General features: G+C 46.2%; 1 protein-coding gene, 3 non-coding genes and 1 pseudogene across 4 annotated transcripts; 1 reads left to right on the forward strand and 4 right to left on the reverse strand.

The window, feature by feature from the left end:
- Positions 1–28,703: 28,703 nt before the first annotated feature.
- Positions 28,704–28,873, forward strand: LOC121292062. The gene has a single exon (XR_005946182.1). It is a non-coding gene; the product is annotated as a U1 spliceosomal RNA (small nuclear RNA).
- Positions 28,874–30,058: 1,185 nt separating this feature from the next.
- LOC121292067 lies at positions 30,059–30,219 on the reverse strand. Its single transcript, XR_005946185.1, has one exon. It is a non-coding gene; the product is annotated as a U1 spliceosomal RNA (small nuclear RNA).
- Positions 30,220–41,894: 11,675 nt separating this feature from the next.
- LOC121292072 lies at positions 41,895–42,037 on the reverse strand (annotated as a pseudogene).
- Positions 42,038–45,073: 3,036 nt separating this feature from the next.
- Positions 45,074–55,306, reverse strand: LOC121291725 (zinc-binding protein A33-like). Its single transcript, XM_041213229.1, has 6 exons — positions 54,736–55,306; positions 54,550–54,645; positions 53,515–53,748; positions 49,739–49,761; positions 49,526–49,641; positions 45,074–47,099 (listed from the first exon to the last, which is right to left on the reverse strand). Exons 1-6 carry the CDS (start codon positions 55,144–55,146, stop codon positions 46,549–46,551), a joined length of 1,431 nt encoding a protein of 476 aa, XP_041069163.1. The 5' UTR covers positions 55,147–55,306; the 3' UTR covers positions 45,074–46,548.
- Positions 55,307–59,867: 4,561 nt separating this feature from the next.
- LOC121292069 lies at positions 59,868–60,027 on the reverse strand. The gene has a single exon (XR_005946187.1). It is a non-coding gene; the product is annotated as a U1 spliceosomal RNA (small nuclear RNA).
- Positions 60,028–72,089: the final 12,062 nt, after the last annotated feature.

The following is a 72,089-nucleotide window of genomic DNA, read 5'->3' on the forward strand; positions in this document are numbered from 1 at the left end:
CTCCAGGAGTGCTTTTAATGCTACGTATAACCAATGAACAATTAGTTTCTTTTGAACTGTTTATGACAGAAATGCAACATTACAGAGAAAATTCACTCTGAAATTATTGGGTTTAAAGCAGAGGAAGTTTTTTTGCCTTTATGCTCATCTCTTCAGAATGCTACTGGGCTTAAAAGGGTTAAACTACAAGGACAGATTTCATAGATCGGCTGAAACTCCTTTGAATATAAAAGATTAAGGTCTTGCAATTGCAAAGGTGTTTTGGCATAATGGTAATGTCACTGGGCTAGTGATCCAGGGCCCAGGCTAATGCTTAGAGTGTATGGGTTTAAATCCCACCACAGCAACTGGTGGCAAAAACCCCCTCTGGTTTTGGAAAGGAATCTGCCTTCCTTACATGTGACTCCAAGCCCACAGTAATGTGGCTGACTGAGCTGCTGAGGAAGCCACTCAGTTCTTTGGGGATGGGCAATATAATGCCAGCCTAGCCAGTGGTGCCCACACCCCTTGAAAGAACAAATAAAACCTATTTATGTACAGACTTTAGTGCAATGAAACTTGGTCAAAGAGGTTTTAAGAAGTATCTTAAGGGAGGGCAGAGAGGTGGAGGGAAGGTATTGCAGAGTTCGGGGCCCAAGCACGACCATCAATGGCGGAGTGATTCTAATTGGGAACGCACAGCAGGCCGGAATTAGAGGAGTGCAGACATCTCGGACAGATGTGGGGCCAGAGGAGATTACAGAGATAGGCAAGGGGTAGGCCACGGAAGGATTTGAATGCCAGGATGAGAATTTTAAAGTCAAGAAGTTGCTTGACCAAGAGCCAATGAAGGTCAGCAAGCACAGGCGTGATAAGGGAATGGGACTTGCTGTGATTTAAGACGCGGTCAGCAGCTTTTTGGATGGCCTCAAGTTTAGGAAGGGTGGAAAGGGGGAGGCCAGCCAGGACTGCGCTGGATTGGCCAAGTCTAGAGGTGGTGAAGGCATGCATGATGGTTCCAGCAGCAGAAGAGCTGAGACAGAGGCAAAGTTGGGTGATGTTATGGAGGTGGTCCTAAAGATGGCATGAATATAAAGTCGGAGGCTCACCTCAAGATCAAAGGTGGCACCAAAGTTGTGGACAGACTGGCCTAATTTCGGACAGTTGCCAGGAGGAGGGATGGAGTCAGCAGTTAGGGAACGAAATTAAAAACGGAAAATGCTGGAAAACCTCAGCAGGTCTGGCAGCATCTGTGGAAACAGAAACAGAGTTAACGTTTCGAGGCCATACGCCTCTTCTTCAGAGCTCTGTTGGGGAATGGAGTTTGGAGCGTGAACCATAAACGATGGCTTCATTCTTCCCCATGTGTAATGAAAGGAGTTGATAGAGTCAGTAGAGGGAATCGATTTCCTCTGGTAGGGTGTGGTGTGGGTTTGGGGAGGGAGGTGGGGTGTCTTTGGGGGTTGGATGTCCAAAACAAGGGGGCATGACCTTTAAAATTGTAGCTAGACCATTCAGGGGTGATGTGAGGAAGCACTTCTTCACATAAAGGGTAGAAATCTTGAATTCTCTCTCTCTCCCCTGAGAAAAACTGTTGAGGCCAGAGAGTCGGGTATGGGGCGGGGGCGGGGCAGGGTTGGGGTTGGGGGTCAGTTGAAATTTCTAAATTGTGAGAAAGTTTGTCTGTCAGACAAGAGACTCGTAGACGGCAGGAAGTGGGTCTTGCAAACACTAATCAGCATTCAATAATTTAAAAGTTGAATTCATTCATCATTCTAAAAATTACCTCCATGCCATTGATATTACGTTTCCCCGCCGGTGGATTTGTAGGTGAGGGGTGACCATCGAATTTTTCGGATGACCTTCCCACTGGGCTCCTGCCCTCTTGCCCGCCGGCCCGCCTTGATCTCTCCGGAGTTTTCCATTTAAATGGGCACGGCCTAGGCTGGGCCGCCCACCCTGGCCTCAATCGAGGTCCTTAAGTGGCTGATTATTGACCACTTGAGGGCCGTTTCCCACAGGAGTTCAGGAGCAGGGGGTTAACCCTGTTCAGGCCTTGGGTGGGTGGGGTGTGGGGGATGGGGGGGTGGGGGTGTGTGGGGTGTGGGGGGTGGGGGATGGGGGGGGGGTGGGGGTGGGGGATGGGGGGTGGGGGTGTATGGGGTATTGGGGGTGTGGGGATGGGGGTTGGGGGGGGTGGATGGGGTGTGGGAGATGTGTAGGGTGTGGGGAATGGGTGGGGTGTGGGTGATGGGTGGGGTGTGGGTGATGGGGGGTGTGGGGGGTGGGGGTGTAGGGCGGCTGGGGGGACGTGGGGGATGGGGGGATGTGGGGGATGGGGGGTGGGGGTGGTGTGTGGGGGATGGGGGGTATGGGGGATGGGGGGTGGGGGGGGTGGATGGGGTGTGGGAGATGTGTAGAGTGTGGGGAATGGGTGGGGTGTGGGGAACGGCTGGGGTGTGGGGGATGGGGGTGTGTGGGGGATGGGGGAATGTGGGGGATGGTGGGGGGGATGGGGGGATGGGGGGTGGGGGTGGGGTGTGGGGGATGGGGGGTGTGGGGGGTGTGTGGGGGTGTGTGGGGGGGTGGAGGGGGTGTGTGGGGGTGCATCCATCAGCAACCTCTTTTTAACATCAGGCGACTCACCCCCCCCCCAAAAGCCTACAGCCCTGCAGGGGCTCCCTCCCCCATTTACCCCCTGGCCTCTCCACCAACAGCCCAATCCCCCTTTGTCCACCCCTACAGGCCTCACCTAACCTCCCACACCCTGAGACCCCCAAAACTTACCTGGTCCTGGAATCCCAGGACTTTGGTCCACTGCAGCTTCTAGCGCAATCGGATTGGCTGGCCAGCTCTCTGAGGAGGGGCGGAAATCCCGTCTCCAGCCAATCAGCGCTCAGTGGAGCGTGAAATGGCTCCAGGGCAGGGGGTACAGGTGAGGATGTGTTTGCTGCCGACTCCTTGGATGGCAGAACGAGAAACTCCGCCATCCGAAAAATACCCTGGCCCACCAAGAAAAACCCCTCACAATTATCTTTATTTGTGAAGATCTGAGCTGAAGCTTCAGGAAGTTTGATTGTTCAGATTCTCTCACCTGCTTCTGCTCGATGTAGCCTTGTCGCTGTCAAGGAAAGCACATTGAAGCATTGAGTCATCATGACACGGAAGGAGGCCCATTCGGCCCAACGAGTCCATGCCGGCCTCTCTGTAGAGCAATCCAGTCAGCCCTACTTCCCCCACCCCTGCTCTATCCTCGTAGCCCTGCAAGTTTACTTCCCTCAAGTGCCCAACTAATTTCCTTTAAAAATCAGTGATCATCCCCTCCACCCTCGCGGGCAGCAAATTCCAGTTCATCACCACTCGCTGGGTAAAAGTGTTCTTCCTCGCAGCCCCCACATCCCTTACCCAAAATCATAAATCTGTGTCCCCCTCGTCTTTGTACCATCAGCTAATGGGAAACAGCTTTTATTTGAGCACTTTATCAGAACCTGTCAGGAGTTTGTACGCTCTCCTCCTTCTCCAGTGCTCAAAGGGGAATAACCCCCAGTTTTTCCAACCTAACTTTGTAGCTGAAATTCCTCATCCCTGGAATCATTCTAGCAACTCTCTTCTGCACCTCCCCTCCCTCAAGAATCCTCCCATCCTTCCTAAAGTGTGGTGACTGGAATACTCCAGCTGTGGCCGAACCAGGGCTTTAGAAAGGCTCAGCATAACTTGCCTGCTTTTGTACTCAATACCTCTAAGGCAAGACAATATGTTCTCTGAATGGCTATGTGCATATGCCTATATAAACTTCTTTTTATTTCAATATAATTGGAATTTTGGGCGAGAAGTGTGCCTCGGGGGAAGCTGTGGGATAGAAATTCCCCTTGAAGAGGTGGCATCTCAAGGACTTATATTGTACTGGATCTGTATATCAGGCCATGATTATAACAGGCGGCCCATGCAATCCTGCCCATTCCACGCTACTGCCAAGGTGCATCTCCACCTAGCTGTTTCCCAGCTGCGTGGAGGAGATGTGTTTATGTCCATACATGATAGATGTGGCACAGAACGTTGGGGTGTGTCAATGACATGATGTGTACTTACAGAGAGGATGGGTGGTGATTTATACCGCTCCCGAAGGAGCTCCCTAACTAGAATGAGTTAAATGCTGTGTAGCTTTTTACCGAGGTCTAGGCTGTTCCATTTCTGGTCTGTAAGACAAAAAAAAGTCAATAACTGAGACGCTGAATGCGGTACTCACCTGTTCACTTGCAGCCCCTTCTCCTCCCTAGTAATTTGGAATTACTCATAAATGGCATGTCACAGAAGGAAAGAATTTCCAAACATTGTTTTAGAATTGTTGAACTGCTGCATTTGTATGTGTATACCATGCGTGTGTACAGGGTCAGCCTTGGCTCAGTGTGTAAAACTCACACCTCTGAGTCAGAAAGTCAAAGGTTCAAGTCAGTACTGAGGGACAGCTGCACTGTTAGAGGGGCAGTACTGAGGGATAGCTGCACTGTCGGACAGGCAGTACTGCAGGAGTGCTGCGCTGTCAAAGGGTTGGTACTTAGGGTGTGCTGCACTTTCAGAGAGTCAGTACGAAGGCAGAGCTGCACTGTCAGAGGGTCAGTACTAAGGGAGTGCTGCACTGTCAGAGGGACGGTACTGAGGGAGTGCTGCACTGTCGGAGGGACAGTACTGAAGGAGTGCTGCACTGTCGGAGGGGCAGTACTAAGGGAGTGCTGCATTGTCGGAGGGGCAGTAGTGAGGGAGTGCTGCACTGTCGGAGGGGCAGTACTAAGGGAGTGCTGCACTGTCAGAGGGGCAGTACTGAGGGAGAGCTGCACTGTCAGAGGGACAGTACTGAGGAAGTGCTGCACTGTCGGAGGGTCAGTAGTGAGGGAGTGCTGCACTGTTGGAGGGGCAGTACTGAGGGAGTGCTGCACTGTCGGAGGGTCAGTAGTGAGGGAGTGCTGCACTGTTGGAGGGGCAGTACTGAGGGAGTGCTGCACTGTCGGAGGGTCAGTAGTGAGGGAGTACGGCATGGAGTCACCATCTTTCCAGTGAGGTTCAGTCTGCTGTCTCCTATCCTCTCTATCTAGGGCTCTGGTAATTTTATAGACCTCAGTTAAATCTACCCCCAACCTCTTCAGTTCCAAAGAAAACAAGGCCAGCCTATGCAATTTTTCCTTAAAGCTTATTGCCCGAAGTTAGGAAGCATCCCAATGGAACGTGTTAAGTATTGCTGCACTGATTTTCCAAGAGGCTAAATTCAGGCGATTGAGTAAATTGCCCCATTGCTATTTATTCAAAATCTATCAATCATCCATTTCTACTGAAATCCTTAGAGTTTAGACTCAAGGAGACAAGTTGAAAAACTACCTCACTGAATCTAAAATGAAAGGAACAAAGTAATTTAAGTTTGAAATCACTGTGAAACTCTGCCTTTTTCCAGTGGCAGCGGAGTGTATCACATACAAGACGCACTGCAGCAATTAACCAAGGCTTCTTCCACAGCACCTTCCAAACCCGCAGCCTCTATCACCTAGAAGGACAAGAGCAGCAGACGCATTGGAACACCAACACCAGCAAGTTCCCCTCCAAGTTACACATCATCCTGACTTGGAAATATACCTCCGTTCCTTCACTGTCACTGGGTCAAAACTAGAACTCCCTAACAGCACTGTGGGTGTACCTACGCCACGTGGACTGCAGTGGTTCAAGAAGGCAGATCACCACCACCTTCTCAAGGGCAATTAGAGGTGGGCAATAAATGCTGGCCTAGCCAGCGACGCCCACATCTCGCAAAAGAATAATTTAAAAAAACCTGAGTGTTAAGCTGCTTATTATCAGCCTGAATCTTTATTTTGTTGATGAATAATTCTTGGAATGTGGACATTGCTGCTAAGACCATGTGTATTGACCATTCCCAGTTGGCCTAACAAGGCAGGAAGGGACCTTCTTCTTAAACCGCCATGGTCCTTGTGGGGAAGGGGCTCCCAAAAGAGATATTCCAGGATATGGCATTCCTCTGCTAACGTCACATTAATATGCCCTCCAAGGTGAACAAGATGGATAAAGTGCCCATTGACATCACTGTGTCAGTGAGTGAGTTGGAGATAGAATAGTCTATTTAACAGCAAAGTGTATTTACTGAGCAGAGTCGATTAAAACACTGCATTGGGGCCAGCAGATCCTATTTCAAAAGACTCTCCAGCAACTACAGCAAACTGAACTTAGCACAGAAACAGGCCATTCGGCCCAACAGTCCTGTGCTGGTGTTTATGCTCTGCACAAGCCTCCTCCCACCCGACCTCATCTCACCCTATCAGGATATCCTTCTAACCCTTTCTCCCTCACGTACTTATCCAGCTTCCCCCTTAAATGTATCCGTATGATTCGCCTCAATTACTCCCTGTGGCAGCAAGTTTCACAGTCGAGAAACCCTGCTTGGATTCCTGATTGGAGTTATTGATGACCATCTTGTATTTGAGGCCCCTAGTTTGGGACTGTTGCCATAAGCATTTTCTCTATGCCTACCCCATCGAACGCTTTCCAAATTATTTTCACCGCAGCATCCATTCGTAGACCTGGCTCAGCTTGGATACCCACCTCCTTTTGACAACAAGTCTTGGAGCTCTGAAAAAGCAAAGTGAAACTTTCAATTGGCTCTTGCATTGAGTTGAGTGGATAAAACCCATCAGAGGCACAATGCAGACTGGAAGAGATGTCTAACCTGTGCTGTGTTGGTCAAACTGTGCCAACGTGAGTCGTTGGTACTCCGTGATTACTTGGGAGCTGGAACATTACAACACCGGGACAAGAAGAGAGAAGGCCAGTGCAGAGTCCATTCTCAGACAGATGTATCCATTGGCTCTGTAATCATGTGGATGGAGCAAGCCTGGGCCCAACATCCAGTGACAGTATCCTCCTGGGTGAATAAGATGGATAGAGTGCCCATTGACACCATTGTGTCAGTGAGTGAGCTGGAGACAGGTGGGACGGTTGGCCTTGCATAGTCTATTTAACAGCAAAATGTATTTACTGAGCAAAGTCAATTAAAACACCGCACTGGGGCCAGCAGATCCTATTTCAAAAGACTCTCCAGCAAATACAGCAAACCGAACTCAAACTGAAACTACAGCAACATCTCCTAGTTAAAGGTAGGGTGGTTTCTCCATCAGAATGCAGTGAGCAGATGATAATTACATGTAAATAATGTGCGTAGAAATATAGAAAATAGGAGCAGGAGCAGGTCATTCGGCCCTTTGAGCCTGCTGCGCCATTCATTATGATCATGGCTGATCTTCTATCTTGATGGCACACTCCCGCGCTCTCCCCATACCCTTTGATGTGGAGACTCAATCACCAGGTATCTCCATTCTACCCAGGAACAGTGGTGTCACCTGTATGCAGCTGTATACATAGGCCACACAATAATGGGACTCATGTGCATGTTGAATGGTACCAGATGGCCTGAAGTTGCTACAGTTCGGCTGCCTCATGGTGCTCAGAAATTGCTAGGGAGGAAATTGGGAATTAGAGAAACCATCTACCTTTGTCTTGAAGTCCTGGTTTTCCTGTTGTTGAAAAACAATTAAGCAAGTATTACATTCAGCACCTGCACAGTGCATCTTAAAGCAATGACTTCCATTTGCTAATCAATTGTAAACTCAGGAAGACACTGTTTCTTTTGCATATTAAGGATTTCATTTCTGTTATTCTTTCATGGGATGTGGACATCACTGGCAAGGCCAGCATTTGTTGCCCATCCCTAATTGCACCTTGAACTGAGTGGCTTGCTCAGCTATTTCAGAGGGCAGTTAAGAGTCAACCACATTACTGCAGAGTCTGGCTTCACATGTAGGCCAGACCAGGAAAGGACAGCTGATTTACTTCCCTAGGCAGGGCATTAATGAACCAGTTGGGTTTTTATGACAACTGATGATAGTTTCATGGTCACTATTAGTCAGACAAGCTTCCAATTCCAGATTTTTATTAATTGAATTTAAATTTCACCTAACTGTTGTGGTAGGATTTGAACCCATGTTGCTACAGTTACTAGTCCTGTGACATTACCACTATGGCACCATCGCCCCAGATGGTTGTCAGTGACTCAAGCACCTTAATTCTGTCATAAACTATGGAACATTGAAAATTGTGAGGGGAAAATTTTCACTGGTTGCTACTTGGAATGAATGTTTAACATGAGATGCCACACCGAGGCCTGTCTACCCTCTCAAGTGATCCTGTGGCATTATTTTTAAGAAGATCAGGGGGAGTTATCTCCGATGTCCTGCCCAACATTTTCCCCTGAACCAGGATCACTGTTGGACGGTCTGGTCATTACCACGTTATTATTAGTGAGACTTTGTTGGCCGCAGGGTTCAGAACATTGCAATGATGGTCTTCAGAGGGGACGTCAATGGTCGTAAAATGCTTTGGGGGTATCCTGAGGTCGTGAGAAGTGCTCTAGCAATGCAAGTTCTTTCTTTCCGTTAAAGGTGATCTTTTTTCAATGCGCTGGGTACCTCGCTACAAACAGACAGGAAAGGATATTTTCCCCACCCTTGACAATTTTAACAAACTATTTCCGTGTTATGTTTTATATCCTCTATCTCAATGCCGTACTCCTGCACTCTGCCTATACCCCTTGATACCTTTAGAGTCCAGAAGCCTATTTCCTTCTTAAATATATTCAGTGACATGTCCTCCACAGCTTTCTGTGGTAGAGAATTCCACAGGTTCACCACCCTCTGAGTAAAGAAGCTTCTGCTCATCTCAGCCCTAAATGGTCTACCCCGCATCCTGAGACTGTGACCCCTTGTTTTAGACCCTCCAGCCAAAGGAAACATCATCCCTGCATCCAGTCTGTCCATCACAGTCAGAATTTTATATGTTTCAATGAGATGCCCTCTTATTCTTCTAAACTCCAGTGAATACAGGCCTAGTCGGCCCAATCTCTCCTCATACAACAATCCTGCCATCCCAGGAATCAGTGTGGTGAACTTTTGCTGCACTCTCTCTATGGCAAGTGTATCCTTTCTTAGGTAAGAAGACCAAAACTGCACACAGTACTCCAGCTGTGGTCTCACCAAGGCCCTATACAGCTGCAGTAAGACATCCTTGCTCCTGTACTTAAATCCTCTAGCAATGAAGGCCGACATACCATTTTTCCTTCTTAACTGCTTGCTGCATCTGCATGCTTTCTTTCATTGATTGGTGTACAAGGACACCCAGATCCATTTGTACATCAACATTTCCCAATCTATCACCATTTAAATAATATTCTGCCATTTTGTTTTTCCTTCACACTTCGCACTTATCCATGTTATACTGCATCTGACATGTATTTGGTCACTCACTCAACCTGTCTAAGTTGTCTTGAAGCCTCTTAACACCTTCCTCACTACTCACATTCCCATCAAGTTTTTTGTCATCAGCAAACTTGGAAAATTACATTTGGTTCCCTCATAGCTGGTGTCCAAGCATTGATCCCTGCGATACCCCATTAGTCACTGCCTGCCATTCTGAAAAAGACCCATTTATTCCTACTCTCTGTTTCCTGTCTGCTAACCAATTCTCAATCCATGCCAATGTATTACCCCCAATCCTATGTGCTATAATTTTACACACTAGCCTCTTATGTGTGACTTTATCAAAAGCTTTCTGAAAATCCAAATACACCACATCCACTGGTTCTTCCTTATCTATTCTGCTAGGTAAGTCCTCAAAAAGCTCCAGTAGGTTTGTCAAACATGATTTCCCTTCCATAAATCCACATTGACTTTGTCAAATCCCGTTGATATTTTCTAAGTGTCCTGTTATCACATCCTTTACAATAGACTCTAGCATTTTCCGTACTTCTGATGTTAAGCTAACCAGTCTGTAATTTGCTGTTTTCTCCCTCCCTCCTTTTTTAAATAGTGGGGTTACATTTGCCACCATCTAATCTGCTGGTACTGTTCCAGAATCTACAGAATTTTGGAAGATGACAACCAACGCATCCACTATTTCCATGGCCACCTCCTTTAGTACCCTGGGATATGGATTTTCAGGCCCTGAGGATTTGTCCCATTAGTTTCTCCAGCACCATTGTTTTAGTGATATTAATTTCTTTCAATTCTTCCTCCTCACTAGACCCTTGGTTCCCCGGTATATCTGGGAATTTATTTGTGTCTTCCTCCATGAAGACAGAACTAAAGTAGTTGTTTAATTGCTCTGTCATCCCCTTGTTCTCTATTATAAATTCTCCCATTTCGGACTGTAAGGGACCTACATTTGTCTTCACTAATCTTTTTTTTACATACTTACAGAAGCTTTTACAGTCCGGTTTTATGTTCCTTGCAAGTTTACTCTCATACTCTATTTTCACCCTCTTCATCAATCTCTTGGTCCTCCTTTGCTGAATTCTAAATTGTTCCCAATCCTCAGGCTTACTACTTTTTCTAGCAACTTTATATGACTCGTCTTTGGATCTAACACATTACTTAATTACTTTTATTAACCATGGATGAGCTGCTTTTCCTGTTGTGTTTTTGGGCCAGAAAGAAAGGTATAACTATTGCAACATATACATTCATTCCTTAAATATTAGCCATTGCCTATCCACCATCATGCCTTTTAATGAAGTTCCCCAATCTATCTGAGCCAACTCATGGCCTCATATCTTTGTAGTTTCCTTTATTTAGATTTAGGACCCTAGTTCCAGATCGGGCTACTTCACTTTCCATCCAAATGAAGAATTCTAACGTGTTATGCTCACTGTTCCCTAAAGGACCCAACACAACAAGATTATTAATTAACCCCTTCTCATTGCACAATACCAAATCTAGGATAGCCTGTTCCCTAGTCAGTTCCTCGATGTACTGGTCTAAACATCCATTCCATACACACTCCAGGAATTCACCTGCCACAGTATCATTGCTAATTTGGTTTGCCCAGTCTATATGTAGAGTAAAGTCACCCATGATTACTGTAGCACCCTTGTTACATGCATCTCTAATTTCCTGTTTAATGTCATCCCCTACATTGTCACTACTGTTTGGAGGCCAATAGACAACTTCCACTAATGTTTTCTGCCCCTTGTTGCCTCTGTGGGTCAGTATTTCATGAAGAAACTGCAAAGCTACTTCCAATCTGGTTGTGCATGGCTCTTCACTCTAATGGGCCCTGATTACATACATCAAGTCCCCCATCAAGTTTAAGGGTATTGCACCTGGATCAGGATCAGGCTGTATGGATTCTGCAAGGCAAGAAGGAAATAAAAGTTCAATTGTCATGAGAACATCGGTATTTAAGATAAAATCCGTGCTGTCGTTAAATGGCAGGTACACATTTGAAATGGTCATGGGGAAATTTTAACCCCTCTCCTTTTAGAGGAAGATCCAGAACTGAGATGGAGCCAAAAATCCTCTTAGCATCCCTGGGTAGAGAGAAAATGACATAATCCAAAGTCCTGCACTGATTGCTACTTTTGCAATTCATGCTGAACATGTGCTCATGTAGAACTTGCAGCTCAAGGCAGAACAATGTTAGGGCAGGCCACAGGAGTCTGGGAGGAAAAGGAAGCAAGGAGCCGAACGCCAACTCAGAAGAAATCAAACGAAAAGTTCAGTGAGGTAGGTTTTGCCTTTGTCAATATTGTAAAGTTTTTTTTTGAAAAGATATGCTTTATTCATAAAATATCTGAAAGAACAATACAAAACATTTCAAAATGGTCATCACAAAAAGTGCAATCAGATTCAAGTTTTCCACATAGATTATGTCTCACCCTGAAGTGCTTCAATACAATCAATGAACATTACAGACATTTGATAATAGTTATTACAGACAGTCAGACAGTGCAATGGTATTTAAGTTGGCCACATGGATCATGTTGCACTCTGAGATGCTTCAATACAATTGTAACACATGTAATATTCACTGCATACATTCAATGAGAGTCATACAGCCCGAGGGGTCTATACAATTCTCAGCCCCTCGGTGCCCTATGGCAGAAAGGTCTTAGACAGTGACCTTTCCCCATTGCGCCTTTGAGGCGGCTGCCCCAAGCTTTGGTGCGTCCCTCAGCACGTAGTCCTGGACCTTGGAATGTGCCGGTCTGCAACACTCGGTCGGGGACAACTCTTTGCACTGGAAAACCAAAAAGTTTCAGGCAGACCAAAAAGCGTCTTTTACCGAGTTGATGATCCTCCAGCTGCAGTTGATGTTTGTCTTGGTGTGTGTCCCTGGGAACAGCCCGTAGAGCACAGAGTCCTGTGTCACAGAACTGCTCGGGATGAACCTCGACGGAAACCACTGCATCTCTCTCCAGACCTTCTTTGCAAAGGCACAGTCCACAAGGAGGTGAACAATGGTCTCGTCCCCACCACAGCCCCCTCGAGGGCAATGTGCAGAGGGGGTGAGACTCCTGGTGTGTTGGAAGGATCTGATGGGGAGGGTCTTTCTCACCACCAGCCAAGCTACATCTTGGTGCTTGTTGGAAAGTTCTGGCGATGAGGCATTCTGCCAAATGACTTTGACAGTCTGCTCGGGGAACCATCCCACAGGATCCACCCTCTCCTTTTCCTTCAGGGCCTCTAAGATGTTACGTGCCGACCACTGTCTGATGGACTTGTGGTCAAAGGTGTTTCTCTGCATAAATTTTTCCACCAGGGACAGGTGGTACGGCACAGTCCAACTACTTGGAGCGTTCCGCGGCAGCGTGGCCAGACCCATCCTTCGCAACACCGGGGACAGGTAGAACCTCAGCACCATAGTCATTTGCTCCTTTCCATTTCTAACGCGTGCCCTGGTCCCTCCGAACCATATCCCCAGCACCTTCAGGCCGTCAGCCCTGACGGTGAAGGGGACAAAGGATCGGTCAGCCCAGTTCCCGAAGAACATGGCCTCGCTCTTCCCACGATTTACCTTGGCTCCTGAGGCCAGTTTGAACTGGTCGCAGATGTGGATCAGTCTGTGCACCGACAGCGGATCCGAGCAGAAGACGGCGACATCGTCCATGTACAGGGAGGCTTTGACCTGAGTGCCTCCATGGCCTGGGATTGTCACTCCTCTTATGCCCGGATCCTTCCTGATGGACTCAGCAAAGGGTTCTATGCAACACACAAACAGGACAGGGGAGAGAGGGCAGCCCTGCCTGACTCCAGATTTAATAGGAAAGCTATCAGATTCCCACCCATTGATTGAGACTGCACTACTGATGTTAGTGTAGAGCAGTTGGATCCAGTTGCAGATGCCCTCCCCAAACCCCATTTTGGAGAGCACATCCACCATGTAGGTGTGCGATATTCTGTCAAAGGCCTTCTCCTGATCCAGGCTGATGAGGCAGGTATCCACACCCCTGTCCTGCACATAGGCAATCGTATCCCTGAGCAGCACGAGGCTGTCAGAGATCTTCCTGCCCGGCACAGTGCAGGTCTGGTCAGGGTGGATCACCAATTCCAGAGCGGATTTTACCCGATTGGCGATGACCTTGGACAGAACCTTATAGTCCCATTCAATAGTGAAATGGGTCATCAATTTCTAATTTCCTCCCTTTCCCCCTTGTGCTTGTAGATGAGGGTGATGATGCCTTTCCTCATGGATTCTGACATGCTGCCGGCCAGAAGCATACTCTCGTACACTTCTAGCAGGTCTGGGCTGATCCAGTCCTGCAGAGCCGAATACAACTCAGCCGGCAAGCCGTCGCTTCCGGGAGTTTTACTCTTCTTGAAGGACTTTAGTCAGTGGCCAACATAGTGGCCTGACATTCAATTATATCATGGTTGATCTGTATCTTAACTCTAGATGTCTGCCTTGATTCTGTCACCTCTAATGCCATTGCCCAGACAAGAATCTATCAATCTTCAGCAAGGAAATTTTCAATTGACTCTGAGCCACAGAAGCTTCTTCGGGGGAAAAGAGTTCCAGGCTTGCACTACCTTATGTGTGAAGAATTAAGTACTTCCTGACATCACCCCTGAGTGGCCTGGTTCTAATTTTAAGGCTATTTGACCTTGGACTCCCTTGACCAGCAAATATTTTCACTCTATCTACCCTGTTAGAGTACTAACCATTCCTTGTTGACCATTTTCCCATCAGAACCTACCTGTCCTTTTGTCCTGCTGGCTCTTAACATAGCAGTTAAACATTTGTGCTTTATGGACAACAGAACACTGTTCAGAGGCAAGGTCAGTATGCAGCATTGGGTATTGAGCTTCAGGTCTTATTGGCTGCAGACATTGGTTCTTAGAATACAGGTACGGACCCTGTATCCAGGAAGCTTGGGATCGGACGTGTGCCGGATTTGGGGATTTTTAGGGATTTTGGGTCCTAGGCCTAGATAAAATGAACAATGGAAAATGAAGAATAAAAGGGTTTTATTCAAACTGCCACCCAGGGTGTCAGCTTCGAATGTAGCCAGTTTTTGGGTCCTTCCTGATTTTGGAGATGCCAGATAAGGGGTACCTGTACCTGGGATAGTTGGATTCCCATAGTTCAACGGTGGACAGATTCAGCAGTGAAGAGCTGAGGCTAAGAACACAACTTGCTCATAATGCGATATTATAACGCGATATGGTGTCAAAAATATTAAAGTTTTTCATTGAAGAAATTACTGGTGCTCGATTAATATGGAAGTTATTTTTGCAGGATTGACAACTCCTTGTAACAATAAACAGTAAAAGGTTGAACAGGCTTGTGTTTGGAGTTTAGAAGAATGAGAGGCGATCTTATTGAAACATGTAATATCCTGAGGGGACTTGACAGGGTGGATGCTGAGAGGATGTTCCTCGTTGAGGCGGAGTATAAAACGAAGGGATACAGTTTAAAAATATGGGGTCTCCTATTTAAGATGGAGATGAGGAGAAATGTATTCCCTCAGAGGGTCATGTGCCTGTGGAACTCTCATCCCCAGAGAGAGGTGGAGGCAGTGTCAATGAATATTTTTAAAGCAGAGATAGATAGATTCTTGCCTAACGAGGGAGCCAAAGGTTATAGGGGGTAGGTGGGAATGCAGAGTTAAGGCCACAATCAGAACAGCCATGATCTTATTGAATGGCAGAGCAGGCTCGAGGCCTACTCCTGCTCCTAATTTGCATGTTTGTATGTAAACATGGAACAAATCTGCTAAGGCATTCTATCAACTTATTTTAAACACCTCAATTAGTTCAACACTCAATCTGCTGTATTGAAGGTAATGCAAACCTAGTCAACACAGCTTCTCCCCATAATTTAACCCCTTCAGCTCTGGAATCGTTCTTGAGAGCGAAACTTGATTCTAGAAGAATGTTCTTCAATTCTGCAGAAGCTCTGTACGAGAGAGTTCCACCTCTCCGTCAGCCATACAACTGTTTAGGATTATATACACAGCAAATGATCGGCTGGCCATGTTAGGTCACTTCCCTGTACTCTATGGCATTTTAGTAAATGAATTGTTTTGTTATTACAGTCCAGCGGCTTTTGGTCATGTTTTAACCTGGTGCTGGCTCATCATTAACCAGATTACTTGAATGAAATTTCATTGCTTGCCATGTCACATGTTGGGTACAAATAGCGCTTGAGCACTGCCCCACGGGTCTGCAGCCATGGTCATTTATAAAGAGACAGGTATGATTGATTAATTCTCCACATTTACTTTTCTGGGAACATCAGCAAAGTAGACCTTAAATGTGCCTTTTTGCGTTAATATTCATTTTCCCTATTTGTTTTGTTGCTCCTTTCCCTATCTTTTCTGAGTTAGAAGGTCCCACTCCAGGGAAACTTCAGCAGAAAATCCAGCCCGATACTGCATTGCAGATGCTGGGGGAGGGCCCACACCGGTGGAAGTGGCATTTTGTTTTTTGGGTGAATGTTTTATGGATCCAGGCATGTAACTGGTGGCAATTCTGCTGGTTTTGCATCCCTGCCTGGGCCCATTTTCACCCACTCTTTATTTGGTCACTTAGCTTCTCATTGTTTGTGAGACATTGCTGTGTGTAAAATGGTTGCCATGTTGGCCTATAACATTAAGGAGGGTCTTATTGGCTTTGGAGCGTTTTGGGGCAGACTAAGGACCCGGTGGGCAATTTAAGTGCCAGGTCATTCTTTCTTATCCATTTTTGAAGAAAGTTACATTATTTTGGTCACCCTGTCCCTGGGGTTATCAACTGATCAATGGACTCGCGAAGTCACAAACATATGAACACACGAATTAGGAGTGTGATTAGGCCACTCGGCCCCTCAAGCCTGTTCCACCATTCAATGAGATCATGGCTGATCTGATTGTGGCCTCAGCTCCACATTCTGCCTACCCCTGCTAACCTTTGACTCCCTTGTTAGTCAAGAACCTATCGACCTCTGCCTCAGAAACATTCAATGACCCTGCCCCCATCCCTCTCCAGGGAAGAGAGTTCAAAAGACCCATGATCCTCTGAGAGAAAGAATTTCTCCTCATCTCCATCTTAAATGGGAGACCCCTTATCTCTGAACTGTGTCCCCTAGTTCTAGTCTCTCCCGCAAGGGGAAACATCCTTTCAGCATCCACCCTGTCAAGTCCCCTTGGGATCTTATATGTTTCAATGAGACCAGTTCTCAATCTTCTAAACTTCAATGGATACAGTTCCAGCCTGTCTAACCTGTCTCTAAAGATAATCACCCCCGCCTCCCCACCCCACTCCCCCCGTCCCAGGTTTCAATTGAGTGATCATTCTCTGAACTGCTTCTATATCCCTTTCTTCACACTTCACACAATACTCTAGATGTGGTCTCACCAATGGCCTCACAACATTCAGCAGGTCGATAAGCTTTGAAATCCAATATCTCTAGTGGCCAGAACTTACCAAATATATCACTGAGTGTTTTCAAATCTAAAATAAATTAGAAAGAGTAAGAACGATACATTAACATCAATCACACGTGGACTTCTGCAGCTTTCTGAGAGTGACAGCCCATTTAGTGCTGGTCAATACATTGAAGTTAATGTTGCATAAATTGACAATTTTTCTATGAACACAAATTTGCAACTTGAGGGCCATAACTAGACAGAGTAATAGAGTAATACACTTTATTTGAGCATCGCCTAATGATGATTATATCTTTCCTCCGACTGCAAAACCTTTGCGAAGTTCCATTTAAATAATTGTAAATCCAAACAAGCTGGGAACAATACGTTAACATAAGCTTGGAGTATCTTTGGAGTCCCCTGAAATATTATTCTTTTCTGACGTGTGTTGCTCTCCTCAATTCTGAAAGGGATGTAAATGCATTGAAAGTACATTCCTGCAGCGATAAGATAAACTGATCACCTTTTCAGGTTAAGTACCAGCTGGGATTGATTATTGAACCTAGGAGTGCAAGAGAGCAGCATCCTTAATCATGAAGCACAGAAGAAGGCCATTGAGCCCACATTGCGCCTGTGCTGTCTTTGTGAAAGAGCTATCCAAATAGTCCTGCTTGGATTTATTAGTGACTCTTTTCCTTTATGGAATGCGTGCATCATTGTTGCCCATCCCTAATTACCCTTGACTGAGTGGCTCGATAAGAGTCAACCACCTTGTTGTGGGTCTGGAGACAGGGTAAGGACAGCAGATTTCCTTCCCTAAAGGAGGTTAGTGAACCAGATGGGCTTTACGAAAATTGACGATAGCTTCACGGTCCTCGTCCATTAGACTTGCTTTCAATTCTGGATTTATTAATTGAATTTAAATTCCACCAGCTGTCACAGTGGGATTTGAACCTATGTTCCTAGGCCATTATGCTGGGCCTCTGGATTCCAAGTCCAGTGACATTCCCGCCACACCACCATCTTCCCCTATCTTATAGTTTTCGGAATTGATATGGTGCAGAAGGAGGCCATTTGGCCCATCGTGTCTGCACCGGCTCTCTGAATGGGGAACTCAGCTAGTGCCATTCGCCTTCCTTCTCCCCTTAACCCTGTATATTCTTCCTTTTCAAATAAAAGTCTAGCTCCCTTTTGAATGCTTTTGAATCTGCTTCCACCACTCTCAGGCAGTGCATTCCAAACCCTAACCACTCGCTGTGTCAAAAAGTTTCTCCTCATATCGCTTTGCTTCTTTTACAAAGTACTTTAAATCTGTGCCCCTTCGTTCTCGATCCATTCACGAGTGGAAACACTTTCTCCCTATTACTCTGTCCAGTTATGGCCCTCATTCTAATCTCACCTGCAAATGTAAGCATCTTCTCCCTGACAACTTTGCTAAACCCTTTCATAACTTTTAAGGTCACCTATCAGGCCACCCCACAGCCCTCTCTTTTCTACATATCGATGCATAACTCACGCATATCATGGAGAGACTTTGGCTCTGAATCAGGGAGAGAAAAGAAGAGATGAGCACAATTGTGAACATTGTCATAGATACTTAGAATATGCGGAGACATACTTTCAAATGGCGTGATTTTCCCAACACACCCTCCAACCTGTACCCTTCCCTCCTGTCCTGCAGTGAGAGCCTAATCAGAAATTTGGAGGTGTCTTGACATTTTTCGGCAGACATTGAGCAGCGCACCCACAAATTTTGACGCCAGGGCCCGTCCAAGAAGAATGGGGTTGAGGAAGCTTGAGGGAGATGGAAGTTGAAAGTGGCCAAATCCTTGCCGGCAACTTTCCAAGTTCAGTGAATAAGGGTTAATCCTAAGGATTGGAAATTGGCTACTTTAACTGCCTTATTTAACAGGGAGTGGCACCTCAAGTTTAAAACTGTGCAACTCTAACCGATCGGTGGGGGGGTGGGTGGGGGGAAGGGCAATTGTGAGTTCACTGCAGGACCAATTTTAGCCCAACAGAACTGGCAACAAACTGATGGGATTGGATGGCACGTCAATCTGGCAGAGGGTCAGGGTAAAACCACAGTTTGGGACCCAATCTGTCCGCATTGCCTCACTCAGGTGGGTTAGGTTAAAATTGCCCCCTACGGGTGAACACCTAAGGGGAAAAATAAAAGCCCAAGGTCCCTCCAGCTGGATACAGGTGAGGAAATCACAACTAATCTGGATTTATTTTTCTTTGTGAGGTAATTGCTGACACAGCAGTTTGAGAGAACGAAGCTGACATATGCTCAGAGTTTCAGGCATTGAGCTTTGCAACAACTCTTGGTTTTGCACCATGTGCTTCAAGGCCAATTTCTACCCCTTGGAATCCAGCATGTCTGGAGGGGGCCATTCATCCAGTCGCAGAAGCCCCTTGCCATTCCTCCATAGCCCAGCAAATTGTCGATTGAGGCTTACACAGGATGCAGAAATGAAACACAAATAGCAGCCAAATGTTCTCCAATACATCTTCTTTTTCATATGATTGGGATTGTATTTATTACCTTTCGAATGATCAAGCAGCGTGCCGAGCTTGTTAAGGTCCACTAAAGGCCCTGGGTGAATAAGGACAAGAAAAAGGTCAATCCTGCCGCATTGTGACTACCAGAATCCTCAGACATTACCACGTTGGCTCGGGCAGCTAGAATAAATAAAGGCACTCCTTCAGGCCCTTGGGCCTGTTCGGCCATTCAATTCAATCAAGGATGACCCGCATCTCAAATCCATCGCTGCTTCAATCAAATAGAGTTAAGCAGGTGAAATTACTTTTACCCAGAGAGTGGTGAGAATGTAGAACTTGTTATCACATGGAGTAGGCTGAGGAGAACAGCACAGATGAATTTAATTGCCTTAGTTTCTATGTACAACAACAACAACCTATAGTCAAATAGCGCCATCAATGCAATAAAACATCGCTTCACAAGAGCATCATGAAGTGAAATATGACACCGAGCGACCTAGGGAGAGATGAGGTCAGACGACCAAAAATGTGGTCAAAGATGTTGGTTTAATGGAGTATCTTAAGGAGAAGAGAGAGAGGTAGAGAGATGGAGAGGTGTAGGGAGGGAAATTCCTGGGGCTTGGGTCCTAGGCAGTTGAAGATTACATTATAACCTTAACAACCCAAACTTCTCCAAAGCATTCTCTCTTTCATATAAACTGAGTTAGAATCTATTACCTTTCAAATGTTCCAAAGGAGAACTGCTGGTCTTACCTTTCAACAAAGGGCCTGAGGTAGTGAGGGTGGAAAAGCCTTGTGCATCTTGACTGTCAGCCTTCCCAGACATTACCATGTCAACAAGGACAACTGAAATAAAAAGGAAATAACTCGTTGCTTTTCTTTTAGTCTCAACAGAAGAGAAAGAAAATGTCCATTTCCACGTTGTTACATGGAAAGAGAATGTTGCTCTTGTAATCGCCACAATGTGAATTTAACAGGAATGTTCCCTCTGACACTCATTTTAATGGTGCTCTGAACATCTCATTAAACGTAGCCAACACAGTAAGCCTTCCAGCGAAAGTAATGAGGTGCCTGTCACATATAATAATCATCAGAAAAATGATAATGAGTGCAAAATAATTTTCCACAGCTGAGCATTATTTCAGTTCCCTAATACATGTTTGCATGGAGCTAGATGCTGAATTTCTTTATTTGGGTGTGGGTATCACTGGTAAGTCCAGCATTTGTTGTCCATCCCTAATTGCCCTTGAACTGAGTGGCTTACGAGATCATTTCAGAGGGCAGTTAAGAGTAAACCACATTGCTGTAGATGTGGAGTCCATAAGTAGGACTGACCAGGTAGGGATGACAGATCCCCTTCCCTGAAGGATATTAATGATAACACCCCCATCATTAAAACTGATCCCAGATCTGATTCCTGCCAGCAGGGATCTCCCGCAACCTCACCCCAACCTCCCTACCCCTCCCAACTCTGAGAGACCTGCAAATTTCGCCCAATATTATCCACCCAATCTGTGCTTGCAAAAACTGGGGCAATTTTAACATGACCTGCAGGTGGAGGAACTGAAGGGATTGCTTGCAATTGTGGCTTTACATCCTCGCCTCTGTCTTACTCTCCATGTGGTCAATATTGGGCAGGTCTAATCTCACCAGGTAGAAATCCCACGGGATTAGGCAGAGCGCCAGACATACAACCCAGACAATGTTACCCTCTGTCCAATTTGATGACTGAGCGTGATGGAGATGGTTTGGGGTGGTGCACAGTGGTGAGGTTTTTTTAAATTCATTCTTTCCTTGGATGTGGGCTTCGCTGGCAAGGCCAGCATTTGTTGCCCATTCCTAGTTGCCCTTGAACTGAGTGACTTTCTGAGCCATTTTAGAGGGCAGTTAAGAGTTAACCACATCGCTGTGGGTCTGGAGTCACATATAGGCCAGACCAGGTAAGAATGGCTGGTTTGCTTCCTTAAAGTGGCATTCATGAACCGGATGGGTTTTTAACAACGCTTAATGCTAATCGTATAGTCACTATTAATGAAACTAGCTTTTCAATTGTAGATTAATTAACTAATTGAATTTAAATTCCATAGGTGTGGTGCTGGATTTGAGTGTGTATCACCAGAGCATTAGCCTGGGCATCTGGATGTCTAGTCCAGTGACATCACTACTATGCCATCATCTCCGCCTTAAGCCAACATTGTGCCCAATCCCGTCAGGCTCCCAGTAGGTTAAAATTGAGCCCCATTATGACCCATTTGATCCAGCCGCACTACCAAGATCCACCCATTGAAGTCAATGCAAAGTGAAATCAGATGAGGTGTACAATGTGCAGCTGATCTGCTATCTCCTGGTTCACACTGTTGCCCCCATGTTAAAATGACGTCCAATAAGCTTAACAATCGGCTTTGCAACAAGTGTGTGACCCAAGGTTAAGCCACAAATGATCTAATTCCATTGGAATGTGTTATCAGGATGTTTTGCGAAGCCACCTGCCAACCTTGACAGAAAGCACTCTTGGTTCCTTCCCGTACTCGGTGGTAGATGGTTATGTTTGAGGTCAGTTAAACGGTGTTACAGCTGAGACCAGCACAACTCTCTGAACACGCAAAACTGGGTCGGAAACAATCCGATCTTCAATGCGCTTTCTCAACAGATTGTTTCAATCACTTTGACATTTTGATCTCAAAGTTTCTGTTTTCCTTTTAGTTGTTGCTTCGACCCTAAAGTTCTCCCTCCCTACGCTTCTCCGACTTTCTAATTCTCTTTCCTCCTTTAAGAAGCTCCTTAAAATCTACCTCTTTCACTGAGGTTTTCATCATCTGCCCTCATCTCTCTTTACGTGGCCCGGTGTCAAGTCTAGTTGACAAATCTCTTGCAAATTCCCTAGTGAGGTTTTACTTCGTTGAACCGTGATAAAAAGGCAAGTTGCGCTGCTGACAATTTAAAAAATCTATTCGTTCATGGGATGTGGGCATCGCTGGCTGTGCCAGCATTTGCTGCACATCCCTAATTGCCCTTGAGAAGCTGGTGGTGAGCTGTCTTCTTGAACTGCTGCAGTCCCTGTGGTGTAGGTACACCCACTGTGCTGTTAGGGAGGGAGTTCCAGAATTTTGCCCCAGCGACAGTGAAGGAATATATTTCCAAGTCAGGATGGTGAGTGGTTTGGAGAGGAACATGCAGGTGGTGGTGTTCCCATGTGTTTGCTGCCCTTGTCCCTCTAGATGGTAGAGGAAGTGGGTTTAGAATATGTTGTTAAAGGAGCCTTTGTGAGTTGCTGCAGTGCATCTTGTAAATGGTACACACTGCTACCACTGTGCATTGGTGGTGGAGGGAGTGAATGTTGAAGGTGGTGGATGGGGTGCCGATCAAGCAGACTGCTTTGTCATGGATGGTGTTGAGCTTCTTGAGTGTTGCTGGAGCTCAAGACAAGTGGAGAGTATTCCCTCACAGTCCTGATTTTGGCCTTGTAGATGGTGGACAGTGTTGGGAAGTCAGGAGGTGAGGTACTGACTGAAGATTTCCCAACCTCTGACCTGCTCTTGTAGCCACAGTGTTTATATGGTTGACCCAGTGCACTAATAGAGCATTGAGAATCCCCAGGACCTTAGCAGAGCATGTGTTTCAGTGAGATCCATCCTGCCATCAGGGGAGCCCATTTTTTGGACATCTGCTCATTCTTATGGCCATCTTGTTTTCCACTGGAACTGGTGGTCGATCCATCTGACACCTACGAACAGTCATGTGGCATCATGGCTTCCTGATGTTGTGGAAGACGGTGTAGAAATTCAAGTTGTTTCCTTTCTGGATTTTTTTTTTTAACATCTAACTCGACCGTGAGCAACGGAGAGGAAGTCGCGCAACCAGAGCCACTCGGAACATGTGCCAAAAAGGAACTTCACAGCAGATGCAGCACCTTCGCTGTTCTGCTGCTGGGAGGTGCCACAAGTGGTAAAGCGACTGAGAAAAGGGGATGCAGAGTTGCAGGGGTGCACTGACCTTGGAGGGTGATAGGACTGGAGGAGGTGACATTGACATAGTGGTAATGTCACTGGACTAGTAATCCAGAGGCCCAGGCTAATGCTCTGGGGACACAGGTTCAAATCCCACCACGGCAGCTGGTGGAATTTAAATTCAATTAATAAATCTGGAATATAAAACTAGTTTCAGTAATGGTGACCATGAAACTATCACCGATTGTGGTAGAAAATCCATCTGGTTCACTAATACCCCTTAAGGAAGGAAATCTGCCATTGTTGCCTGGCCAACATATGACTCCAGACCCACAGCCATGTGGTGGACTCTGAACTGCCACCTGAAAAGGGCCACAAGGGCAATTAGGGATGGGCAGCAAATGCTGGCTCTGCCAGCAATGCCCACATCCCATGAAATAATACATTTGAAAAAAAAAGAAATATGGGGGAGGGGTGGAGGTGAGGCCATGGTGGGATTTGAAACCAAGGATGAGATGAATGCATAAAGATTATGAGCAGAATTTCCCCACACTTGCACTAAGTGTGGTGGTGGGTGGGTAAAATGATGGTGGGTTTTCATGCTATATTGTCCCAAACCCGCACATCCCTGGGAAACACACCATTTCCATGGCAGGCAGACCTTCATCTACCATCACCCTGCATCACGCCAGCCGCCAGCACAGCGCTCATCACTACCAGCTCACCACCACTGCCCGGGAGACATAGCCAGCAAAGGGAAAAAGACCACAGTCCCCACCTGGTTTATTGAGAGGGGGCGCGGGGGCAGAGTGTGTGAGGGCAGGAGAGACAGATGGAGAAGGGAAGTGAGAGAGACATAGGGAGAGACTCAGCTCTGCTCCCTGAGGGAATCTCTCACCATGTTTGAAAAGGAAGTGGAGATGAGGTTCTTCAGCAGGAAAGCGCTGAAGGTCTCAGGAGACCAGGAGTCACTTTAGAAGTCGGGGGTTGGGGGGGTGGGGGGTTGGGGGGGTGGGGTGGGGTCGGTGGGGTGTCAAGCCTTGAGGCGACCCTGGGGCCCATTATGGGCAAGTACTGAGACACACACGCACGGAGACAGACACAAACACACACACACACACACACACACACACACCTCTGTACAGTCAGGATATACGTGGCCACAATATTAGTTACAATCCCCAGTGACATCAATAAAAATGCACAAACATTTACAATGGAAGTGGAACTGAGATTGTGTTTAGATCTAATTCTTGAAATGTCTTTAAAAGTGCCAGGAAAACCGTAAGACACTTTAGAAGAGGGTGGGGGTGGGTGAGGAGGTGGTGGGAGGGAGGCTGTGAGGGGACATTTGCTTTACTTTATAGCACCAGTGACACTGAGACAGACACGTGCAGATTATACAATCCACACTGACATCACTAAAAATCACAGGCAGAATCTCAGTAACAATCCACATGCTTTGACCATTCCTATGTTGGGGGTTTAGAGTTGAATATTTCAGACTGCACTGACATTCCAGACAAGATAAGAGTTAGGGTTTAAAGTTATCCGAAAAATGGCTGAAAACATTGTTGTCCTGGGATGAACACATTAAAGGACAGAAAGAATCAGAAAGGTGTCCTGTCCTGGGATTAACATATCAAAGGACAGGCCTCCTGGGGAGCAGATTGAGAGACATCCCAACATGTCAGGGATGGAGTCTGCAAACTGCTCATTCGGGATATACCTGGCTAGGATCCCAATCCTAAAACCGCCTCCAGAGAGCGGAGCTAGTCCCCACTCGGGCTCAATGTGTGTGTAACAAAAACAAAAATAGCTGAAAAACTCAGCAGGTCTGACAGCATCTGCGGAGAGGAACACAGTTGACGTTTCGAGTCCGTATGACTCTCAATGTGTGTGTGTTCCCTCTGTCTTAATCTGCTTTATAACTCTGACTTGTTTGTATTTGGATGTTGCTGAGCTGTAACTGAGAGTGAATCATTGGCTCTTGTGCTATTTTGTTTGAAAATGTTTTTGCTTTCTGTTTTAATGAAATTAATTTTCTCCCCCACCCGATGAGGAATTTTTATTTTGAAATCTGCAATGTGAAGATCCAGACAGGGAAAAGGACTCTTCCTCTTCAGGAGCTTCCTCCAGAGAGGACGGACTGAGACCTTCTCCAAGGCTGCGCCCCATGGGCCCACATGAGTTTGTGTCTGTTTCTTACCCCGAGATTTACTTGCCTGTCCGGGACCCTGGTTTTCGGTGGCTCCGGTTAACCAGTTTCTGTTGGACTGCGGGCCTGGAGTTTCAAAAAGATAATCCTGGGGTTAAAGAAGCCGGGCCTTGCAATCTAAAACATACATGTTAGCCTCCCGTGTGTGAGGAACGGGAGTATCCCGCATTTGGGGACATCGCAGGTGTCAGCACACCCAAAGTGTAATGGGCTAGCCCTGTCCTGGGAGAACCTTTTTTTTTTAAAAATATGCTTTATTCATAAAATATCTGGAAGAACATTCCAAAACATTTCATTATCACCATCACGTAAGTACAATCAGATTCAACTTTTACACATGTATCACAAGGTGCTTCAGTACAATCAATGAATATTACAATTATTTCAATGTGGTCAATGCAGACAATCAGACAGTGGTATTGGAGTTATCAACATACATCATGTTGCACTCTGAGGTGCTTCAATACATTTATAACACACATAGTATTCACTGTATTCATTCATTTTGAGCTGTACAGCCCGAGGGGCTCTCAACAGTTCCCAGCCCCTCGGTGCACTGTGGCAGAAAGGTCTTAGACAGCGACCTTTCCCCATTGCGCCTTTGCAGCGGCTGCCCCAAGCTTTAGTGCACCCCTCAGCACGTAGTCCTGGGCTTTGGAATGTGCCAGTCTGCAACACTTGGTTGAGGACAACTCTTTGCGCTGGAAGACCAACAAGTTTCGGGCAGACCAAAGAGCGTCTTTCACTGAGTTGATGATCCTCCAACTGCAGTTGATGTTTGTCTCGGTGTGTGTCCCTGGGAACAGCCCGTAGAGCACAGAGTCCTGTGTCACAGAACTGCTCGGGATGAACCTTGACAGAAACCACTGCATCTCTCTCCAGACCTTCTTTGCGAAGGCACAATCCACAAGGAGGTGAACAATGGTCTCGTCCCCATCACAGCCACCTCGAGGGCAACTTGCAGAGGGGGTGAGACTCCTGGCATGTAGGAAGGATCTGACGGGGAGGGCCTTTCTCACCACCAGCCAAGCTACATCTTGGTGCTTGTTGGAAAGCTCTGGCAATGAGGCATTCTGCCAAATGACTTTGACAGTCTGCTCGGGGAACCATCCCACAGGATCCACCCTCTCCTTTTCCCGCAGGGCCTCTAAGACGTTATGTGCTGACCACTGCCTGATGGACTTGTGGTCAAAGATGTTTCTCTGCATAAATTTTCCCACGAGTGACAGGTGGTACAGCATGGTCCGACTACTTGGAGCGTTCCGCGACAGCGTGGCCAGACCCATCCTTCGCAACAGCGGGGACAGGTAGAACCTCAGCACGTAGTGACACTTCGTGTTTGCATACCGAGGGTCTACGCACCACTTGATGCAGCCATACACAAAGGTGGCCATCAGGATGAGGGCGAAAACAAAAACAGAATTACCTGGAAAAACTCAGCAGGTCTGGCAGCATCGGCGGAGAAGAAAAGAGTTGACGTTTCGAGTCCTCATGACCCTTCGACAGAACTAGGTAAGTCCCAGGAAGGGGTGAAATATAAGCTGGTTTAAGGTGGTGGGGGGGTGGGGTTGGGTGAGGGGAGAGAAGTGGAGGGGGGTGGTGTGGTTGTAGGCAAAAGCAGTGATAGAAGCAGATCATCAAAAGATGTCACAGACAGCAGAACAAAAGAACACAGAGGTGTCGAAGTTGGTGATATTATCTAAACGAATGTACTAATTAAGAATGGATGGTAGGGCACTCAAGGTATAGCTCCAGTGGGGGTGGGGGGAGCATAAAAGATTTAAAAATATTTAAAAATAATGGAAATAGGTGGGAAAAAGAAAAATCTATATAATTTATTGGAAAAAAAAAGGAAAGGGGAAGAAACAGAAAGGGGGTGGGGATGGAGGAGGGAGGTCAAGACCTAAAGTTGTTGAATTCAGTATTCAGTCCGGAAGGCTGTAAAGTGCCTAGTCGGAAGATGAGGTGCTATTCCTCCAGTTTGCGTTGGGCTTCACTGGAACAATGCAGCAAGCCAAGGACAGACATGTGGGCAAGAGAGCAGGGTGGAGTGTTGAAATGGCAAGCGACAGGGAGGTTTGGGTCATTCTTGCGGACAGACCGCAGGTGTTCTGCAAAGCAGTCGCCCAGTTTACATTTGGTCTCTCCAATGTAGAAGAGACCGCATTGGGAGCAATGAATACAGTAGACTAAGTTGGGGGAAATGCAAGTGAAATGTTGCTTCACTTGAAAGGAGTGTTTGGGCCCTTGGACGATGGCACTTTTTTCCCCCTTTATCTAGAGGCTTGTACATCGCGTCCCTGCGGACACGATCCATTTTCGACCTCCAGATAAAGCAAAAGATGGCTCGGGTGATCGCCATCGCACAGGAGTCTGGAATGGGCCAGATGTGCAACAGCAACAGCGAGAGTGCCTCACACCTGATGACCAGGTTCTTACCCGCAATGGAGAGGGAGCGTCACTCCCACATGCCCAGTTTCCTTTTCACCATAGACACTCGCTCCTTCCAGTTTCTAACACATGCCCTGGTCCCTCCGAACCATATCCCCAGCACATTCAGGCCGTCAGCCCTGATGGTGAAGGGGACAAAGGATCGGTCAGCCCAGTTCCCAAAGAACATGGCCTCGCTCTTCCCACGATTTACCTTGGCTCCTGAGACCAGTTCGAACTGGTCGCAGATTTGGATCAGTCTGTGCACCGACAGCGAATCCGAGCAGAAGACGGCGACATCATCCAAGTACAGGGAGGCTTTGACCTGAGTGCCTCCATGGCCTGGGATCGTCACTCCTCTTATGCCTGGATCCTTCCTGATGGACTCAGCAAAGGGTTCAATGCAACACACGAAAAGGGCAGGCGAGAGAGGGCAGCCCTGCCTGACTCCAGATTTAATAGGAAAGCTATCTGATTCCCACCCATTGATTGAGACTGCACTACTGATGTTGGTGTAGATCAGTTGGATCCAATTGCGAATTCCCTCCCCAAACCCCATTTTGGAGAGCACATCCACCATGTAGGTGTGCGATATTCTGTCAAAGGCCTTCTCCTGATCCAGGCTGATGAGAGCCCCTCGGGCTGTAAAGCTCAAAATGAATGTATGCAGTGAATACTAATTGTATTATAATTGTACTGAAGCACCTCAGACTGCAACATGATGTATGTTGACAACTCCAATACCATTGTCTGTAATGACCAGACTGAAATGATTGTAATATTCATTGATCGTATTGATGCACCTTGTGATACATGTTGTAAAAGTTGAATCTGAAAAGGACAGGGGAGAGGGGGCAGCCCTGCCTGACTCCAGATTTAATATGTGATGGTGATTTTGAAATGGTTTGGAATGTTCTTCCAGATATTTCAAGAAAAAGGTTCTCCCAGGACGAGGCTAGCCCATTGCACTTCGGGTGTGCTGACGCCTGCGATGTCCCCAAATGCGGGATACTCGACTGCAAAATTTGTGGTAGTGGGGGACTGCGTTCGCGCTCTCCCCTGATTTACAAATCTAAAAATAGCAATAATAATTCAAGGCGCTCGAATCCATTGAGAGAGATTTTGAAATCTTAGCTGTATTCTTCTCATTTTCATCGCTGCAAATCCATTACCCATTCTTTTCCTCCTTGCAATTATCACCAGTTAACCATTCCTTTGCTGCATCGTTTATCAGCACTCTGTAATTGCTTCCACCCCTCCACTGTTTGTGGTAGTGGGGGACTGCGTTTGTGCTCTCCCGGCGTTTCCAAATCCAAAAACATCTTTTGCTGCTTCTTTAATGTTTTCCGATAGAGGGAGCATTTTGTACCATTTCTAATCCAACCTACACTTCAAACATCGATGGTGCCTTTCATTTATTTCCACCCCACAAATATTCAGCCACCATTATTTTCATCCCTGAAATTATCACCGGCCAATTATTCCTTCTCCACATAATTTTCTCCCTGCAATTTATTTCGTGGCCGGCAAATTCCACGCGCCATTTTTAACCCCGCATTTGCCCACTCCAATGTTCTCTCTCAGGCCCCCATGTAATACCCAATTCACCACGAGAACAGTCCCTGGACTGGTTCCATCAACACCCTCCACCTCCCACCCCACCCCGCATCTCTCCGGACTTCTTTACAAATCCAAATTAACCGTCAGAATGATCGCACAGCCCAAAACACGCATCATCCCTGAATTATAACAAGACTTTAAACAGCTTCACATTAGGACTTTTCATTGTCTCTTGTGGGGCTCCTGTTCCTCACACACCGGAGGCTAACATGTAAGTTTTTGATTGTAAGGCCTGGCTAATAGTTGATATTTAACAAGGGGACAGGCTGCTCCTACATGCTTCAAAAGATGAAAGTAAATGAGACAGGTAATGTCAGTTTGGATTACTACAGAAGTTGAGAGATAGGGTGGTTTGGGGGCTGGAATTAGTTCAGGGAGTGTTGACACATTGGGTGAAATGTTAGATGGCGGCTTTGAAAGAATGCTTGACTGGGTGAATTGCAGGTGCAAAAATGTAACTTGGCAGGCAGGAAATAAATTGCAAGGCAAAAAAGTTGCCTGGGGTGAAAGTGAAACTTTCTGGGGGATGACCAGAACAATTCCAAATGGAAAAAGGTAACTAAAGAAAAGGCGGTGAGAATTTAGACCAGTGAAGAAAATTCAGATTCTGCTTTTTGATTAGTAATTCAGGGGAGAGCGCGAATGCAGTCCCCCACTACCACAAATTTTGCAGTCGAGTATACCGCATTTGGGGACATCGCAGGCGTCAGAACACCCGAAGTGCAATGGGCTAGTCTCGTCCTGGGAAATCCTTTTTTTTTGAAAAATATACTTTATTCATAAAATATGTAGAAGAACCATTTCAAAATCACCATTACATAAGTACCATCAGATTCGTTGGCTTTGTCTGCCTGTGCATAAGTGAGGCAGTGTTTGGGGCAGTTCCTGTAGAGGTGACCTGCCTCGTCACACAGGTTGCAGCACTTGGTCTGTTTGCAGTCCTTTGTCTGGTGCCCTTCCTGTTTGCAGTTCTTGCAGAGGACGGCTCTGCAGTTGGCTTCCACATGACCAGATTTGCCGCATGAGCGACAAAGTTTAGGCTGCCCAACGAAGACAAGGTAGCCACGGCTTCCCCCGATAGCGAATCTGGAAGGAGGGTGAAAGATGGCTCCCTTACCATCGGTCTTGAGCGTGACCTTAAATACACATTGACGGCGGATACCTTGAGTATCTGCCGTCAATGTGTATCCCTCAATCAACATCATATAAACAAGCAATCCACCCAGTCATCTGGCTGATTATGGGAGTTTCCTGTGCACAATTTGGCTCCTGTGTTTCCAACCTTACAGAGGTGACTATGCTTCAAAATTATTTTGGATGTATTGAGGATGTCCTGTGGTCCTGTGACAGTCCTTTAGAGAAATGCTAATCATTCTTTTCTAATGGGGTTAGGCAAACCTGGACACAGGACCAGGGGTGAAGTGAGGAAGTTAATAATTATCCAGCCAAGTAAGAAACTAGAAACTGGGCTCGTCAATGGACTCACTGGAAAAAGGCTAACTGAGAATAATGGAAGCAACTCTATAACGTTAAAGAAACCTGGAGAGTTTGCCTCAGACGAAGGCATTTTAGTTCAACACGTCTTCCATCATGGATGATGCTTCCAATGAGGATGTCTCATGTTGTGTTTGAGTCACGTCTTAAATCAAAATTATGTCTCTTGTGACAGGAAAGTTCTCCTAGGAACCGTGGCATTTACCTTTGTGAACAACAGCATGGTCTCCAATAAATATAGAAGTAAGAGAGTGGGGGCTACTGCTCCGAACCTCAGGTGCCCATGTTCACCCATCACCCCCGCGCTCACTGACCTGCTTGGTTCCCGGCTTGGGCAGCACCATGATTTTAACATGCCCATCCTTGTGTTTGAATTCCTCTAAGGTGTCACTCCTCTCTACCTCTGTAACCACCATCATCTCACTCCCCACCGAGGTTACAGTGATCCTGCAGTTCTGGCCTTTTGAGCATTGCTATTTAAAAAGTCTTTGTCTTTTATACATTATTCGAGCAGATCTAGATGGGTATCTGTATGTCCTTTCTGAAGTGTGGTGCCCATAATTGAACATAACCCTCCAGGTGGGATCTAACCAGTGAATCTTTAGCATAGTCGCCTTGCTTTTGAACTATTCCTTTATTAACAAAAAAGTTCAGCATCTCAGATGCTTTAAGCCACCCCGCTTAACGTTGTGTTGTTTTAAAGTGGTTTATTCTTTAGGGGCCTGTTTCTTCAATTAACCTCCAAATTTCTGTTTTTCCATTGTCACTTTGTGCACCAGCTCGTCGTTTAAAGTTGGTCTGATGTCTCATGTCGGGTCCCATGGCCCGATCGGCGACATAGTGAAGAAAGTGAGGTGCTTGCCTGCAATCGAGGGAAATTCGGCTATTTAAAAAAATACTTTGTTGCAATGTCCTGAAGAAAGAATGTCCAGACTAAGAGGTTTCTTTATTTTGCAAGAAAAGTGTTGAGCCCTGGGCAGCTCATTCATGTGAAAAATGGCCCATTTTGTGACTTCTGCAAGCTAATTTCAATTTTGGAGCCTCAGGATTGCCTGAGGCACAGAAACCACCTTGAAGTCTGTGAGAGAGAGAGGGAGGGAGAGAGGGAGGGAAAGAGAGAGAGAGAGAGAGAGAGAGATGTTTGCCATTGTACACAGGCAAAATTGCTTCCCTTGTCTCAGGGCTTGTTTTGGTGATAAATACAGGTTGCAGTACTTGCCCTTCAGGAGGCTAACTCTGCAATCGTCTGAGTAATTTTGGAGACTCCCAAGCCTGGCCCTTGTTCAAGGCTGTGAGAGGCAAGAGCCATTTTAAAATCAGTGAGAGCCATTTGCGACAGGCTAGGCAGGGGAGCCATTTTAAAGCCCCTTGGGTCGGGCTTGTGATTTAGTGCTGTGATCACTCGGAATCACTCGTAAACCTGAGTCAGGAATGACCAACAACTGGAATCTGCTGTTGCAAAGGAAGCAAGTAAAAGTATCAGCCTGGCAGTGAAATTGGATGCGCAAAGTGTCACACCTTAAAGTGCTGGCAGGGTGAGTCAGACTAGAAGCAGCATAATGGAGAACATGGAAAAGCTATTGGCAGTCTGAATCAAAGTCCAAAAGCAACCCAGGCACCTCTTAGTTTGATGTTTGTCCAAGCAATAGCCAAAAGCTTGTATGAAGATTTACAGAATGAGCAGGGTGAGAGTTCTCAGTCAGAAAGTTTCAATGCTAGTCGTGAATGGTCCAATGTTTCATGAGGCGTTCCTATCTGTACGACATTAAAATGTCTGCGAAACAACTAGTGATGATAGAGAAGCTTCTGATAAATAACCTGCCTGTTTGAAGGCAGACATTGAAGAAGGCTACTTACCGGAAGAAGTTTTTAATGTTGATGAGACAGGGGTTTATTGGGAAGCGTGTGCTACAGGAAATGTACATTTTCAAAGAGAAGAAGATGGCACCAGAATTTAAAGCTGCCAAAGATCATCAGATGGTTCTGGTTGATGGAAAAGCTGCAGGAGATTTTAAGTTTAAGCCCTTAGTGATGTATCGGTCTGAGACAGCACGGGCACTAAGGGGCTATTCCAAGGAACATCAGCGCATTACCTGGCATTTAAATAAGAAAGCCTGGATGATGATGGGTGGGGGGGGGGGGGAATTTGTCAAGAGTGGTTCTCTCCGTAAGCCATCTCTGTCTGGAGGATGTATTGCACCAGAGAAAATCTCACCTTAAAGACATTGCTCCTCTTGGATAATTGTCCAGGTCATCCTGACAGTCTTGATGGATTATTTGAATACGTGAAGGTGATTTTCCTGACACCCAACACAACACACCTTCATTGCTATCCTTCCTGCATCCTTCCTGCAAGTCCATTTTTGAACCTGTCCAATCAGGATTCCGACTCTGCCCCAGCACTGAAACAGCTTCTAGCCAAGTTGCAATGACATCCTCTGTGACTGTGACCAAGGTGCATATCTGACCTTCATCTTCCTGCAGCTTTTGACGTGGCCCCAGCAATACATCCTTTCTCTAATTCACTTTCACTGCCGTCCAGCTCAGTGAGATTTCCCCCACTTGGTCCCAGTTTTACCTATTTGACCAGAGCCAGAACCTCTCCAACAATAATTTCCCTTCCCACCCCTGTACTTGCAGTTTCTCTTCCCCCCTGTACATGCGGTTTCTCTTCCCCCTGTACATGCAGTTTCTCTTCCCCCCTGTACTGCGGTTTCTCTTCCCCCCTGTACATGCGGTTTCTCTTCCCCCCTGTACATGCAGTTTCTCTTCTCCCCCGTACATGCGGTTTCTCTTCCCCCCTGTACATGCAGTTTCTCTTCCCTCCTGTACATGCAGTTTCTCTTCCCCCCTGTACATGCGGTTTCTCTTCCCCCTGTACATGCAGTTTCTCTTCCCCCCTGTACTGCGGTTTCTCTTCTCCCCTGTACATGCGGTTTCTCTTCCCCCCTGTACATGCAGTTTCTCTTCCCCCCCGTACATGCGGTTTCTCTTCCCCCCTGTACATGCAGTTTCTCTTCCCCCCTGTACATGCAGTTTCTCTTCCCCCCGTACATGCAGTTTCTCTTCCCCTCTGTACTTGCGGTTTCTCTTCCCCCCGTACATGCAGTTTCTCTTCCCCCCTGTACATGCAGTTTCTCTTCCCCTCTGTACTTGCAGTTTCTCTTCCCCCCCTGTACATGCAGTTTCTCTTCCCCCCGTACATGCAGTTTCTCTTCCCCTCTGTACTTGCGGTTTCTCTTCCCCCCGTACATGCAGTTTCTCTTCCCCTCTGTACTTGCAGTTTCTCTTCCCCCCTGTACTTGCAGTTTCTCTTCCCCCCTGTACATGCGGTTTCTCTTCCCCCCTGTACATGCAGTTTCTCTTCCCCTCTGTACTTGCAGTTTCTCTTCCCCCCTGTACATGCAGTTTCTCTTCCCCCCGTACTTGCAGTTTCTCTTCCCCCCTCTACATGCAGTTTCTCTTCCCCTCTGTACATGCAGTTTCTCTTCTCACCTGTACATGCAGTTTCTCTTCTCCTCTGTACATGCAGTTTCTCTTCCCCTCTGTACTTGCGGTTTCTCTTCCCCCCTGTACATGCGGTTTCTCTTCCCCTCTGTACTTGCGGTTTCTCTTCCCCCCATACATGCAGTTTCTCTTCCCCTCTGTACTTGCAGTTTCTCTTCCCCCCTGTACTTGCAGTTTCTCTTCCCCCCTGTTCATGCGGTTTCTCTTCCCCCCTGTACATGCAGTTTCTCTTCCCCTCTGTACTTGCAGTTTCTCTTCCCCCCTGTACATGCAGTTTCTCTTCCCCCCGTACTTGCAGTTTCTCTTCCCCCCTGTTCATGCGGTTTCTCTTCCCCCCTGTACATGCAGTTTCTCTTCCCCTCTGTACTTGCAGTTTCTCTTCCCCCCTGTACATGCAGTTTCTCTTCCCCCCGTACTTGCAGTTTCTCTTCCCCCCTCTACATGCAGTTTCTCTTCCCCCCTGTACATGCAGTTTCTCTTCTCACCTGTACATGCAGTTTCTCTTCTCCTCTGTACATGCAGTTTCTCTTCCCCTCTGTACTTGCGGTTTCTCTTCCCCCCTGTACATGCGGTTTCTCTTCCCCCCTGTACATGCAGTTTCTCTTCCTCCCTGTACATGCAGTTTCTCTTCCCCCCTGTACATGTGGTTTCTCTTCCCCCCGTACTTGCAGTTTCTCTTCCCCTCTGTACTTGCAGTTTCTCTTCCCCCCCTGTACATGCAGTTTCTCTTCCCCCCGTACATGCAGTTTCTCTTCCCCTCTGTACTTGCGGTTTCTCTTCCCCCCGTACATGCAGTTTCTCTTCCCCTCTGTACTTGCAGTTTCTCTTCCCCCCTGTACTTGCAGTTTCTCTTCCCCCCTGTACATGCGGTTTCTCTTCCCCCCTGTACATGCAGTTTCTCTTCCCCTCTGTACTTGCAGTTTCTCTTCCCCCCTGTACATGCAGTTTCTCTTCCCCCCGTACTTGCAGTTTCTCTTCCCCCCTCTACATGCAGTTTCTCTTCCCCTCTGTACATGCAGTTTCTCTTCTCACCTGTACATGCAGTTTCTCTTCTCCTCTGTACATGCAGTTTCTCTTCCCCTCTGTACTTGCGGTTTCTCTTCCCCCCTGTACATGCGGTTTCTCTTCCCCTCTGTACTTGCGGTTTCTCTTCCCCCCATACATGCAGTTTCTCTTCCCCTCTGTACTTGCAGTTTCTCTTCCCCCCTGTACTTGCAGTTTCTCTTCCCCCCTGTTCATGCGGTTTCTCTTCCCCCCTGTACATGCAGTTTCTCTTCCCCTCTGTACTTGCAGTTTCTCTTCCCCCCTGTACATGCAGTTTCTCTTCCCCCCGTACTTGCAGTTTCTCTTCCCCCCTGTTCATGCGGTTTCTCTTCCCCCCTGTACATGCAGTTTCTCTTCCCCTCTGTACTTGCAGTTTCTCTTCCCCCCTGTACATGCAGTTTCTCTTCCCCCCGTACTTGCAGTTTCTCTTCCCCCCTCTACATGCAGTTTCTCTTCCCCCCTGTACATGCAGTTTCTCTTCTCACCTGTACATGCAGTTTCTCTTCTCCTCTGTACATGCAGTTTCTCTTCCCCTCTGTACTTGCGGTTTCTCTTCCCCCCTGTACATGCGGTTTCTCTTCCCCCCTGTACATGCAGTTTCTCTTCCTCCCTGTACATGCAGTTTCTCTTCCCCCCTGTACATGTGGTTTCTCTTCCCCCCACCCCCGTACATGCAGTTTCTCTTCTCATTTCCTGTACATGTAACTTCCACATGTATATGGATTGATTGAGATCTCCCAGCTCTATTCTTCTCTACCAAATCTCACTTCACTCCACCTCCTCTGTATTGCCAGGCTCCTCATCTGAGACAAAAACAGAATTACCTGGAAAAACTCAGCAGGTCTGGCAACATCGGCGGAGAAGAAAAGAGTTGACGTTTTGAGTCCTCATGACCCTTCGACAGAACTGTCGAAGGGTCATGAGGACTCGAAACGTCAACTCTTTTCTTCTCCGCCGATGCTGCCAGACCTGCTGAGTTTTTCCAGGTAATTCTGTTTTTGTTTTGGATTTCCAGCATCCGCAGTTTTTTTGTTTTTATCCTCATCTGAGATCCAGTCTTAAATGACCTGTAATATGGTTAGAGGTATCTTAAAACAGCAGCATTCCATCTTACTCCCTATTGGGAGGGGGGAGAAGACCTGTGAGTAGACCCTGGATACATTATGGGGCCAGTACTGAAAAGCAAAGAGCCTAGGCAGACACAGCCAGACAGAGACAGACACACACACACACGCACACACACACATAGACAGAGACACACACATACACACAAACACACACACATAGACAGACTTAGACACAGTAAACAGAGACACATAAACAGATACACATGCAGCACACAGGGACACAAATAAACAGAGGTAGACAGCACGCAGACACACCCACATTAGTAGAGACACACAGCACACACACATTAATAGGGAGAGACACACAGCACACAGACACACACACATTAATAGAGAGAGACACACAGCACACACACAGACACACACAAACAGAGATAGTCACACAGCACACAGGCACACACATAAATAGGGATTGACACACAGCACAGAAACACACAAGGCACACACGTAGCAACAACTTTTATTCATATAGCACCTTTAACATAATGACAGTGTCACTACGTGCTGAGGTTCTACTTGTCCCTGGTGTTGCGAAGGATGGGTCTGGCCACGCTGCTGCTGAATGCTCCAAGTAGTTGGACCGTGCTGTATCACCTGTCCCTCGTGGAAAAATTCATGCAGAGAAACAGCTTTGACCACAAGTCCATCAGGCAGTGGTCGGCATGTAACGTCTTAAAGGCCCTGTGGGAAAAGGAGAGGGTGGATCTTGTGGGATGGTTCCCCAAGCAGACTGTCAAAGTCATTTGGCAGAATGCCTCATCGCCAGAACTTTCCAACAAGCACCAAGATGTAGCTTGGCTGGTGGTGAGAAAGGCCCTCCCCGTCAGATCCTTCCAACACGCCAGGAGTCTCACCCCCTCTGCACATTGCCCTCGAGGTGGCTGTGGTGGGGACGAGACCATTGTTCACCTCCTTGTGGATTGTGCCTTTGCAAAGAAGGTCTGGAGAGAGATGCAGTGGTTTCTGTCGAGGTTCATCCCGAGCAGTTCTGTGACACAGGACTCTGTGCTCTATGGGCTGTTCCCAGGGACACACACCGAGACAAACATCAACTGCAGTTGGAGGATCATCAACTCGGTGAAAGACGCTCTTTGGTCTGCCCGAAACTTGTTGGTCTTCCAGCGCAAAGAGTTGTCCCCGACTGAGTGTTGCAGACTGGCACAATCCAAGGTCCAGGACTACGTGCCGAGGGATGCACTAAAGCTTGGGGCAGCCGCTGCAAAGGCACAATGGGGAAAGGTCGCTGTCTAAGACCTTTCTGCCACAGTGTACCGAGGGGCTGGGAACTGTTGAGAGCCCCTCGTGCTGTACAGCTCAAAATGAATGAATGCAGTGATTGTTAATTGTATTATAAATGTATTGAAGCACCTCAGAGTGCAACATGATGTATGTTGATAACGCCAATCCCATTGTCTGATTGTCTGCATTGAACATATTGAAATGATTGTAATATTCCTTGATTGTATTGATGCACCTTGTGATCCATGTGTAAAAGTTGAATCTGATTGGACGTATGTGATGGTGATTTTGAAATGGTTTGGAATGTTCTTCCAGATATTTTATGAATAAAGTATATTTTTCAAAAAATAAAGGTTCTCCAAGGAATGTTCTACCTGTCCCCGGTGTTGCGAAGGATGGGTCTGGCCACGCTGCGGTGGAACACTCCAAGTAGTTGGACTGTGCTGTACCACCTGTCCCTGGTGGGAAAATTCATGCAGAGAAACACCTTTGACCACAAGTCCATCAGGCAGTGGTCGGTATGTAACGTCTTAGAGGCCCTGCGGGAAAAGGAGAGGGTGGATCCTGTGGGATGGTTCCCCGAGCAGACTGTCAAAGTCACTTAGCAGAATGCCTCATCGCCAGAACTTTCCAACAAGCTCCAAGACATGGCTTGGCTGGTGGTGAGAAAGGCCTCCCCGTCAGATCCTTCCTACACGCCAGGAGTCTCACCCCCTCTGCACGTTGCCCTCGAGGTGGCTGTGGTGGGTCGAGACCGTTGTTCACCTCCTTGTGGATTGTGCCTTTGCAAAGAAGGTCTGGAGAGAGATGCAGTGGTTTCTGTCGAGGTTCATCCCGAGCAGTTCTGTGATACAGGACTCTGTGCTCTGCAGGCTGTTCCCAGGGACACACACCGAGACAAACATCAACTGCAGCTGGAGGATCATCAACTCGGTGAAAGACGCTCTTTGGTCTGCCTGAAACTTGTTGGTCTTCCAGTATAAAGAGATGTCCCCGACCGAGTGTTGTAGACTGGCACATTCCAAGGTCCAGGACTATGTGCTGAGGGACGCACTAAAGCTTGGGGCAGCTGCCACAAAGGCACAATGGGGAAAGGTTGCTGTCTAAGACCTTTCTGACACAGTGCACCGAGGGACTGGGAAAGGCATAGAACCCTCAGGTTGTATGGCTCACATTAAATGTATGCAGTGAATACTAATTGTATTATAATTGTATTGAAGCACTTCAGAGTGCAACATGATAACTCCAATACCATTGCACTGTCTGACTGTAATGACCATATTGAAATGACTGTAATATTCATTGATTGTATTGAAACACCTCGTGATCCATGTGTAAAAGTTGAAAATGATTGTACTTTTTGTGATGGGCATTTAGAAATGTTTTGCAATGTTCTTCTAGATAGTTTATGAATAAAGTCTATTTTTCTGAAAAAAGAAGAAACGTCTCAAATCACTTAATTTACAGGAGCAGAAATCGAAAGAGACACAGACACACAGACATGGATAAAAGCAAAAAACTGCGGATGCTGGAAATCCAAAGCAAAAACAAAAATACCTGGAAAAACTCAGCAGGTCTGGCAGCATCTGTGGAAAGGAACACAGTTAACGTTTCGAATCCAAATGACCCTTCAACAGAACTAAGTAAAAATAGAAGAGAAGTGAAATATAAGCTGGTTTAATGTGGGGTGGGGGAGGGGTTGGGACAAGAAGAGCTGGATAGAGGGCCAATGATAGGTGGAGATAACCAAAATATATTACCGACTAAAGGACAAAGAGGTGTTGAAGGTGGTGATATTATCTCAGGATTGTGCTAATTAAACGTAGAAAGCAGGACGAGCAAGGTACAGATAGCCCTACAGACCTGGACACAGATACTCACCTCCACCTACTGACACACACTTCTGTACAATCAGGGTATACATGGCCACAACATTAGTGACATTCCACATGGACATCAGTGAAATGACCAGCATGTTTAAAATGGAGGAGGAAATGAGATTGTGTTTAACTCTAACTCTTTCAATGTCTTCTCGAGACAATCCAGAAAGCGCCAGGAGGCCATGAGATGCTTTAGAAAGGGGGCAGTGATGTGCTGAGAGGCTGCGAGGAGACATTTGCGTTACATTATGGGACCAGCAACACTCAGACACACACACACACACACACACACAGACACACGCACACAAACACACACACACACGCAGATTATACAATCCACACTGACATCACTAAAAATCAGAGACGTAATCTCAGCAACAATCCACATACTTTGCACAGTCCTGTGTTGGGGGTTTAGTGTTTGATATTTCGAACTGCAGTGACATTCCCGACAAGATAAGAGTTAAAGGTGTAACATTAACCAGAAAATGGCTCAAAGCATTGTTTTCCTATGATTAACATATCAAAGGACAGGCCTCTGGGGAGCAGATTGAGAGACATCCCAACATGTCAGGGGTGGAGTCTGCAAACTGCTCATTCAGGATATACCTGGCTACGATCCCAATCCTAAAACCGCCTCCAGAAAGTGGGTTCAATGTGTGTGTAACAAAAACAAAAATAGCTGAAAAACTCAGCAGGTCTGACAGCATCTGCGGAGAGGAACACAGTTGACGTTTCGAGTCCGTATGACTCTCAATGTGTGTGTGTTCCCTCTGTCTTAATCTGCTTTATAACTCTGACTTGTTTGTATTTGGATGTTGCTGAGCTGTAACTGAGAGTGAATCATTGGCTCTTGTGCTATTTTGTTTGAAAATGTTTTTGCTTTCTGTTTTAATGAAATTAATTTTCTCCCCCACCCGATGAGGAATTTTTATTTTGAAACCTGCAATGTGAAGATCCTGACTGGGACAAGGACTCTTCCTTTGCAGGAACTTCCTCCAGAGGGGACGGACTGAGATCTTCTCCAAGGCCGCGCCCCATGGGCCCACGTGAGTTTGTGTCTGTTTCTTACCCCGAGATTTAAATGCCACTCCGGGACCCTGGTTTTCGGTGGCTCCGGTTAATCAGTTCCTGTTGGGCAGCAGTCCTGGAGTTTCAAAAAGATAATCCTGGGGTTAAAGTAGCCCGGCCTTGCAATCTAAAACATACATGTTAGCCTCCAGCGTGTGAGGAACGGGAGCCCAACAAGAGAAAGTGAAAAGTCCTAATGTGAAGCTGTCTAAAATCTTGTTATAATTCAGGGATAATGCGTGTGTTTTAGGCTGTGTGATCATCCTGACCATGAAACGGGATTCCCGTTGTTCATTTTCTATTCATTTTACGGAGGTTCTGGGTTTAGATTTCTTTCTGTCTCTCTCCAGCTTTCTTTCTCCGTTTATTTCTTCAATAGCTTTGCGCTATTGAAGTCTTGAAGAAACAATGGCAAGTGAATGGAAAGCCTGTTTATGAGATAAACCCACAGCAGGGGAAGTGAGCTGCAGAAGGGGCAGGGAAAGACTTTACACATGGAGAGAGGGCGGCAGGAGTTTGAGAAGGTAGGAATCACAGGCGGGGCTGTTGAAGGGGGAGATTATACAGAGGGGGTGGGAGGCTGCTGTTGATTTCGGAGGGGGTTAAATAGAATGAACATGGGGACGGGTTGCTTGTATATGTTTGAAATAGTGAGGGTTCGCAGCTGCATGTTTTAAATGGTGAATGTAAATGAATGAATAGCTGACTGTTGATATACCGAAATCCAGAGAGATACGGGGTGGGTTGGGAGGTGGAGGGTGGTGCTGGAAGGAGTGCAGGGACTGTTTTGATGATGGGTTGGGTATTATATGAGGATTTGAGAGAGAATATTGGAGTGGGCAAATGCAGGGTTAAAAATGACGCGTGGAATTTGGCGGCCACAAAAGAAATGTCAGCGATAAAATGATGCGGAGATGGAATAATCGCCTGCTAATAATCGCAGGGAAGAAAAGAACGGGGGGCTGGATATTGTGGGAGGGAAAAGAAGGGAGCCTAGATTTGGAAAGAGTATTTTGTGGCCTATATTGCTTGTATTCGATAAAGTATAATGAAGAACCTTGTTTAAGAAAGAAGCTGAAGTCTATTTATTGAATTATAAATCAGGGGAGAGCGCGAACGCAGTCCCCCACTACCACAAATTTTGCAGTCGAGTATCCTGCATTTGGGGACATCGCGGGCGTCAGCACACCCGAAGTGTAATGGGCTAGCCTCGTCCTGGGAGAAGCTTTTCTTTGGGAAAATATACTTTATTCATAAAATATCTGGAAGAACATTCCAAACCATTTCAAAGGTACAGTCAGGTTCAACTTTTACAACATGAATCACGAGGTGCATCAATACAATCAATGAATATTACAATCATTGGCAGACATTCATTTTGAGCTGTGCAGCCCAAGTGGCTCTCAACAGTTCCCAGTCCCTCGGTGCACTATGGCAGAAAGGTCTTAGACAGCGACCTTTCCCCATTGTGCCTTTGCAGCGGCTGCCCCAAGCTTTAGTGCGTCCCTCAGCATGTAGTCCTGGACTTTGGAATGTGCCAGTCTACAACACTCGGTCGGGGAAAACTCTTTGAGCTGGAAGACCAACAAGTTTCAGGCAGACCAAAGAGCGTCTTTCACCGAGTTGATGATCTTCCAGCTGCAGTTGATGTTTGTCTCGGTGTGTGTCCCTGGGAACAGCTCGTAGAGCACAGAGTCCTGTATCACAGAACTGCTCGGGATGAACCTTGACAGAAACCATTGCATCTCTCTCCAGACCTTCTTTGCAAAGGCACAATCCACAAGGAGGTGAACAACGGTCTTGTCCCCACCACAGCCCCCTCGAGGGCAATGTGCAGAGGGGGTGAGACTCCTGGCATGTTGGAAGGATCTGACAGGGAGGGCCTTTCTCACCACCAGCCAAGCTACATCCTGGTGCTTGTTGGAAAGTTCGGGAGGAGGCATTCTGCCAAATGACTTTGACAGTCTGGTCGGGGAACCATCCCACAGGATCCACCCTCTCCTTTTCCCACAGGGCCTCTAAGATGTTACGTGCTGACCACTGCCTGATGGACTTGTGGTCAAAGGTGTTTCTCTGCATGAATTTTTCCATGAGGGACAGGTGGTACGGCACGTTCCAACTACTTGGAGTGTTCCGCGGCAGCATGGCCAGACCCATCCTTCCGGGGACAGGTAGAACCTCAGCACGTAGTGACACTTGGTGTTTGCGTACTGAGGGTCTACGCACAGCTTGATGCAGCTGCACACAAATGTGGTCATCAGTATGAGGGCGATGTTGGGCACATATTTTCCCCCTTTATCTCGAGGCTTGTACATCACGTCCCTGCGGACATGATCCATTTTCGACCTCAAGATAAAACGGAAGATGTCTTGGGTGATCGCCATCGCGCAGGAGTCTGGAATGGGCTAGACCTGCGCCACGTGCAGCAACAGCGAGACTGCCTCACACCTGATGACCAGGTTCTTACCCGCAATGGAGAGGGAGCATTGCTCCCACATGCCCAGTTTCTTAATCACCATAGACACTCGCTCCTTCCAGTTTCTAACACATGCCCCAGTCCCTCCGAACCATATCCCCAACACCTTCAGGCCATCAGCCCTGACAGTAAAGGGGACAAAGGGTCAGTCAGCCCAGTTTCCAAAGAACATGGCCTCGCTCTTCCTACGATTTACCTTGGCTTCTGAGGCCACTTCGAACTGGTCGCAGATGTGGATTAGTCTGTGCACCGACAGCAGATCTGAGCAGAGGATGGCAACGTTGTCCATGTACAGGGAGGCTTTTGTCTGAGTGCCTCCACTGCCTGGGATCGTCACTCCTCTTATGCCCGGATCCTTCCTGATGGACTCAGCAAAGGGTTCTATGCAACACACGAAAAAACAGGCGAGAGAGGGCAGCCCTGCCTGACTCCAGATTTAATAGGAAAGTTATCTGATTCCCACCCATTGATTGAGACTGCACTACTGATGTTAGTGTAGAGCAGTTGGGTCCAATTGCGAATTCCATCCCCAAACCCCATTTTGGAGAGCACATCCACCAAGCAGGTGTGTGATATTCTGTCAAAGGCCTTCTCCTGATCCAGGCTGATGAGGCAGGTATCCACACCCCTGTCCTGCACATAGGCAATCGTATCCCTGAGCAGCGCGAGGCTGTCAGAGATCTTCCTGCCTGGCACAGTGCAGGTCTGGTCAGGGTGGATCACCAATTCCAGAGCGGACTTGACCCGATTGGCAATGACCTTGGACAGAATCTTATAGTCCACATTCAACAGTGAAATGGGTCGCCAATTTCTAATTTCCTCCCTATCCCCCTCGTGCTTGTAGATGAGGGCGATGATGCCTTTCCTCATGGATACTGACATACTCCCGGCCAGAAGCATACTTTCGTACACTTCTAGCAGGTCTCGGCCCATCCAGTCCCACAGAGCCAACTCCACCAGCAAGCCGTTGCTTCCAGGAGTTTTACTCTTCTCGAAGAACTCAAGGGCCTTAGTCAGTTTGTCAGGAGTTAGCGGTTTGTCCAGGCTTTCTCGTGTACTGTCATCTAAGACCTCAGTGATAGAGGACAGGAAGGACTGGGAGGCCATGCTGTCTGTGGGCTTCACATCATATAATCCGGCGTAAGAGGATTTGCTGATCCTCAAAATGTCAGACTGCGATGACTTTACTGAGCCGTCTTCTTCCTTCAGGCTGCTGATCACAGAGCTCGCTCTGTGTACCTTTTGGAAGAAGAAACGTGAGCACGTCTCATCCTGCTCCACGGACCGGACTCTGGAACAGAAGATGAGCTTCGAGGCTTCCACAACAAAGAGCGAGGTCTGCTGAGCTCTTCACCTCTTGGAGTTCCTCCTTGACATCGACCCCCAGGGCAGCAGGAACAGTTTCTGCATATTTTTCTCAAGTTGGGACACTTACCTTTGTTCCTCTCTAACCTTCTGAACACCTTTTGTGGATGAAGGACCTCTTGATGTTCACCTTGATCGCTTCGTGCCAGTGTGTCCAAGGCCCAAAGAGGGGTTTCACGGTTCTCCAGCCTTTGTAACCTCTTTTGAGTTTCTCGATGTTTTCTGGGATCAGTAAACTCACATTCAGCTTCCACGTCCCCTGGCCAACCCTCTGGTCTTCCTGTAAGAGTGCCCTATTTCACTTTAGTTACAATCCCAGCTGCTGTTAATACTACACAAGTCAGATCCGAGAATGAAACCTGGCTTGATAGATCCCAACAGTTTTTTTTAGAAACAGTGGAGGAAAATTACTGAACAAATTCACAGGAGTCTGCTCATGAACTTTTAACACAAAGAACAAAATATTTATTAAAACAAAAAAAGTGAATTATATTATACCAGACAAAAAGGCTGGAAAGATCTCAATACAAACACAAATTCCCACTATTCCTTTACCCCAGCAACATCCTTACTGACACATAAACCCAGCGAAGAGTTACCACTCGCATGACAGAATGGTTTCTCACTTAGCGACTGGCACAGTTGCAAATAGCTTTCTTCTGGTGAATTCTTGAGCATTCACTTGATGTTTCTCACCCAACCCGCATCTCTCTCAAAAGAGACTCAAAAGCCACACTCTAAATTCACTGTTTCTTCAACAGCAGAACAAACAGATGAGTTCCCTAAACTCAGTATTCCAGTAGCACCTTCGCTAAACTGATCACTTTACTGAGTTACAAATCTGATTGTTTAGTTGATTATTGTCCCACTAGCCTCGCAGTTTTTCTTCTCGGAGGGCTTAAAATTCAAATTTTCTCTATTTGACATACACTGAACATTCTCTCTCAGCTCCTGTCTTTTGCGTGTCTGCGTCACTGGAGCACTGTCGCTAGGAAACAGTAAAGCCTTTTCACTTTTTTTTCCAGGATTACTGAACTTTCAACCCCTTTTAACCCATCTCTTTAACTCAGGAGTTGTAAGACCTCATTAAAAACTAAATATACAAACAAACTCAAAAGACTTGAAACCTTTTAATCACAAGTCAATCCAGTCGCCCAGGCACCGCGGTTCATAAACAAAACCTAAATGGAACTGAACCATTTTTACCTTTCTGAACACAGCTCACCACCACCTTCTCAAGGGCAGTCAGGGATGGACAGTAAATGCTGGCCTAGCCAGTGACGCCCACATCCCATGCATGAAATTAAAAAAAAACAAATATATATATATGTTTATATGAATTCAACTTAAAGCAATACATAGTTCATAACACTTTTTATTTCCTTCAGATGTTATTAAATTTGCTGCACCTCAGATGGTCTCGAGTTCTGTTGAAGGGTCATGAGGACTCGAAACATCAACTCATTTCTTCTCCGCCGATGCTGCCAGACCTGCTGAGTTTTTCCAGGTAATTCTGTTTTTCCTTTGTCATTTACTGTCCGCTAGCTTTCTAACTCATCCAACTCCTTTACCCCCACCTCTTCACCTTGATCTTCCCAACTGAAGTTAGTGCTGTATTTCTTGGAGTATTTCTGCTCGAGTTTTAATGCTCCCTGTCATTGTGCCCTGCTGATTATTCGTATTCTCAAGCCTCTTAAACTTCATTTTACATGAGCCTCAGGAGCAATTGTCATGAGTTTGTTCCACAGCAATGAATAAACAATGATCACCAACAAGACATTGTTACTTGTTTGTGCTTGCTCTGACCTCAGATGACATTTTGACCATCTGCGCCACCTGTGACAGAAACTGACACCCAGCAGCTTGTAGCTGACGGAAGAATGGTAGGCAATGTGGAATTATGGGATTGTGCCGTTAATGACCTTTAACCCCACGGATTGTCAGCGGTGCAGTGTTTTTCCCGCCATGCTTCAATCCCGGGCAGAAGAAGGGAAAGAGTTTCTCAGTGAAAGTGTGGGTGAAAGTGTGGAGATGGAACATGTTGTCCACAATGTAAAATGACACCTGTCCAGCCTCATAGTCCAGGTACACCCCAATTCTTGTGGGATTCACTCTTGGGAACAGACGAATTCGTGAGGGGAATGTGCCAGCGACATAGTCGCAATCGGGCAGTAGCCACACAGCCCAGTATCCGGTCTCAGGTCTTAGACTGATTCCTCCTTTCCTGTTGACAGATTCTTGGGCCAGTCCCATAAACCACTCTGTCTTGTTGCCCACCTCCACCTCCCAGTAGTGTCTCCCCGATGTGAATCCCTCTGATCCCAGGATGAAGGCACAGTGATCAAACCTCTCTGGTGTGTCAGAGGGCAGTTGCTGTTTGTCTCCGAGTCTTACACTGGTGCGGTCCTCAGACACGATGAGCTGGGGATGGGCTGTGTCTGGATCCAAAGTCAGAGAGGCTGGAACTGTGGGAAATTTACAGTAACACGTTGAGCAATTTGATTCCTTGCTGTGTTTTATTCAAACATTTTTCTTTTCAAAGTGCCCACTCGGGGTCTTGGGCTGTGTTTATGGAATCAACATTCCTGCCCTCCTTCCTTTCCCTTCTGAACAGCCTGTATCCAGCAATAGTTAATACCCAGTCCTGCCCTTTTTTGAGCCAGGTCTCCATTATCGTCACAATACCATGTCCCCATGTGGTTATCTGCACCTGTGGCTCACCAACCTTATTTACTATGCCTTGTGTGCTTATAAACATGCACAGTAAGCCTAATTTAGATTCTATTGCATTCCACCTTACTCTGACCCTACCTAATACCTTGCCTTTTCCTATCTAGTGCCCTGTTTCTCCCAATCCTTTGTGCACCTTGTTTCTCCTTTCTAATGCTATACGCTGGCTCCCATCTCCCAGCCAGGTTGGTTTAAATCCTCCCCAACAGCATTAGCAAATTGTCAAATAAGGGCATTGCTCCCGGCTCTGTTGAGGTGCAGCTCATCCACCCTGTACAGAACCAACCTTTCCCATAAGCAGTCCTGATATCCCATGAATCTGTAGCCTTCCCTCCTCCCACCATCTCTCCAGCCGCCCATTCTTCTGCTCTGTCCTCCTTTTTCCAGTGCGACACTCTCGTAAGGAACATGGAGTAATCTGGAGATTCTACTGCTTGCAAGCTTTTTTCCTCTAAAAATCTGCCTGCAGAAGGACCCCATTCCTCTTTCTACCTATGCAATTGGTCCAGATATGAAGCACAACCTCTCTGGCTGTTTCCAATTATCCTCCCCCCACCACCACCCCCGGTTCACAGAGGGCTTTGAAGTTGCTCAGTAACATCTCTGATCCAAGCACCAGAGAGACAATACACTTGATATTTGGCTTCAACCCCATTTTCACACCCCCAACCTTAAATGTATTCAACGATGAAGCATCCACAACCATCTGGGGTAGAGAATTCCAAAGATTCGCAACCCTTTCAGTGAAGTAATTCCTTTCCATCTCAGTCCTAAATGACCGTCCCCTTATCCTGAGACTGTGCCCCCGTGATTTGGATTCCCCAGCCAGTGGAAACAATCTCTCAGTGTCCACCCTGTGTCTGCCCCATCAGAATCTGATATGTTTCAGTGAGATCACCTCCCATTCTTCAAAACTCCAGAGAATATAAAGCCAATTTACTCGGCCTCTCATCATGGGACAACCCTCTCATCCCAGTCACCAATCTAGTGAACTTTCACTGTACTGCTCCAAAACTAGGATATCCTTAATTAAATATAGAGACCAACACCTTTTCAAAATATTCTGCTTTTCTATTCTTACGACCAAAGTGAGTAACTTACACTTCCCCACATTATACTCCAGCTGCCAACTTGCTGTCCATGTCACCTGTCTAAATCTCATTGCAGCTTCTCTGTGTCCTCCTCACAGCTCTCATTCAGCTTTGTATCTTCAGCAAACTTAGATACATTACTCTTTGTCTCTTAGTATAAATCATTAATATAGACTGAGAAAGGCTGAGAGGCCCCATCACTTATCCTTGCGGCACTCCACTAGTTACAGGGTGCCAGTTTGAAAATGCCCCACTTGTCCCCACTCTTCTAGTCAAAAAACACCCATTGGCCATTACATTTTGCTCTCTGCCACTGAACCAATTTTTAGATCCAACTTACCCCTGCCTTTCACTTTTGTGACAGTTTGTCATGTGGGACTTGTCAGAAGCCTGACTAAAATCCATAGCGACTGCATGAAATAGGCTATGCTCATCAACTTCCTTGTTACATCCTCACAGATTCAATCAAGTTAAGTCAGGCATGACCTTCCCTTAAGAAATCCATGCTGGCTGGTTATAGAGATCGCTTTCTGGTTTCGGTAAACATTGCTGGTAGCTTCACACACTGAGCCAGAGGAATCCACAAGAAAGCAAAGTACTGGCCTGAGTAGATCGGGAGAAACTGTTCCCATTGGTGGAAGGATCGAGAGCCTGAAGGCACAGATTTAAGGTAATTGGGAAAAGAAACAACGGCAACATGAGGAAAAACCTTTTCTCACAGCGAGTGGTTAGGATCTGGAATGCGCTGCCTGGGAGTGTGGTGGGGGCAGGTTCAGTCGAGGCATTCAAAAGGGAATCGGATGGTTATACGAAAAGGAAGGATGATCGGGGCTACAGGGAGAAGGCTGGGGAGTGGCACTAGGTAAATCGCTCCTTCAGAGGGGCGGCATAGACACAATGGGCCAAAAGGCCTCCTTCTGGGCAGTAACCATTCTGTGATTCTACAAGAATGGAGAGCCACCCCCTGGAATAACAACTGACATCGTGCACATTTAATATGCGGTCTGGATTCTAGTTATTCTCTTCTGATGTGGATTTATAAATCAAGAAAAGTAACCCAAGAGCTTTACCAGGGTTAATGATGCCAAACATTTCTCTCCACACTGTGTACTGTAAAGGGCCACTGAACTTTCCAATAGATAGGGTGGCATCTGCTGCTGACAGTACTTTATAGTTCTCGCCGGTTCTGTAAGAATTAAACAGTTGCTGTAATAAATGGACCATTGACACTTTGTTAACTTGTTTTTAAGTTGTACAGAATTTCAGTGAAGAGAATGTCCTACCTGCTCTTCTGACAGACTTCCTCCTAAAATAAGTGAGACACAAGTATGAGTTGACAGTGACTGACCACCCATATCCAGACAGCAGACATTAAACACACACTGTTACAAGATGCTCAGAATTTGAATTCTCACTGCCATGCCAAACAGATAAAGAGGAGATATAACTGCTATTTTTGATATGAATCAATGAGTTTTACTTGGGTTCGGGGTGCACCATTTAAAAGTCTGCAGAGGACTTGAACTCAGTCATGTAAGCAGTTGCAAGGAGGATGCTAACAGACTTCAGGATGGTTGAAATGGGCAGACACAAGGCAGATGAAATTAGGCAGACTGTTATGATACATTTTGGAAGAAAGTATGAGGAGAAGTAATATAAACTAACCAGTAGAATTTTTAAAAGGGGGTGCAGGAACGGAGAGACCTGCAGCTATTTTTGCACATACAAGTTGAGTGTCTGTTATCTAAAATCCTCGGGGCTGATTGGTTTTCGTATTTCAGAAAATTTTGGTTTTTGGATACCTCATATAGGACCAGGCCTACTTACATTACAATGGGCAAAGCCAACGCTAGATATAGTCTAAAGTATATAAAATGGCTAGAAAAGTAAGATGCAGCACTGAATAATAAATACAGGGTACCTGTAATAAGCTGCCATCTGCAATTCTGCCTGTAGGACAGGGTTCAGAATGTCGATGTGTAGGCAAACAATTAAACTTCCCAAGCTAAAGTTTGGGTGCGGTCGGCGAAGTTTGTGTTGGCTCGAGTCATGTTGGCTCGGGTCAGGAACTCCCCGTGCTAAAGGTTGGGTGCGGTCGGTAAGGTTCGTGTCAGCTCAGGTCGTGTTAATTAGGGTCAGGAATTCTGCTCTAAAGGCCGATGAGTATCAAAAAAAGTGCAGTTTTTGGATGTTTTACAGATAAAAGATAGGTGACGTGTACTTGTAGATGACAGGAAGAATTGATAAAGGTGTACAAATATCATATGGAATTTTAGGCTTTATTAATAGAGCCATACATAAACAAGGGAGTTATGTTAAACCTTTATAAAATGCTGGTTAGACCTCAACAGGCATACTGTGTTCAATTCTGGGCAAAGCTTGGAAAGGCTGCAGAAGAGATTTACTGGAATGGTACCAGGGATGAGGAACTTCAGTTATGCAGTTGTTCTCCTTTGAGAAGACAGGGTAAAATTTAATACAGCAGGGTGCTTAGTTAATCCAAGTTACTCAGGCAGTGTCAACATGGTTCTGTGAAAATTATCAATCATGTTTAACCAATTTATTGGAGTTCTTTGAAGAAGTAACACGTGCTGTGGATAACGAGGAACCAGTGGATGCACTGTATTTAGATTTCCATAAGGCATTTGGTAAGGTGCCACATCAAAGGTTATTGCAGAAAATAAAAACTCATGGTGTAGAGGGTCGTAACATATTGGCATGGATAGAAGATTGGCTAGCTAAGAGGAAAGAGAGAGTAGGTGTAAATGGGTCATTTTCTGGTTGGCAAGATGAAACGAGTGGTGTGCCACAGGGATCAGGGCTGGGGCTTCAACTTTTTACAATTTATATATGTGTCTTGGATGAAGGGACAGAAGGTGTGGTTGCAAAATTTGCTGCGATACAAAGATAGGTAGGGAAGTCAGTTGTGAGGGGACATAAGGGGTCTACAAGGGGATCTAGATAGGTTAAGTGAGTGGGCAAAGATCTGGCAAATGGAGTGTAATGTCGGAAAATGTGAAATTGTCCATTTAGGCAGGAGGAATATTACAAAAGCATATTATTCTAAATGGTGAGAAAGTGCAGAGCTGAGATGCTGGGGGGTCTCTGTGTCCTAGTGCATGAATCACAAAAGGTTAGTGTGCAGGTACAGCAGGTAATTAGGATAGCTAATAGAATGTTACCATTTATTGCAAAGGGAATTGAATCCAAAAATAAAGAGGTTATGCAGGGGATTGGTGAGGCCACATCTGGAGTATTGTATACAGTACTATTCTCCTTAATTAAGGAAGGGTGTAAATGCATTCGAAGCAATTCAGAGAAGGGTTACCAGACTAATATCTGGAATGGGCGGGTTATCATATGAGGAAAGGTTGGACAGACTAGGCTTGTATCCACTGGAGTTTAGAAGAGTAAGAGGTGACTTGATTGAAACATATAAGATCCTGAAGCGTCTTATGAGGAGGATGTTTCCTCTTGTGGGCAAATCTAGAACTAGGGGGCACTGTTTCAAAATAAAGGGCCATCCATTTAGGACAGAGATGAGGAGAATTTTTTTCTCTCAGAGGGTTGTGAGTCTTTGGAACTCTCTTGCTCAAAAGGTGGTGGAAGGAGAGTCTTTGAATATTTTAAGGCAGAGGTAGATAAATTCTTGATTAACAAGGGGGTGAAAGGTGATTGGGGTTGGCAGGAATGTGGGGTTGAGGTTACAATCAGATCAGCCATGGCCTTATTAAAAAGCGGGGCAGGCTCGAGGGCCTGAGTGGCCTAATCCTGCTCCAAATTCATATGTTTATATTGTGAGCCAAATCACTGCTTTCTGTGCTGTTGGGATCTATGATCTCATGCAGTTGATTTTTGTGCCAGCCACTGAAACTGAATATAAGTCTCACTCACAGATCCAGTGGTAGGATTTTAATTTACCCTGACCTGAGGAGACTTGCGGGGTGGGGTGGAGGGGGAGGAAGAGAGGGTTAGTGGGGGTGGGGATTTGAGCTAGGTGCATAGATCCTGATAGTCTCTTCACTTCTGACCTTAATGATGGAGGGAAGGTCACTGATGGAACTTCCTAACTGCACTGTAGATGTACCTACAACACTGCAGCAGTTCAAGAAAGGAGCTCACCACCACCTTCTCAAGGGCAATTAGGGATGGGCAATAAATGCTGGTCTAGCCAATGATGACCACATCCTGTGAATGAATAAAAATAATTTGAAACAGCTGAAGATGTTTGGAAGTAGGACACTACACTGAGGTGCAGTGATGTCCTGGGGCTGAGATGATTAGCTCCCAACAACTACAATCACCTTCCTTTGTGCTAGGTGTGACTCCAACCAGCGGAGAGTTTGAGGAGCCTGTGGTGGGTATGCAGGCCTGCAGCAGGGGGTCAGATGCCTTGGGCAAATAGGGGGAGGGGGAGGAGGATGAGGGGGGGAATCGAAGGCCGGGGGCCGGGGGGGGTGGGGTAATCAGAGACCTGGGGGGAGGTGAGTGGGGGGTTGGGGAATTGGGGACTAGGAGGCGGGGTAGTTGGAAGGCTGGGGTGTAAATGGTTTTGTGGCCTCGAAAGGAAGGCCTAGGGGAGCATTGAATGGAATGCTGCCCCCACTCATCAGGTAGATGAAAAAGCACCCATCTCTGAGATCCTGGGTTTAGCTCTGACACTTAACATTTAAATGGAGACTAACAATGAAGTGCATAATATTTAATGTTCAAACCTATATCTTGGGGGAGCTGACAGATTGATCATCCGACCCAAAGTGGTTAAATCTCCTCATAACCTGCCTTGCAAAGAGAATTCCAGAGAATATTAATATTTGGCAATACCGGGAATAACTTACAAACTGGGGTCAAGAACAAGGCAACTCATACCTGGGAGTTCGCAAGTATTCCCTGGAATTTTCAAACAGTGTTGGAGCGCTTTAGATTAGCCACCATCGCACACAGATCAGGAATAGACAGAACAGGTTCGAGTTCATCATGTTGCATTTATTTCAAAGTTATCATTGGTTATTTTGCAATTTCCACATTTCATGGAACCAACCCGTATTATAATCCTCACCTTCAGAAATTTCACTTCGTCTTGTTGTTCCATCTGTTTCTGCAACTTCAAAAGCTCATCCTCAATAGAACATAAATTCCCTTGAATTTCTCGGAGGTTTTTCTTCATCATTCCTAGAATCCCCTCCTCTTCTCTCCTGAGATCTCGGAGTAAACGCTGCTCTTTCCCAGTGAGAATCTGGTGCATTTTCCTGAAGTCGGATGTGATGTGGGTTTGCAGACTGCTCGACTGTTTCTGCCAAGTGAAATGTGAAAAATAATCCTTTACCGCGATAAAGGGAACAAAACTAACCGAGATCCCAGAAAACCAGTACAGAGAGAACATGCTGTCCGCAAGCATGACCCAGACCTTCCTGTTGCTTGCCATTTCACCACCCCATCCTGCTCTCATGCCCACATGTCCATTCTTGGCTTGTTGCAGTGTTCCAGTGAAGCCCAACGCAAACTGGAGGAACAGCACCTCATCTTCGACTAGGCACTTTACAGCCTTCCGGACTAAACACTGAGTTCAACAACTTCAGATTATGAACTCTGTCCTCTACTTTCACCTTTTTTTTAATCCCCATTTTCAAAATTTATTTTTTTATCTACTTATTTTTAATTCATTGTTTTATCCCCTTTTTATCCCACTTTCTATCCTTTTTTCCCTACCCCACCTCCAAGAGGGCCATCTGTTACTTGTTCAATGTTGTTCTTTCACAGAGTGCTGACCCTTCTAATATTCACACATTCTGCTTTCTTACCTTTATGCCACTATCAGCACCTTCTTTAGCCCTTACCACTACCATTAACATTCCCTTTGTCCTTTTGTCCACGACATCTTTGTCAATCTCTCCTTCGCCCCCACCTATCGCTGACCTTCTATCCAGCTCCACTCCCTTCAAACAGTATAAATTTCATCACATTTCTATTTCATATAGCTCTGAAGAAGGGTCATATGGACTCGAAACGTTAACTCTATTTCTCTCTTCACAGATGCTGCCAGACCTGCAGGGTTTTTCCAGCATTTTCTGTTTTTGTCACAGGGAGAATTTACCCTAACTTCGGAAATCTTCCGTATCTGTTTCAGTTCCGTTTCCAGAAACACCGATTTCTTCTCTGTGAGAGATTGTAAAGATGATTTCAGCTGATCCTGGGATAGGGATAGAAATTCACAGGATGAAAGGGTCAGACTGTGAAAGTGTGATAAAATAATCTGGAGATAAAATCTGTTCCATGTTACCTTGTAGATTTCAACAGCTTCTTTAATCGGCATGAAATTGTGAGATTTGTGTTCCCGCGAATCTCTACAAATCAAACAGATCAGTTTCTTGTCAGTTTCGCAGAACAGTTTCAATTCTTCCTGATGTTCCTCACAGTGAAGTTTATTTTCATTCCCTCCCGGATTCACCTTTAATTTTCGAGCCTTCTCCGCCAATCTCGCTAAATTCCTGTTGACCGTGAGTTTTCTCTCCGGAAACTCCTCTCTACATTCCGGGCAGAAATTCCTCTCCGCCTGTGCCCAACACCGTGTGATACAGGAGCGGCACAAGTTGTGTCCACACTCCAGTGAAACCGGATCGGTGAAGAAATCAAGGCAAATGGAGCAATTTACATCTTCGGTCCAGCTCCCGGGCTGCTGCCCGGAGTCCATGTTCACACTCAGCACTTCCTGATTCCAACCCGCTTTCAGTTTCGAAGTCCCTGTGGGCTCCCGAAATGCATTGGATCTCAGCGGTTTCCAGATCAAATCCGCTGCAACATTCAAGGAATTCCAGTTCGCCCTTTAAGCTCCCGCCCACAGGAGTCGCTGCTGCACGATACTTCTCAAGCGAGCATGTTTCTCGGTCTTTTGTGATCGCTGGGATTATCCCAAATCGGCCTTGGGTACTCTGAAAACAAACTGATTTACTCCGTGATAAAAGCAAATTACTGCGGATGCTGGAAATCTGAAGCAATAACAACAATAGCTGGAAAAACTCAGCAGGTCTGACAGCATCTGCGGAGAGGGACACAGTTAACGTTTCGAGTCGGAATGATTCTTCATCAGAACTAAGACATATAGAAATGAGAAGAAATATGAGCTGGTTGAGGCGGTTGGGACAGGTAGAGCTGGATGGAGGACCTGTGATAGGTGGAGGCAAAGAAGAGTTTGCCAAAGGTGTCATAGACAAAAGGACAAAGGGATGTTGACAGTGGTGATACTATCTAAGGAATGTGCTAATGGTGACATTAAGGATAGAAAGCAGGACCAGCAGGTGACAGGTAACCCTAGTGGGGGTGGGGTGGGAGGAAGGGATAGAAATAAGCTAAAAGGTGGAGATAAAACAATGAATGGAAATACATTTAAAAATAATAGAAATAGGTGGGAAAAGAAAAATATATATCTAAAAAAGTATATTTTAAAAATATAAATTATTGGGAAAAGGGGGATCGGAAAGGGGGTGGGGATGGAGGATGAAGTTCATGATCTGAAGTTGTTGAACTCAATATTCAGTCCGGAAGGCTGCAGTTTACTCCGCGAGTCAGTTTAATGTGTGGAGACAGGAAACGCGCTCTGCAGAAGTTGACATAATTGCTTTTATCTCAAAAGTTCTGCAGATGACCCGAATATGGGTCGGCAACCCTGGTACTTAGTCTGTGTTTGTTAAAATATTTAATTGCACCATCCTACAAACATTGATATGCTTTCCATCATGGTTTATGAACTTAAAATAAAAACAAAATACTGCGGATGCTGGAAACCTGTAACAAAAACAGAAAATGCTTGAAAAACTTGAGAGAAAAACGGAATTAATGTTTCCAGTCTGTATGACTCTTCAGTTTATTAATTTACTGTAACTATTTGGAGCCAAAAATGTTGGGAGGGGCGGCGTGGTGGTGAGAGGTGCTGGGTGGTGGGAGGGAAGACCGTCATAGAGTTATACTGCACAGAAACAGGCCCTTCGGCCTATCGTGTCCGTGCTGGCCATCAAACACTTCTGATTCTGATCCCATTTTCCAGCACTTGGCCCATAGCCCTGAATGCTATGGAGTTTCAAGTGCTCATCTAAATACTTCTGTCAGGGGACCATGCGGTACCTTATGGGGCCAGCCTAGTACTGAGACACATGCGCTTACACATACAGGCACATGGATACACACAAATAAGAGACAGACAAACACCCAAGCACATGTGTGGACAGACAGATACAACTTATATTAATATGGCGCCTTTAATATCCCAAGTTGCTTAATTCACAGGAGTAGATATAGAAAGGGACACAGACACAGAAACACCCCCCCACATGCAGACACATGACAGTCAGAATATACATGGCCACAACATTACTGACATTCCACACTGACAATAAAAATGCACTAACATGTTTAGAATGGAGGTGGAAATGCGATTGTGTTTAACTCTAATTCTTTAATTCTTCTTCACAAGACAGTGCAGAAAGTGTCAGGAGACCGTGAGACGCTTTAAAAGGAAATGGGGGAGAGGGGCTGCAAGGAGACATTTGCATTTCATTATGAGACGAGTGACACTCAGACACACACACACACACACACACACACACACACACACACACACACACACATACAGACTAAACAAACCATACTGATATAATTAAAAATCCACTAAGGGACTCATTGAGAATCCATATTCTGTGCCTAGTCCTGTGTTGGGGGTTTATTGTTTAATATTTCAAACTGCAGTGACATTCCAGACAAGCGCAAGGTTTAAAATTAACCAAAAAATGGCTCAAAACATTGTTGTCCTGGGGGTAACACATTAAAGGACAGGAAGAATCAGAAAGGTGTCCTGTCCTGGGATTAACATATCAAAGGACAGGCCTCCTGGGAGCAGATTGAGAGACATCTCAACATGCCAGGGGTGGAGTCTGCAAACTACTCATTCAGGATATATCTGACCAGGAATCCAATCATAAATCCACTCAAGAGAGTGGAGCTAGTCCCCACTCTGGTTCAATGTGTGTGTGTTCCCTCTGTCTCAATCTGCTTTATAACTGACTTGTTTGTATTTGGATGTTGCTGAGCTGTAACTGAGAGTGAATCATTGGCTCTTGTGCTATTTTGTTTGAAAATGTTTTTGCTTTCTGTTTCAATGAAATTAATTTTCTCCCCACCCCTCAAGGAATTTTTATTTTGAAATCTGCAATGTGAAGATCCAGATTGGGACGAGGACTCTTCCTCTTCAGGAGCTTCCTCCAGAGGGGATGGACTGAGACCTTCTCAAAATGCTGCGTCCCATGGGCCCACGTGAGTTTGTGTCTGTTTCTTACCCCGAGATTTCATTTTCTCATTTCTAAACATTTCTAAATGGCCATTACAAAAAGTGCAATCAGATTCAACATTTACAGATGGATCACAAGGTGCATCAATACAATCAATGAATATTATTTCAATATGGCCAATGCAGACAATCAGACAATGGTATTGGAGTTATTAGCATACATCATGTTGCACTCTGAGGTGCTTCAATACAATGATAATAAATTAGTATTCAATGCATACATTCATTGTGAGCCGTATAGCTCGAGGGGTCTATAGCTTTCCCAGCCCCTTGGTGCACTGTGGTAGAACGGTCTTAGACAGTGACCTTGGCAAGGTAGTCTAAGGTCGCAACACAATGCATAGTAGATTTAATGCTACGCACATTTATGGATACAATCTTTACACCCATTTTAAAGCACTTAGTCGCTTACCAAACCTGTTGACTTTGAGTGTTCTCGACCTTTGGTCTGCTCCTGCATACCCATAGCGTTCACAAACTACCTCACTTTGGATGGGCTGAGGAAACTGTCCTGAACCTCCCCATTGCAGATATTCCACTCAGGTGGCATCTGGGGGTTTGTGGAATCAACAAGATTTGAATTGTTCTCTGTTGGAGAAGTCTCTCTGATCCTCACCCCCTCTGGGGCATTGCTGCTCCTGGGTTCCCGGAGCTGGGGTGCGCTGAGCGCTTCACTGCTCCCAGATTCCTGAGGCTGGGATGCACTGGCCTCTTCGGGTTGCGGGCAAAGTTGGGGTGCGCTGATCTCGTCATTGTCTCCAATGTTCTGGAACTCGGGTGTCTCATCGTTCAATCCCTAGCGTTTTGCCGCTTCTTCTGTAGGTGCCGCCTTTGCCCTTCATTGTCTGAAGAGTAGCTGCCCTTGTCATCCTTGTCGGATGGGAGACGCCTCTTGCCACTTATTTGGGAAATGGCTTGGTCCCTTCTTAGCCCCTTCTTCCTTTTGGCTCTCTTCACCAGCTGCCACTCCCCCTGCTGATTTTCCGCTGCTTCCTCCTCCATTGATTCGCTCTCCTGAGGAGTGGGAGGTTCGGGGGCAGTGCTGATGATTGGTTGTCTGCTGCCTCAATCTTTTCCTCCACCATGACTCTCTCTGTGTCCTCCTTTGTCCTGTTGTTCTCACTGGGGGCCTTGGTGGTTGGAGGGTTGCAAGTGTCCTTGGTAGTCGTGACATGAAGCATTTCCTCTGCTTTCTCCTCGTTGGCTTTGTCTGCCTGTGCATAAGTGAGGCAGCTTTTGGGTCAGTTCCTGTAGAGCTGGCCTGCCTCGCCACACAGGTTGCAGCACTTGGTCTGTTTGCAGTCCTTTGTCTGGTGCCCTTCCTGTTTGCAGTTCTTGCAGAGGACGGCGCTGCAGTTGGCCACCACATGACCAGATTTGCCGCATGACCGACAAAGTTTGGGCTGCCCAACGAAGACAAGGTAGCCATGGCTTCCCCCGATAGCGAAGCTGGAAGGAGGGTGAAAGCTGGCTCCCTTACCGTCGGTCTTGAGCATGATCTTAACCTGGCGTTTGCATGTCCAAATCCCAAAGGCATCTCTAACCTCAGTGCAGCTCTCAACCTTGTCGAAGTACCTGGTGAGGAAGGTGAGCACATCGGTGACAGGGACGAAGGGGTTGGAGAGATGCACCATCAACACACGGTCCCATTGCAAAGGCAGAGAAAAGAGCGGCTCCACCGTCAGGATCTTCATCTCCGGTTGGTCTGTCTTCTCCTCGAACACCTTCAGGAACTTGATGCAAGCTGCCACTCGCTTGAAAGTCACGTCGAAACATCCAGCGGTGGGGAAGTCTTGTAGGGATTAGATCTCCTCCGCTTCAAATCCACACGCCTTCAACAGGATCCGCTTGATGCAGAAGGCCTGATCCATGGGTGCTCCTCCTTCGCTGTCCTTCACCGTCACCCAGACGATGTTAGATACCCCATGGTATGGGGCTTGATTGGTTATAACCTTCACTTCACGACTACACTTGATCTTAGCCAAAAGGCTGAGAAGCAATCTCTCCACAAATGCTCTCAGACCTGCTGTGCTTTTGCAACCTTCTTTACAATATTCTATTTTTGATTTCTATATCAGGGGAGAGCGCGAACGCAGTCCCCCACTACCACAAATTTTGCAGCCGAGTATCCCGCATTTGGGGACATCGTAGGTGTCAGCACACCCGAAGTGTAATGAGCTAGACTCGTCCTGGGAGAACCTTTTTTTTGAAAAATGTACTTTATTCATAAAATATTTGGAAGAACGTTCCAAACCATTTCAAAATCACCATCACATAAGTACAATCAGATTCAACTTTTACACATGGATCACAAGGTGCATCAATACAATCAGTGAATATTACAGTCATTTCAATATGGTCAATGCAGACAATCAGACAATGGGATTGGAGTTATCAACATACATCATGTTGCACTCTGAGGTGCTTCAATATAATTATAATACAATTAGTTTTCACTGCATACATTCATTCTGAGCTGTACAGCCCGAGGGGCTCTCAACAGTTCCCAGTCCCTCAGTGCACTGTGGCAGAAAGGTCTTAGACAGCGACCCTTCCCCATTGTGCCTTTGCGGCGGCTGCCCCAAGCTTTAGTGTGTCCCTCAACACGTAGTCCTGGACCTTGGAATGTGCCAGTCTGCAACACTCAGTCGGGGACAACTCTTTGCGCTGGAAGACCAACAAGTTTCGGGCAGACCAAAGAGCATCTTTCACCGAGTTGATGATCCTCCAGCTGCAGTTGATGTTTGTCTCGGTGTCCCTGAGAACAACCCATAGAGCACAGAGTCCTGTGTCACAGAACTGCTCGGGATGAACCTTGACAGAATCGACTGCATCTCTCTCCAGAACTTCTTTGCAAAGGCACAATCCACAAGGAGGTGAACAACGGCTTCATCCCCACCACAGCCACCTCGAGGGCAATGTGCAGAGGGGGTGAGACTCCTGGCGTGTTGGAAGGATCTGATGGGGAGGGCCTTTCTCATCACCAGCCAAGTTACATCTTGGTGCTTGTTGGAAAGTTCTGGTGATGAGGCATTCTGCCAAATGACTTTGACAGTCTGGTCGGGGAACCATCCCACAGGATCCACCCTCTCCTTTTCCCACAGGGCCTCTAAGATGTTACGTGCTGACCACTGCCTGATGGACTTGTGGTCAAAGGTGTTTCCCTGCATAAATTTTTCCACGAGTGACAGGTGGTACAGCACAGTCCAACTACTTGGAGCGTTCCGCAGCAGCGTGGCCAGACCCATCCTTCGCAACAGCGGGGACAGGTAGAACCTCAGCACGTAGTGACACTTGGTGTTTGCGTACCGAGGGTCTACGCACAGCTTGATGCAGCCAAACACAAAGGTGGCCATCAGGATGAGGGCGATGTTAGGCACATTTTTTCCCCCATTATCTAGAGGCTTGTACATCGCCTCCCTGTGGACACGATCCATTTTTGACCTCCAGATAAAGCCTTTTCAGCTTGCCCTGTCAGCTTCAAAGATTTTTGTATATATATACATATATATATCTTTTGTATATATCTGATCCCTAGTGCCATTCCCTTGCATTCTCCTCATAACCCTGCACATTCTTCCTTTTCAGATAACAGCCTAATTTCCTTTTGAATGCCTCGATTGACCCTGCCTCCACCACATACACAGGCACCACAGCCAACTTGAGGGCACTGTGCAGAGGAGGTGAGACTCCAGAGATGTAGGAAAGATCTGACGGGCCTTTCTCACCACCAGCCAAGCTATTTCTTGGTACTTGTTTGAAAGATCTGGTGATGAGACATTCTGCCAAATGACCTTGACAGTCTGCTCAGGGAACCATCCCACAGGATCCACCACCTCCTTTTCCCGCAGGACTTCTAGAACTTTAAGTGCAGAGCGTTCCACAACAATGTGGCCAGACCCATCCTTTGTAACATCGGGGACAGGTTTTTTTTTTGAAAAATATACTTTATTCATAAAATATCTGGAAGAACATTCTAAAACATTTCAAAATCACTATCACAAAAGTACAATCAGATTCAACTTTTACACATGGATCACTAGGTGCATCAATACACCGGGGACAGGTAGAACCTCAGCACGTAGTGGCACTTGGTATATGCGTACTGCAGACCTACGCACAGCTTGATGCAGCCGCACACAAAGGTGGCCTTCAGAATGAGGGTGACCTTGAGAATATTATCACCTCCCCCCACCCCACACTTTTTGTCTAGAGACTTGTAGATTGTGTCTCTGTGGACCCTGTACATTTTCAGTCTCCAGACCAAGTAGGAGATGGCAGGGTCCGCAGCACTTTGCTTTTATTCTAATGAATCTTGTAAATATCAACTGTCTTTGTAAATGTAATGAGCAACACACAGTGTTGGAAGAAACTGATTTGGGTTTGCGCCTTATGTAAAGTTAATTTTGAACAGTGATGTAATGTACTTTTATAGAGTTCATGAATAAAGCATATTTTTCAGAAAAAAATGAATTGTATTTATCTCATATTGCAACAGATTAGACAGGATAGACAATGCTTCACGGAGAAGTATTTTTATCTGGGATTATGTCTTGTGTAGGTTCAATTAAAAGATGAACTCCTTCACTTTACCAAATACCCTCCAGGCTCAGTCCAGTCCTCTGATCCCAGATTACTCCGGCTGCTTGGCTTCATGTCCTGTGTCCACTGGGAACTTGTCATGTTGTGGGTGTCATGTTGTCATGTTAGGTCTCAACTCATGACCACTGTCTTGTCCGAACATGGGACAAGTTTGAGCAGCGCTGATTCAAGGGCTCCTCATACAGAATCTAGTTTTTTTTAAAATTTCCTCAGAATAGACCAAACTCTCTCTCTTTCCAGGAAAGTCTATTCCCCAGAGTAGTGGGAAGGTCCCTGTGATTAGTGTGACTTTTCCAGTACTCTTGGCTGAGGAGGCGGTGGCCAGAATTTGTGCTGCCCACTCACTGACAAACTTGGTGTGCCCTGAAGCCAGCGAGGAGGGTCTCCTGTAGAAATGGCGCTTCCACCAGTCCATCTACGTAGATTTGTTTCATTTTGCCTGTTTGGGTGTTGGAGTCTATTGAGATGTATGGATAGAATGATGAGTCCAGGCTGCTTGTTTCATGTTGTGCCGCTGGCTCTGGAGGCCACCCGATTGTGCAGGTATTTCCTGGTCAGCTTATTGGATAGTTTGAGTTGTAGCTATATCCTGTTTGTACATTTCTCTTGTATCTAACTTCTTATTTTTCTCCTTAGCTCTCTCTCTCTTTCACTTTCGATTCTGCTGTAATTACTTTCCTCCCTTCCTCTCTTGAATCCCTTCAACTGCTGAGTTATTTTTTTTAAATGATGTTAATTAAAGCTTGGCGGCTAATTGTTTTCTGGTGCATTCCCCATGGAAATGCCTCTACCAATCAGAGTCTGCTTGGCAGTCCATCAACACTCTTTTCTCATGCAGTATAAATTATTGTTCTGTTTAGGATTGGTATTCTTGCAAATTGTCCTGATGAATGTAAGACGCACAGCTTGTCTCTATTTTTAACAATACTTAAAGTCTGTACTACCAAGAGACTAGATGTTAATTCCCCTCCAACTTTTCCCTCTTCAACAGTTTTCCTTTTGCTTCTTTGAGCCTCCACCCCTTTTCTCTTCCCTTCCGGTGTCTGTACCTCTCTCCCTCTCCCATTTTGAACCACCCTGTAGCCTCCAGCACTGATTGTTTGTGTATTTCTGAAGGTCAGTGGGTCACTGTGCTGCTGCTGGGAAACACCGGGGGGACATGGTGTGGGGGTGGAGAGGGGATTGCGGTCAGGGTGGTGGGGTGGCAGTGAGGCGAGGAGTGGGTAGGGGAGGGGTTGTTGCAGAATTCCTGATCGGGATTGTAGGAGGTCTAAATCCCCAGGGAGGAGTGGATTCCAATAACACAACCTCTAACCCTTTGAAACTCCCAGAAACCCTCTGAATGCCCACTTCAAAAAGAGCAAGTTGTTTAATAATTCGCAGCAGTAAATTAAGTTGCTGACAGCATTAGTTTAACCCCCACCTCCCCCAACTTCAGCCTCTCTAATCAAAGCAAAATACTACAGATGCTGAAAATCTGAAATCAAACCAGAAAATGCTAGAAACACTCAGCAGGTCTGGCAGCGTCTGTGGAAAGAGAAACAGAGTTAACGTTTCGAGTCCAATAGGACTGCTCTGAAGAAGAGTCACATTCAACTCGAAACATTAACTGTGTTTCTCTCTCCACAGATGCTGCCAGACCTGCTGAGTGCTTGCAGCATTTTCCGTATATTTTAAATTTCAGCTTCCCTGACTCTGGATGCGAAAACAGCGAATCCCCGGCTAATCGCCTCCGAGGATCCAATCAGCCCGAGCGTCGGAGGCAAATGGGGTGAGTTTCATGTGGTGGGGGATGAGTTTCACACGGTGTGGGTGAGTTTCATGTGGTGGGGGGTGAGTTTCACACGGTGTGGGTGAGTTTCACACAGTGGGGGGTGAGTTTCACACAGTGGGGGGTGAGTTTCACTGAGTGGGGGGTGAGTTTCACAGAGTGGGGGCTGAGTTTCATGTGGTGGGGGGGTGAGTTTCAAACAGTGGGGGGTGAGTTTCACACAGTGGGGGGGTGAGTTTCAAACAGTGGGGGGTGAGTTTCACACAGTGGGGGGTGAGTTTCACAGAGTGGGGGGTGAGTTTCACACAGTGGGGGGTGAGTTTCACACAGTGGGGGGTGAGTTTCACAGAGTGGGGGGTGAGTTTCACACAGTGGGGGGTAAGTTTCACACAGTGGGGGGTGAGTTTCACAGAGTTGGGGGTGAGTTTCACACGGTGGGGGGTGAGTTTCACAGAATGGGGGGTGAGTTTCACACAGTGGGGGGTGAGTTTCACACGGTGGGGGTGAGTTTCACACGGTGGGGGGTGAGTTTCACAGAGTGGGGAGTGAGTTTCACACAGTGGGGATCAGTTTCACACGGTGGGGGGTGAGTTTCACACGGTGAGGGTGAGTTTCACACGGTGGGGATAATTTTGACACAGGAGGGATTGAGTTTCATACATGGGCAATTCTACATGGGATGCCTCTTTCAGATGCTAATGTTTCACTTGGGGGTTATTTCTGATGGGTGGGGGTGGGAGTGGATGGTAGTTTCACAATGTGGGCTGTTCACAAAGTGTTTCAAAAAAGGGTCTTTCAGACACATGGAATTTTACACCAAAGAGACATTTTCACTTGAAGTAATCTTTCACATGAATGGCGTTTACACGGGGGAGTCATTAATTAGAGTTGGTTTGGAGACCTGATTTTTGTTTCCATCTGTTTAGCAATGTCCAAATGAGGTTTTAACTGAATAATCATTTCAAAATTCAATGAACTTTTATACCTGATGAATCTGCATCAAACAGTGGCTGCAGGGAGTGGTAAACAAGGCAGAATGGTGCAGGTTTGCACAAAGTGTGGTCACGGGTGGGTAAAACGACGTTTTACTCGTCGGACATGATGCTGCATTTTCACGCTGTGTCGTCCCAAATCCACCGCATTATTCATGTACTCCCGGGAAACACGCCGTTTCCATGGTGAGCGGGCTCTCATTCGCCCGCCCGCCCATCACCCCGCTGCTGCATCACGCCGGGCGCCATACTTAAAGTCCAGCGGCGAGCACACATCTCGGTGCTTTCAGGCCATCGATGCTGCACAGAAGACCTAGCCCTGAAACTGAAGAAACTGGGACTGCAGCCCTCAGACTCAGCGGCACATCCCTCCAGCGCCTTTTGGATGCTGTGGAGGCTCGCCGGGATGTCCGGCTTGGGAGGCAGTGGGCAGTGCCAATGCCCTTCACAAGAGGACAACCACCCAGTGCCGCAAGTGGATGAATGATCTCCATTCCGCCAGGGTAAGTCGCTCTTCTCATCACTCTCAACTCACACACTCTCAAACCCATCACACATCCACAGGGCCCTCACTCACTGCCCGTTCAAGGGACATCACCGTTCACTCTTTCGTACACACCGTCATTGTCCTCATCCCATCCATGGGACCACTCACCACCCACACAGGCCAAGCACACTTATCATCAGGCCTGGCAGATCCTGTTTGCACTTTCTCCATCTCTACTCATGCAAGACCAGCTGGTGCACAACAACAGGGAGGGTTCGCAGACCAGTGGCAGAATGCCTGAAATCAAGGTCCTCACGGGCTTTGAAAACAGAGCCATTCAGCTGGCCGGCGAGGATCTGGATTGTTCCTGTGCTGACAGGTTGGTGCTGCTCTACCAATCAAGAGTCCAGCAGTGCAACATCCGTCAGACAACCATGCTGTGAGTGATGTGCTGTCTTTCACAGATCACTGCCATGCACTAATTATCTCCCCTTGCTTTTGCAGGCACATCTGCCAAAACAGCCAATGAAGTCCACAACCCAGGACCTCCAATCAAGTCCCGAAGAAACCTTTGAAGTGGAATCTGGAGGCACTGTTCCTGAAGTCCTGTCACAGCGTTCACCCACACCCTCCACCAGCGCAGAGACACACACCTCGGTGGGACCTAGCTTTAGAGTAGCCTCGGGATCACAATCTGGTGAGCATATCACACTGCCTGATCCACAGCAGGAGCTACTGCAGGATTTAGCACCACGGGGACATGGAGGGCATCCACTGCCAGTGACCATGAAAGTGACTGTGGCGCTCAATTCCTACACCAGTGGCTTCTTTCAGGGCTCCATAGGTGACCTCTGTGGGATCTCACAAGCCTTCACCCACAAATGCACCCAGACATTGAAGATGGGCTTTTGGGGGACCCTGCTCTCCTCTCCAAAATACTCTCTTCCCCAACCTCCCAACCACACCTCAGCTCTCTTGTGTATTCTCTCTGGCATTCCCTTCATTCACTCGCTCCTTAGAAAGCCGTTGATAAGCACTATCTCCATTTGCATTCCTGTTATTGCCAAGCCTGCAGTGTCGTACTCAAGCTGATGGTAATTTATCAGCAGCTCACAGCAGTTTGTAGCATCTGCTCTTTCCTCCTCAACATCAGACTGTAATAGTATCGTCTGCTGCAACAGAATCACTCTGGGAAACTCAATACTGGGGGGGACAATTTACTACTTTCCCCATGTGTTTTCCCCAAAACATGTATTTCAAGCATTTAGACAAACAACTTTTAAATAATAAAAACACTTTTAAATTGACTTTTTTGCCTTTGTATTGCATGATAACTTAAATTCTAGGAATTTGGCAGTTTTTTTTTGCCACACCCTCCAAACTCAGCCACCCTAGGCAACTGCTTAGTTCACCGAGTGGCTGCATCAACCCTGGTGACAGCTGAGCCACCCTCTCCAGCCCCTTCCGAATCTTATTTGTTTCAATAAGATCATCACTCATTCTTTTAAATTCCAATGAAGCCCAGCCTCCTCGACCTTTCCTCATAACACAACTCCTTCACTCTAGGAATCAACAGAGTGAACTTTCTTTCAACTGTCTCCAATGCAAATATATCCTTTCTTAAGCAAGGAGGCCAAAACTGGATGCAGTACTATATGTGTGGTCTCAACAATGCCCTGTACAGTTGTAGCAAAGCTTCCCTATTTTATATTCTATCGCTATTGTAATAAAGTTCACTATTCCATTTGCCTCTCTAATTACCTCCTGTACCTGCATGTTAACTTCTTGTGATTCATTTACGAGGATACCCATACCCCTCTGTCCTGCAGCATTCTGCAGTCTCTCTCATTTATATGGTATTCTGCTTTTTTATTCTACCTACCAAAGTGGACAACCGAACATTTTTCCTCGTTATATCCTATCTGTCAAATGTTTGTTCACTCAATTAACTTTACCCACATCCCATTGAAGACTCTGTGTCCTCTTCACAACTTGCTTCTCTATCATTGTATCGTCAGTAAATTTGGTTACAATACACTCGATCCCTTCATCAAGTTATCAATATGGATTGTAAATAGTTAAGAGCCCAGCACTGATCCCTGTGGCACCCCACTTGCAAATGACCCATTTATCTCTGTTTCCTGTTAGTTAGCCAATCCTCTATCTGTGCTAATATCTCCAATAGCATGAGCTTTTATCTTGTGTAGTATCCTTTTACATGGTATCTTATTGAAAACCTTGCAGAAATCCAAATACACAACATCTCCTGGTTGGCTTTTACCCACACTGCTTGTTACACCTCAAGGAACTCTAATTTTTTCTTCAAACACTGTTTACTGATTTCCTTTCATAAAACTGTGTTAACTCCGTTTGATAGCATTATGACTCTAAATATCCTGCTACTACTCCCCTTACATTTTCGCAATGACAGATGTTAGGCTAACTGGCCTATACTTTCTACTTTCTGTCTCCCTCATTTCCTGAAAACAGTGTTACATTTGGGCTCATTTTTCCACAATCTAGAGTCTTTTGCAAAATTACAAACAATTCATTCACTATCTCTGCAGTTACTTCTTTAAAGGCCCAAGGATGCAGGCCATCAGGTCCAGAAGACTTTTCAGCCTTTCGTCCCAACAGTTCTGATGAAGGGTCATATGGACTCAAAACGTTAACTGTGTTCCTCTCCGCAGATGCTGTCAGACCTGCTGAGATTTTCCAGCTATTTTTGTTTTTGTTTCAGATTTCCAGCATCCGGAGTATGTTGCTTTTATCCTTACTTTCATGTTAAATTCCTCTCATAATAAAGGATAGAACTCCATTAGCCTTCTTGATAACAGGCTGTACCTGCATATTAACTTTTGGTGACTCATGCACAAGAATACCTAGATCCCTCTGCACCTCAGAATTCTGCAGTCATTCTACATTTAAGTAATATTCTGATTCTTTTAATCTTTCTGTTGAAACAACTTCATATTTCCCTACATTATACTTCATCTGCCAGATTTTTCTCACTCACTCAACTTATCTATATCTGTCTGCAAATTCCTTATTGTCTTCTTCACAATATACTTTGCTATCTATCTTTGTGTCATCTGCAAATTTAGCTACCATGCCTTCGCTCCCCTTGTCTAAGTCATTGATGTAAATTGTAAAAATTTGAGGCCACAAGGAGTCCCTTGTGGGACTCCTGCCAATCAGACAAAGACCCATTTAAGTATTCTCTGTTTTCTGCTAGCCAGCCAATCCTCTATCCAGGCTAATAGGTTACACCCTACACCATGAGCTTTTATTTTCTGCAGTAAACTTTGATGTGACACCTTATCAAATGCCTTCTGGAAATCCAAGTCCATTATGTCTACAGGCTCCCCTTTATCCACAGCGCATGTTACTCCTTCAAAGAGCTCTAATAAATTGGTTAGACATGATTTCCCTTTCACAAAGCCATGCTGACTCTTCCCACTTACCTTGTGTTTTTCTAAGTGTCCAGCTATAATCTCTTTAAGGATTATCTCTAACACCTTCCCCACGACAGCTAACTGATCCATAGTTTCCTGTTTTCTGCCTCCCTCCTTCTTGAATAGAGGGGTTATATTTGCTAATTTCCAGTCTGATGGAACCTTCCCAGAATCTGGGGAGTTTTGGAAAATTAACACCAATGCATCCACTACCTCATTAACCACCTTTTTTAAGACCCTAGGATGAAATACATCTGGACCGAGAGACTTGTCAGCCCGCAACTCCATCTGTTTGCTCAGTACCACTTCCCTAGTGAGAATTTATTAATCAATATTTTAATCTATTTTCCAAGTCCACTGTAGCCACCTGTCTTCATACCTTTGTAATTGCTTTTATTTAACTCTAAAACACTAGTTTGAGACCCAAGGTTCTCACCATAAAACCGAATTTAAAATTCTGTCATGTGTTACAGCCAAATTGTTATGCTCCCGGGTGAGGAGGGATGAACTGGCTCCTCTTCTTCATTCAACCCCCTTGATTGGTCTCATGGATATCTTTTCCCAGCCCAAATATATTTATACTTTAGAAGGAGCCAATTTATCCAGGCTTCCTTGAGTCATAGAAAGAGTGAGCGTGTTAGTTACTAAAAACCTGAGAAAAAACAATAAAAATGCAACACACATACACACAGATTAGAAATGAGAAGTTGAGTCCAAAAATAAAATTTTAAAAAGTACAAACCAGTCTTTAGTTTGTCCGTGAGGAGTAGATGGTGAAACATTACCGCGTTAAGTTGGGTGATTTTGGTGGAGCTGACTTTGGCAGTTGAGGAGTTGGTTTGGAGACACTTGGTTCAGCAGGTTAGTTGAAGAGCTGTGCTATTTCCTTCGTGACTGTGGCTTTGCTGACTTGTGACTTGCCTCCAACAACAGAGAAAGACTTTATTTTACCTACAAGCTGCAGGGATGCTTAGTTGATGTTCTTCAGCTGTGACCTACACAGCACACACAATACATCTTTCACCCAGAATCTGCTTACTTTCAACTCAGACCATTTTCACAATCTAAGATATAACTCAACAGAGATGGTTCCTGCTGAGATGGTAAACAGTCTCCATTGTCTCCACAACCACAAGAGATTAGAGGTCAGTCTTTTGCATTGCATCTCTTCCTTTTAAGTGTCTCTGTCTGAAGTAAGCCTTGACAACTTTTAGGTATGACCTTCCGTTCTCTCTAGGGTAGTTGGTCAAATGTAATCCACATAGGAATTTTCCAGCAAGTGGTTACTTTATATTCTCGGCCAACATTTACTTGTATGTCTTTTTATTTGCAAAAATATACTTTATTCATAAAATATCTTCAACAACATTTCAAACCATTTCAAAATCACTATCACAAAAGTACAATCAGATTCAACTTTTACAACGTGTATCATGAAATGTATCAATACAATCAATGAATATTACAATCATTTGCAGACAATCATTTTGAGCTGTACAGCCCGAGGGTTCTATACCTTTCCCAGCCCCTCGGTGCACTGTGTCAGAAAGGTCTTAGACAGCGACCTTTCCCCATTGCGCCTTTGCGGTGGCTGCCCCAAACTTTAGCGTGTCCCTCAGCACGTAGTCCTGGACCTTGGAATGTGCCAGTCTGCAAAGCTCGGTCGGGGACAACTCTTTGAGCTGGAAAACCAACAAGTTTCGGGCAGACCAAAGAGCGTCTTTCACCGAGTTGATGATCCTCCAGCTACAGTTGATGTTTGTCTCGGTGTGTGTCCCTGGGAACAGCCCGTAGAGCACAGAGTCCTGTGTCACAGAACTGCTCGGGATGAACCTCGACAGAAACCACTGCATCTCTCTCCAGACCTTCTTTGTAAAGGCACAATCCACAAGGAGGTGAACAACGCTCTCATCCCCACCACAGCCACCTCGAGGGCAACGTGCAGAGGGGGTGAGCCTCATGGCGTGTTGGAAGGATCTGATGGGGAGGGCCTTTCTCACCACCAGCCAAGCTACGTCTTGGTGCTTGTTGGAAAGTCCTGGCGATGAGGCATTCTGCCAAATGACTTTGACAGTCTGCTTGGGGAGCCATCCCACAGGATCCACCCTCTCCTTTTCCCACAGGGCCTCTAAGACATTACGTGCTGACCACTGCCTGATGGACTTGTGGTCAAAGCTGTTTCTCTGCATAACTTTTTCCACGAGGGACAGGTGGTACGGCACAGTCCATGTACAGGGCGACTTTGATCTGAGTGCCTCCACTACCTGGGATCGTCACTCCTCTTCTGTCCGGATCCTTCCTGATGGATTCAGCAAAGGGTTCAATACAACACATGAAAAGAAAAGGCAAGAAAGGATAGCCCTGCCTGACTCCAGATTTAATAGGAAAGCTATCTGATTCCCACCCATTGATCGAGACTGCGCTACTGATGTTAGTGTAGAGCAGTTGGATCCAATTGCGAATTCCGTCCCCAAACCCCATTTTGGAGAGCACATCCACCACGTAGGTGTGCGATATTCTATCAAAGGCCTTCTCCTGATCCAGGCTGATGAGGCAGGTATCCACACCCCTGTCCTGCACATAGTCAATCGTATCCCTGAGCAGCGCGAGGCTGTCAGAGATCTTCCTGCCCGGCACAGTGCAGGTCTGGTCAGGGTGGATCACCAATTCCAGAGTGGATTTGACCTGATTGGCGATGACCTTCGACAGAATCTTATCGTCCACATTCAACAGTGAAATGGGTCGCCAATTTCTAATTTCCTCCCTTTCCCCCTTGTGCTTGTAGATGAGGGTGATGATGCCTTTCCTCATGGATTCTGACATACTCCTGGCCAGAAGCATACTCTCGTACACTTCTAGCAGGTCTGGGCCGATCCAGTCCCACAGAGCCGAATACAACTCCACCAGCAAGCCGTTGCTTCTGGGAGTTTTACTCTTCTCGAAGGATTCAAGGGCTTAGTCAGTTCATCAGGAGTTAGTGGTTTGTCCAG

This window comes from Carcharodon carcharias, chromosome 19 (assembly GCF_017639515.1).
Source record: "Carcharodon carcharias isolate sCarCar2 chromosome 19, sCarCar2.pri, whole genome shotgun sequence".
NCBI lineage: Eukaryota > Metazoa > Chordata > Chondrichthyes > Lamniformes > Lamnidae > Carcharodon > Carcharodon carcharias.

Excerpts from the sequence above, each read along its gene's own strand:
- LOC121291725 (XM_041213229.1), bottom strand. The coding sequence starts at position 55,146 with ATGGACTCCGGGCAGCAGCCCGGGAGCTGGACCGAAGATGTAAATTGC. Across the intron at positions 53,749-54,549 it reads GGAAGATTTCCGAAGTTAGG|AAACAGTCGAGCAGTCTGCA; the intron begins GTAAATTCTCCC and ends TTCACTTGGCAG. Across the intron at positions 47,100-49,525 it reads GTTTGGCATCATTAACCCTG|TTCCAGCCTCTCTGACTTTG; the intron begins GTAAAGCTCTTG and ends AATTTCCCACAG.